The sequence below is a fragment of the Scardinius erythrophthalmus genome (assembly GCF_964197995.2).
Source record: "Scardinius erythrophthalmus genome assembly, chromosome: 15".
NCBI classification, from domain to species: domain Eukaryota; kingdom Metazoa; phylum Chordata; class Actinopteri; order Cypriniformes; family Leuciscidae; genus Scardinius; species Scardinius erythrophthalmus.
Genome location: NC_138235.1, coordinates 15,375,082 through 15,436,029, shown reverse-complemented (window position 1 = coordinate 15,436,029; position 60,948 = coordinate 15,375,082). Strand labels below are relative to the sequence as shown.

The window sequence follows — 60,948 nt, the reverse complement described above, 5'->3', positions numbered from 1 at the left end:
AATATGTTAAAAACCTGTTAAAACATGTACGTATGTACACAATAAGTCCACTGTATCAAGTGATCAATTTAAATGTTAGTACATAGTAGTTAAAGACATTTAATATAAAGTGCATGGATCTAATCATTTTTAATGTACTGTTCGCTCCATTCCATAATTACAATCAGTGAGACTTTTAAAATCTAAAATAAGCCCCATAAATGTGCTTAATCTGCCACATGCACTGTATTTTAAATCTTCTGAAGTTTGTTTCAACAGGTTTTTACTGTAACATTTTTACAATCTTTTTATTTAAATTAGTCAAATATAATAGATATAAACTAAAGCACCTCGTACTGAGCCAGAGTAAGAGGGGAAGGAATATGAGAAAACAACTAAGTGAAAAGACTGCGAGAGAGAGAGAGATTGTGAAGGAGCGACGGAGCTGAGTGGGACCGAGTGAGAGCAGTTTTGTTCTTTTAGAGTTTGTGTGGAGTAATTGTATGTGCAGAACAGAGAGGGAGGGCTTTCAGTCGTCTGTAAAGTTAACAAAGAAAAGTCCTCTCCTTATTTAGCTCTCATTGTGTGTCTGTATGAATGAGTGAGTTGTCAGAGAGAGAACATCAGCCGGAGGAGACCACAACTGTTTTTATGCGTTTGTGAGAGAGGGAGTGGGACGGAAATAGAGAAAGAGGGAGTGGAGATAGCGAAGTGTAGAGGTGCTTCTAATTGTTTTCATTTTTCTCTAATGACCACTGTGCCGTTCGGAGCAACAGAAACACAGATCGCCTGTCAATCTAGGGAAACACACTCCGCGTGATCCTCTGGACGCACAAGTTTGCACCTGTTGAGCGTATCTACTTCACGTCCAGCAGTCATGGCCGTCTCCACAGCTGTGTGAAACTTTGCCTGCGTTTGTCAGGGATCTTCCGTTTTATCCAGGAGAGAGATGTCATCGCTCTATTCGCGCAGCAAGGACCTTTCCTCTCGCTCCAGAAAGTCCCTGTCGGACTCACCACCCTCCTCTCCGTCCCCCAGCACCAAAACCTTCAGAGTAAGAGCCAGCTGTGTTTGCTTAGCGTTTGTCACATTATAACTCAGACATTTCAATAGGCAGTATTGTGTTTAAAAATTTACTGTCATTTTTCACTGGAGGATGTCAAATGTTCATGTTTATTTTAGACTAGATTTTAGTTTTTTTATTTGTCTTCAGCAGTCAAAGCAGGTTTTACGGGTTAAAACATTAAAGCTAGAGCTTACTTTATTATTTTGGTGCTTAAAGTGGAGTCCAAAAGTCCACATTGAAAATCTGGGATTTTGTTTTTCATTTGAACTTGGAAATAGAAAATAAGTCTGTGTATGTGTTTTGTTTTGTATCGTATTTGATATATTAGGCTTTTATGATTCATATAATATGAAATAGTGAAAATATGGAGCTCATACTCGAGGACGAATAAAACACCTCTGACTGAGCAAAAATATCAAATTTGGTGCAGTTTATTTACAGTGTATTGCCAAAATGATCAGTGATACATCAGTGAGATCTTTATAGCAGTATAACAATATGCATACAACTATCAGTTGTCACACTATATACCAATAATATGTCTTAGTAAGGTGATAATTAAATGCTTAGTTTCTTAGTTTTTATTGTGAAAGGCAAAATACATATAATGCAATGCAATATGATGATTGAGAGAATAAACATTCCTCAAAAACCTGATAGATCATATTTAATATATTTGCATGATTAAAATATCAAGTAAACCTAAGCTGTTTCAGTCTAGGAACTGTTCATCTTGAAATATTAATGACAATATGAAATTCATTTTTACATTCACTTTATAAAAAAAAGCCACGATCTGAAGGTGGACATTTTTACAATTATACTAAAAGGCCTTTGACTTGAAGGCTAAAAAAGTTTTGACTGACTCAATCAGACGACAGAAGGCATATAGATTGTGTACAGCAGGTTTTTCAGCAAAGTTTTGATCATGTTGATCATTTAGAGGCCTTAGAAATTCATGTATCAAATATTATACAGTTATAGGCTTTATAGGGTAAAAACAAATCAGTATACAGTATGAACAAAGTTGCATGAATAGTCCTGTGAGCAAGCAAATCTAAAATCATGTTGTAAATTCAACTCCTCTTTTGGTGCTCGTATCACAACAGAGCATGTTTGTGAGCTCATAAGATGGTGTTGTTGTGCTGTGATTGAGGGCAGACATCGGTGAATGAGCAGAGCTGCAGTGTCTGTGATGTAAACACTGATTCAGGATGTAGTGGGAGTAATTCCCAGCGGTCACGGTTCACTCAGTTTTTAAATTACTGGCCACGTCCCACAGTAGTTAACTAATAATTATTGCAGAGCATTAAACGTTTGCAGTGTTGTCAGGAAAGACAAACTTTTTTTTTTTTTTTGATGGTATATACAGTTGATAAATATCAGGGTTGTTATAGTTAAGTAAAACCAGAAAATAAACTATTTTGTTGCTTGAACAACTAAAATAAAAAAAATGTTTAGCTACTGTAGTTGCCAAGGAAACTTTTCTAATGTATTATTTATTCACATTTAACTTGATGTACTAAAATAACTAAAAATAAAACTGAAATAAAAAAACTATATAGGCATAAAAAAAACATAATAATGACAATTAAAAATACAACAAAAAGACTAAAATGAAAACAAAATGAAAAACTAATTTAAACTAGTTAAAAACTATAGTATGTCAGAGATACTTGTCAGGTTTATGTTCTCTTCTATGGACTCTTATGCTGATATTCTGTTTCGTTTCCTTAGTTCCTGTTTTCCTGCTCAGTTTAGTTTCGGTTTTCATGTGTATATATACCCCTGTTTCCGTTCAGTTCTTTTTCGGTTCTCGTTTGTGGATTTTGCTGGTTTGTGATTCTCCTATGTTTCCATATGATCTCCTGTGAGTTACAGATTAATAATAAAGACTGTTTTTGTTGTATACTCATGCATCCAGTTCATTTGTGCTGCAAGCCAACCGTGATAAGAACCGACTAAAAACGTGGAAAGAAACTATTAAAGACGGACGTGGCGGCCGTTCACCTCCTACTCGTCGATGAAGAGGACCATACGAGGGATTTTTTAGACCTGCTGTGCCAAACACACTACCCGCACCGCTCCCTCCGTTTTTTTTTTTAATACCAGCCTCAATGAGCGGTCCAAGGCACACCTGCCCGGAGAAGGTCCTCGAGGGACGTTTGCTGGCTATGTGGAGTGGGTGCTCCTGCATGGTTTTCCCCTCAGCGTCTGCGACCTTATCAACCCCCTCACCCACCAACGATCCAGCGATGAAGCCCGCACCCACCATGGAACAAGAGCCCGAGCCTGTACCTACCACGGACCCTGAGCTAGAGCCCACTCCCGCTACAGAGCCAGAGCCAGCCACCATTTCCGTCCCAGAGCCAGAGAAGGACACCATTTCCATTATGAGTCCGCAGCCTATCGCCAGATCCATCCAGGAGTCAGCGATTGCGAGAAACAGAGCTCTGGCTCATTGATATGTAAAGTAAGTAGCCAGTTCCACCAAAGTCCCCAATCCCAAACACTCTTCTCTTCAACCAGACCTATGGAATTACGTTGATGACCTGATCCCGCTCTGTCATTTGTATCCCGTTATTTACGTCCTCTCTGCTGGCTCAGTTCAGTCCCCTGGATCTGCTTGCTCCGCTGGTGCCGCTCAGCTCCTGGGCTCTACCCTCTCTGGTAGCTCCGTACAGCTCTCTGGCTCCGCCTCGGGCTTCACGATCCCCAACTCTGCATGGTGATGCGAATCCCCTAGCTTCGCATCGGGCCTCCAGTGCCCGGTTGCATAAAGCACCTTAAGTGTAATTTTCCCTTAAGTTCGCCCTTATGTTTCCCTTAAACCTAAGGGTGTTGCAGAAAAAAAACCTTAAGTGTTACTTAAGGGTTTCTTTAAGTGAAACGTCATAAACACTTAGAATTTCCCTTAAATGCTGTTTTTTTCACTTAAATAATCCCTTAAAAAGCGTTAAGTTTTGCATAAAACCCCTTAACGGTCATTTCCCTAAGTATAACTTAAGGTTTGGAAATCGTAACCTTAAGAGTAACGCGGACAAAAATAAGACGACATGCTGAATTTATGGAGCCAGCTGAAGATCATTATGTGCCAAGAAGAATTTTTAGGGATAGGGAGAACCCTTTGGACCATTTTAGCGATGAAAAATTGTTGCAAGAATACCGATTTGATCGACGCGCAATATTTGCGCAATACATTGCTAACTAACTAGAGAGCGACCTTGACCATGTCACACATCGCAACCACTCTTTACCTGCGGTGTTACAACTGCTTATAGCACTGCGTTTTTTTGCAACTGGGAGTTTTCAGTAGTGGGATATGTTTTACACGTGCATAAATCGGCTACCATTCAATAAATGTAGGCTACAATTAGTGTGTATCGGATTTTCAGGTGATATTCTCAATTCATTCAGTTAACGGACGCTCTGAGGTAAAGTGTTCAGACTGCAGACTTATAGCAACGATTATATTTAATTGTACAGTACAGTCATAACATAACGTACAGACATTATCTTAATTCCATAATGTCCTTAAACATAACAATATTGCTGGCCATAAACTGAGAAAGTGCGCCTCTGGTGTGTGATACAGTTGTCCTAGACGCGACGCGGGCGTGTTAGTGTTTTGCGTATCTATGGCAACAACAGACTTTTATAACGTGAATCCAGGATCGCTGTCGTGAAACACTTAAATGTTTCCCTTACCTAAGAGAACTGTTTAAGAGATTATATGCAACACCCTTAAGTTATTCTCTTAGGTAAGGGGAAATCGCCCCTTAAGTATCACACTTAAGGGAAAAACCTAAGGTGCTTTATGCAACTGGGCACAGGCCCATAACTCCACCTCAGTCTGTTGGCTTAGCCCTGGCTCTGTGCTACCTCGGCTCCACCGTGGTACGTCAGCCCCCGAGCTCCACCGAGTTCCCTCGTCACTCCGGCTCCGCCTTTATCAGTCATCTCTCTGCCTATGCCATGGACTTCTGGGCCTTCGGCTGCGCCCAGAGCCATAAAGAGAAAGAGTTGCGACACTCCCATAGACCTCCGTTGTAAATAATGGCGGCGCTTTTAACCGCCCACTTCCGGGATTTGAAGAGCGGAATAGTTCTAAACACTGTCATTTTGGCGTTGGACCCCATTCACTTACATTGCTGCGCGTCGAGTTGTTCCAGAGTTAAGTTGTTGAAATATCGACCTCTTTTGAATTGTCAACTGTCTATTTTGTATCAGAGGCCCTTTGCGATGCTTATACTGGTCTTCATTTGTACATGCACAGCGTAATTATTTATATTTTATGTTAGTTGTTTCAACCAATTTTCAAGCACTGCCTGCTAACTTAGCTACTTAGCTAACGCGACTTCGTCAGTTAAGAGTTCGGTAATGAATCGCTGCCACCTTTATAGCAACTTTTATTTAATTTAATTTTTTTGGATATACTAACTTTTCATTATGTTTTATTGTCTTGAGTGAAGCGGCTTGTGAGAACAATGCTGGACCTCTAGGATTGTTATGGCCATCACCAGTCCTGTCTGTTTTATGGATCACCTGCCCCTGATTTTTGCTTTTCTTTTTCACACAAGCACACATTTTTTGTTGTCTGTCATTGTTTAATAAAAATAGTTTATTTGAAAACCTTCATTTGTATCAGCAATGCTTAAATTCGTTTTTAATCTGTTATAGTTTTGATAATGTGTATGGCTTAATATTAAAATAATATTCTTAGTCTTAACATGATAATGTTTCACGTTGTGGTCCTGGGGTGGCCACTTTCATCAGAAGAAGTGAGCTAGCTTAAGCGAACTCTGAACGGACCGCCACGGCAGACCTCTTTGCGTGATCACGAAGGTAGGCTAATGGCTGAATCAAAATTTATAAGCAAAATCACGGGAATCAATAGCCTAATACAGCCCAGTTGTGCTAAAATAAATATCACGAGACGTCCATCATCAGATGAATGATATGGAAAAGTTAAGTTAGAGCCGCTAAAGCCAGTGCTACTACCATGCGAACATGAACACTAAGCTTTTCCCTCCGAAAATATAGCCTAAAACTTGTCTCCAAATGCAAAACTGACATTAACAAAATGCAATAACAGCTGAAAAAGTACTTGGGGTGTGTTTTATTTTATATTTACCGTTCAATAATGCAATCGCTGCTGTCTGTCCCATAGAAGAACATGACAGCCAGCGTATGTTTTAGAACTATTGGGGCTTACATGAACCACGTGACAGCCATAGCGGCGACATCAAAGAGTGTCGCAACTCTTTCTCTCTATGGCTCTGGCTGCGCCTAGTCCCTCCACCCGCTACATCTGGCTCCTCCCTCCCTCCTGCTCTGCCTTGGTCCTCACTCCCTCCTGCATTGCCCCGGTCTGCCGAGCCCTCCTCTCCACCTTGGTCCTGTAAGCCAACAGCTCCACCTAGAACTTCCAGGCCTGTGGTGTTGCCCTGGAATGTCTCCCTCTCTGCTCCACCCTGGCTCCTCCCTCCATGGGATCTTCCTCTGCCAGCTCCTCCAGGGTCTTGTTCATTGCCAGCTCTACTCCCACCTCCAAAGCCCCCACGGGCCTTCCGGGAGGGGGGGGGTTAATGTCAGGTTTATGTTCCTTTCAATGGACTCTTAAGTTGATATTCTGTTTCATTTCCTTTAGTTCCTGTTTCCGTGCTCTGTTTAGTTTTGGTTACCTTGGTTACAGATTATGTCCTTTGTTTCTATAGTTACGTATGAGTATCACATGTGTATCGTTATGTTTGCCATGTGTTTTATATACCCCTGTTTCAGTTCAGTTCTTTGTGGGTTCTTGATTGTGGATTATGTTGGTTTGTGATTCTCCTATGTTTCCCCTACGGTCTCCTGTGAGTTACGGATTTATAAAGACTGTTTTTGTTGGATACTCCAGCATCCAGTTCTTGTGTGCTGCAAGTCAACCGTGACAATACAAAAATAACTGCTAATAATATGAAAATCTTTTGGAAGATTTTTGGTTAGGTTTAGTTAGGAAATATGAGTGGTGTTTGAGACGTGGGTTGTGGGTGGTGCCAATGTTTCGCTTTGCGGTTGCTAAGGTGTTCTTGGTGGTTAATAGGGTGTTTTGTTTTATCATCCCATAGACAAAATCATAAAACTGGTTGATTGTACAGTAAAAGTAACAGTACACCTCTCCTAAACAAGCCCCATAATTTGAGGAATCATTCAGCGCAGAATGAGCTACATGCTGAAGTGTAATATTAAGGGTTATGAGTCTGGTCAGATCCCCAGCAAATGTACAGTAGTAATAGTGAGGCTTTTTTTGGCACTACTAAATATAGAAAAGTGTATATGTTTGGTACTGCAACTGGTCATTATTGTTTTTATTTTCTTTCTTTTCAAGGTTGTCATCATTTTTAATCACATTTTTTTCAGATTACTTAAATAATCATAAGACAAATATATTTTTAAAAGTACAAATATTCCATGTGGTCTGAAATCCCCCATGTGTAACGGATCCTATAAAGGCAAAACACAGAAACGACACATTTTAGATGAAGCACATATAGTATGTCACACTAATGGATGTTGCTGTCACTGCTTGACATTTCATGTCAACATGCACTGACCATTTCTAAATGTCATTTATATGCATTAGGTTGTGGCAGTACTGAAATGTTTTGAGCCGGTTTGAGTCATTGTGTGTGTTTGTGTGTGTCTGTGTGTGTGTGTTTGTTTGCAAACAGGGTTTGTCTTGTATTATCAGGCGTTAATAGAATTTCCCCAATCCGTCCTGAGCTGATCTCACATATAAGCCAACGCTGCACCCAGATAATCCAATATTCCCCTTATTAGATTTAAACACCTTGCCTGGAAAAAAACACAACCATTTTGGACTAAATCTCTTATCTGAATAAAATCTCTGTAATGAAATTTCAATTTTCCAGCAGGAAAAACCTGTCTATTTCACTCTGTTTTTAAATCTCACCAGATCAACCCAGAATGTACTCTTGCATAATAGATTGATCCTCAGACAGCATTTGTTGAAACACTTGCTGTTTCAGTTTTACTTTTGGCCGCTGCTTTCCACTTCAAAACCCCATAAACAAACTCAAAGTCTGTGAGCGAACAAGACCAATAAAGGCCATGTTGATGTGTGGAGACTGTGTTTACTTCAGCGAAAAGATGCCCATAAAACATGAAGGGGAACCAGACTGCCATTTGTCCTCTGCTTTTGCAAACCTTCAGTTGAGTGCGACAGTTCAGTTTTGACGTAACTGTACATGCTGCTTCATCACTGACCTCACATCTCTGTCTGCAACAGTGTTGTGGAAGAAACTATAGTTTGTCAAGTTAGAAGTTACCCTTAACTTAAAGTAGTTGGGGGCTGTTCACAGCAAACATGTTTTGGCATAGCACTGAGGTGCTTTTCCATAGTTTTTTCTGTGTAAAACATGCTAGATGGACGTCTTTGTCCATTTCGCTCACTTCTCGCCTCTTTTGCAGATCTTGCGAATCACAAGGCATTCTAAAACAGCGCTTTAAGTATACATTTTTTCGTTCCAAAACCTGTTGCGTTGCGTTTTTTTTCCCCATTCCAATGACCTGCATCTGAAAAATGCGGCCTATGTGAACTATGTGAGCTACTTTTTTAAAACAGTAGTTAGCTTCACTATACAAGCTACTATAAACACATTGAAGCTATTTAAAGGGCAAGTATCTTTTTAAATGTACTATCCAATGATGTAATTTAGAATTTAATTGGATAAATTTGCATTAGTGTAAATTTAAATGGATACATTTACATTAAATACAGCTAAACAGCAAATAAGCACAATAAGCCCTAATTCACAATATAGAGTATAGCCAGCTAGATTTATCTAAATATTCCCGTATAAAAAGAACAAAAGGCTTTGCTGGGGCTGTAATTGGTGAACATGTGTTTCAATCAATTAATTTACTTAAACTGAATCAAACAAACCGATTCACTAAAATGAACCAGACTTTCCAATGCTACTGGACAGTTTAGTTCAAAGCAATTAACCAGAATGAATCGAAAAGGGATGGGTAGCACTATTTATTATATTTAATATATTATATATATTACTATATATCAAGTACCAATATCATTGATACCAATATCATTGATACCAATATCAATACAATACAAAATAAAAAAAAAATTAAGAAAAAAAGGTAAGATGGGTTATACTATATACTATGTACCATTTAGGTACCAATGTGTACCATTGAGATACTAATGCACTCTTTAGGTACAAAGGTGGACCTTTTGAAATGGTACTGCCCCAGTGACGGCTTTTGTACCTTTTATTTCTGAGCGTCTAGCACAGTGGATCATATACTTTGAGTTAGTTACTCCCCAGTACTGGTCTGCACACTGTTACAGAGGTTGAATGTGGCTCGCCACATAATAATACAAGATTAGCTAAAGAAAATGGTCATGACGTTTTATGTTTCCTCTAATCATAACATATATTTTTTTTCCCATCAACAAAATTGCACATGTGGGCTTGAAGTTTCCATGACGAGGGGAGGCCTGTGCGCGTGAGGTCTCCTTGGGAGCGAAAGTTAAAGAGAGCAAAAGAATAAACACACATGTTTTGTTTTTAGTGGCCTTCTTATCCATGTTTATGAACAGTAATAAACAGACAAACATATCTGACTATGTGTGTGAGAGATGTTTTTAAAAGGACTGTTCACATTAAAAATGTTATCATTACTCACCCTCATGTCTTCCAATCATGTATTTTTTCTTAAATGCATTTTTTTTTAAAGATTATCCTGGCCACCCTTTTAGTGTAATGGAAGTGAATGAGGACTGGCGCAGCTCCAAAAACTCCAATATGACCAAAAAAACAAAAAGTAAAACTAAACAAAACATAAAAGTAACATGGGCCCTGTTACACCTATTTTTAATATGCATTTTGGTCGATCGGATCACAAGTGGACGGCACTAAATACAGATATAAACAGGTCTAAAACGCTTTGAGCTTGTCTACTTTCGACCACAAAAGACCATCTTCTCTCCACCTACTGACCTAACGAGTGAACATTGTAAGAAGAGCGCTAGCCAGACGGGATTTAAACTTTGTTGGCTGAAGACCCAAGTTTGGTTTGAAGATGAAAAACGTACCAAGCACAATGTTCTCTCACTATTCCTGATTTCTAACACACACACACATCGTTCGGCTGCTCTTGTGGCTCAGAGTAGAAACTAAAGGAAACAGGTTCTGGAAACAGTCCTCCGAAAAATGCGCAGCACACAGTCAAAAAGTTTAGTTGTACTGTACTGGAACAGTGTTGTAAATAAAGCGTAAGCACTGTTTTCTAATTGTGTCCTCTTTTGGAAGGCCAAACAGAGTAGTTTTGCTTTCGCAACGAAAAACACAGCGTCTCCTCAACACGGCGGCAACAATAATACAGCGAGAATAAAAGTTACGTCTTCTTTCTTTGCGTGTACATTTGGGCGGTGTTTTGAAACTCTGCCCCCACACACTGACGTAGAGATGTGGGGGCGTGTTTGAACGAAGCGTTTTAGGAAGGTGTTTATAAAGAATAAACTTTTATAAAGAATATCTCTTTAGGTTTGACACTTTAAGCTTTGTAACTCTGCAGATCTTATACTTGGACTAACAGCTACATAACACACTAAAGAAAAAGGAAAACAAGAAATCGCATCATATGACCCCTTTAAATAATCTTTATGCACTGAGATTATTTTTAGTTTTCAAAGATTTTCTCCAAGCCGAAGTGCGATGGGAATAGGCCGAAGAATGGCATCTAAAAAAGGTGGATTACTCTTCACACCACTGATCCTGTTATTGGACAGGTTACTTTTGTAATTTTGTCTAGTTCAACCAAACAATGGTGGGTGGAGATAGTGTAAACAGCCATTGCCAACAAGACGGGCTATTTGTACTAAGAACAGACTGAGATTGAAGTCATTGTTCAATGAAAATAGAAATCCATCCTTGGTGCATTAATAAAAATTGATAAATTGCTTAAAGAGTTCATGAGATTTGAGTTCATGAGATCACCAAACCATTCTGACTCATGAAACATTTGCATCCTTTTTCGAAGCTTGAAAGTTTCCATTCAACATAATTGCATGGAAAAGGGCAACCAGCACATTTTTCAATGTCCTTTTGTATTCCATAGAAGATTGAAAGTACATGGGTTTGAAACAACATGAGAGGAATTGGAGGAACTGTTGCTCAAACAGAGCAGATCAGAAGAAACCAGCCCTTATAAAGTCATCAAACAATTGAAAACAAATGACTTGATTTCTTTTCTCTTAATATATCTGGCTTATCACACAAAGAGCGGTGGGAGCGGGGAAGAGAAAGAGAGCGAGAAAGAGAAAAAGCCTTTTTTTGGAGTTGTGTGTTGTAATACTTTTTTTGAGTATGGTGATGCTCACATTTTCCATTTTGCAAGCTGGCAGACGGACTAGCTGGCTCTCAAAGAGGGGGATGAAGGGATGAGGGGAAAGAGAGAATTAAAGAGGTTGTGTATAAATACTTCAGCATGCGCCAGATCCTGTAAATGTTACAGTTTGTGGAGTTATGGGATCAGGGTGAAGCCCACAGCTGCATGAAGCAGTCTCAGTCTGTTACTTCATAGTATATGTGAGTTATAGAGCTCATATGTGCTGAATGCATGGAGAATTGAGCAACCCTGCAGCGTGTACACTGTGACCGAGCGCAGTTTCACATGCCTTTGATGTGCAGCGATGGGACAGTTGTCCTGGTGCACTAATCCAGCTAAACCAAGTCCTCATTCAACCATTGTAAGAGAATTGACTTAACTGTTCCCAGATCTTTAATAGTGTAAAGGGTGAGCTCTGCCAGCAATGCCAGTCAGGGTGTGACTTCCAGGGGGGTTTGACCCATCAAATAAGGCTTGAATCCAAAGGAAGCTAATATAAAAGGGCTTTAAAAAGCTAATATGCTGAGAATAAACTGAAGCATGTAAGTGTAGTCGCCCAACCAAAATAGAAAGGTAAATATAGAAAAAGGTTGGCACATTTCGGTGCCTAAATTTATTATAATCTTACCTTAGTGACATTTTGATGCCTACAACTCTTCATCAGACCAAAAAAGACAACTCTTAAATAAACTGGAACGATCCTTAAATTCAACATCACATGACCAAAAATGAAGTGGACTAAACTCATCCAAAGAATATTCCACAGTGAATTCACATAATGTGTAATTAAATTAAACACCAGCTAATAATTTTAATAATACCCACCATAATACACTCTACCAATAATATTAAATTATAATAATAAAAAATAATAGTCATAATAATAAAATAATACAGAAGGTATCATATATATATATATATACAGTATATATACAGTATATATATACGGTATATTTATGTATATATATATATATATATATATATATATACAGTATATTTATGTATATATATATATATATATATATATATATATATATATATATATATATATATATATATATATATATATATATATATATATATATATATATATATATATATATATATATATGCATATAGATATGGTATATAATAATGACATTCACTATGATACCCAATAATATGAAAAATGTTATGATAACAATAGTTATAGTAATAAAATAATACAGAAGATACATGAAAAAGATCATATTAAGATAACAAAAACATGAAAGTAAAAAAGCCTATTGAGGACATCACAGAAAATAATAATAGTGGCAACACATTTGTATGTAAAATGTATATTTATATATATATTTTTTTAATTAAATTAGATGATGAAATTAAATTAAATTAAATAAAACCATTTATAGTGGTAGGGAAACAAATAATACAACGCAAAAATACTAATAAACATGACAAAACAGTGCCTGGTTATATATCACACAAAATGAAGTTTTATGTAACAAAGTTCGGGACGAGCACGTTCAGGTAATCAACCAATCAGCACAAGATGAAGCCGGTATAAATATAGCCTTCCCTCACCTCTGTCCCATGACAGTTTCACAGCATCCCTCCACCACCCCATCACCTCACTCTTGGCTGGTTTCTATCCCAGTCAAAAGGGGGGAGTACTCTGGCTTCGGGCCAAATTCCGGACAGCACGCCAAATATGCATAAATTACTACATCTGATTTCATGTACGTGCGAACTTGTGAAACTAGGACAAAATGCAAAAGATGTGAAAAAATATTGTATATATACAAAGTTAATATACTAAAACATTCATATTATATAGAATTCTCAGTTCAGGGAACATTCCAACAGCATCAGTAACTAAAATTTTATTACAAAATAATCAGCCTTTAACTGAGCAGGTAACTGTAAGTGCAACAGAAAAATCTCAAGTGCTTTCCAATAGACTGAGAGAACATAATAATTGTCACTTTATATTCCTATTCTATATTCGAAAAACAAATGTTTATATAGACTTTAAAATTCATTGTAACAGTTGATTACACTAGATAAACCTCAAAAAAAGCAGTTGTAATTGACTCGTGTGCGTTTGATTGAAACCGTGAGCTAGCGTCTGTTCTCTTTAGCATGCTTGTATTTGTGTTGAAGAGGCCATTCCCATTAATCTGATTGAGTGTTATTTTTACTTGCAGGATGGAATGTGCATCAGCGCTGCCTTACATGGTTTACTGTGGTGAAAGTGTGCACTCTCTTTCTCTCTGTAGACACAGCGAGTGAGCTCAGGGCCAGCAGGTGCCCATGGGTAATGATGCCCCCCGAGGACTTTAAACCTGCAGTTTAACGTGATTTACCCAAGTAGGACATGTTCTTGGAACAACACTCCTATTAACCGATAGGATTTGGAGGATAAGGATAGGGTTATGGGCTTGAACAACACTCTTATTAACCTTTCAATTCTCTCTGATTGTAGGTTGAGACTGAGAGTTGTTTCATAGGAATGTTGTTCTGGACCAACAAAGGATGCCAATCCCAAAAAAACTGTCCTATTTTGTTCTGCATAATGATGACCTCAGATCCCAGAATGACCAGACATGAGAACAAGACCACCAGAACACACATCCACTAAATGCAGATTTCAGGTTCCCCACTTAACGTGACCACACAGAACTAAACAAGACCACCAGCACACATTGTAAATGTTTCAGATAGGTTTTTTTTTTTGTTGTGGCTACATGTAAACACTTGAATAAGACATCTTGCCTCACTTCAAATCATAATGGTTGCCAGTAAAACACTAACCAGCCACGGATATTACAACAGTTATTCTAAGTCAGTGCCGCAGGTCAAGCTCTGTTTGTCCTCCAGTGTTAACCGTGACAGGGTTGGAGAGCAAGTCGATGTGCTATGGCCACATAAGGAGAGATGTCTCTGAAATACTGCCTAAACATTCAGATGGACCCGTCTCTCCAGTGGCTCGGGGCCTTGCTCTCATCCATCTGTTTATTTCCCTGTAAAAAGCACTACAGAATCATGCCAGAAAATAGCATACGCAGTTACGATCAGCGAGATACTCTCACGGTCACATATGCTTGTACATAATTTAAATGCATTTCTTATGGCTCTTTTAGGTTGGTTCCAAAACGTATTTTAAATCGATTTTTTCTCTGTAGGTTTTGCTCATTTTTTTTTAACCATTCCTTTATCATTTATCTACTTTTCATATGTAGTATCTGTTTAGATTTTGTTGTTTTACACTTGTCCCAGAATTTCAGTTTTCAAAAAATATCCATTATTACACTTTATTTCGATGGTCCAATTTAGACATTCTACGAACTATAAGTAACTTGTCAACTACGTCAACTAACTCTCATAAGTAGTTGACTTCGGTTAGGGTTAGGTGTTAAGGTTCGGGTTAGTAGAATAAGTTGACGTAGTTGCAAAGTTACTTATAGAATGTCTGTTGGAGGAGCATCAATATAAAGTGTTTGCAGATATTAAGCAGAACATCTACTAATACTCTAATGAGAGTTAGTTAAAGGTAGGGTAGGTAGGATTTTTGTAAAAAACTTTTTTTCAAATTTGTTTAAACTGTCTTTATATACCAATACATAATTTAAATGTAAGTGCTCTGAAAAAGAGAGTATAAAAATCGAGTGACTGTAGACCTTTTAATCTGCAATAAACACAGCTCATTATTTCCATTCGGGACGAAACAATTGATTGGTTTGGGCGACTGTCACTCACTCTCGCAACCATGGCTACCACCCCCTGTTGCTAGATCTGCCCATATGTGCGCGCACCCGTTTGATTTGAGGAGTGCAAGAGAGGCGCGGAACCTACAAAGAGTAAAATTATGGCAGAGAAAGAGCATTCAAAATTCAAAGCACCTGCATATGCAGTCAGCGAAGGCAAACAAGGCAAAAACTACTTCCTCGGACCCTGGTTGCCCGCACTCTTGAACGACCTCCTCTGCTTCGCCCTCGACCCCGGACCGACGATGCGGTACTTGTCACCGGAGTGTAACGTTAGCCCTCATCAGAGTCAACAATGTTTTCATCATGGAAACTCTTACATGCAAAACACTGTATATGTAATGAATCTTACACGAAATTCACCTTCATCACAGTTTAACTGATGGTAATGGAAAAACGTGTATCAATGCAACCTGTTTTTAGCTTTGCCTTATAAATATAGCTCATTACCTATAGCCTAAAAATAGCTCGTTACCGAATCAAACAAAATATATTTTAAACTTTACCAGTATCGATATGCTAGCTTGATAGTGAGTACTAAAAGCCATCTTATTTGTTTATATTCATAGTGATAAAGTTAGGTATTTTATTACATGTGATTCTGACATGATGTCACTGCATGCACTGCGCTCCGTCCTCTCCACTCGTCTCAGGTAAATAAATGCGTCTTCCAGCTGAGCCTGAGCGTTTGGCGTCGCGCGTTCATGTGTTTTGGGGGCGTGGCTTTGGAAGGAGCTCAGAAGGGAGGGGGTGGAGTGGATGGAAATAATGAGCTGTGTTTACAACAGTCGTGAGAGGTCTACAGTCACTCGATTTTTATACTCTCTTTTTCAGAGTACTTACATTTTAATTATGTATTGATATATAAAGACAGTTTAAACAAAATTGGAATGTTTTTTTTTTTGTCGAAAAATCCTACCTACCCTGCCTTTAACATGTAGTTGCAAAGTTACTTATAGTTAGTAGAATGTCTAAAGTGGACCATCGAAATAAAGTGTAACCTAAAGAATGTATTACAACGTATAAAATGTTCAACTAAAATTTATTTAAAATGATTATAAGCTATTTCAAAATGCATTGTGTGAAAATGGATTTATATAAAATATCATGCCATCATTTCCTGTACGAAATATGAGACATGATGGGAACATTTTTATTGCATCTCTATTTAAATCAAGCCAGTTTTGTGCAAAAAGAGTTAAAATATTATTTAGTTGTGTGTATTTATGATACATAAAAGTGTAGTGAAAGTAGTCTTGGCATTTTATTCCAAAAATGTAATTCATTTTCATCATAGAATGCTGGTAGTACTCATAAAGCGCATTAATATGTGCTTTATAAGTACTAATAAACAGCCAATATATTATGCAAACCCTTGTACACTTTAGCATGCTTTTGAGCAATTATTATGTAAATAATATACTTAAGTGCAAAATGAATATAATGAACTAAATTGCATGTTATCTGCAATTAAATGAAACTTTTTACACTTTAAATTGATATTAAATGCATTTAGCTGAACTTTGGGACCCACTTAAGTAGGGCTTAAGTTTATCTTTATATGTAATTTCATAATTACTTCTATTGTCTTTGAAATATGGTCAAACTAACTGCTGAATGTACTGACAAGCATTTATGGTGTCATGTATTTAAATATATTTGTAATTACACATTTGCAATGCTGAAGCTGCAATTTAGTACATTTAAATTAACTAAATTCACCATTAAAATTATAATCAAGTACTTTACATTTAATTTGGCATTATTACAAAGTGCACTTATTAAAAGTGTATTTAAGTTTATGAAACATAGTCATGAAAGTGCACTCTCTGTAAGTTTATGTGGAGTTTTAATATAATTAATATATTATCTGCAAGTTTAAATATATACTTTTACGATTTGAAGTGCACATTAATACAATTAAACGCACTTCTTTTTCAGGAATGATCATGACTGTCAGAAAAAAAAAAGACAAAAATGACAGAGTTCTCTGGTGATGTACTGTACGCATACACATTGTTGGACGTTGTTAGTGGACACATTAAACTAATGAGAGTGTGAAAAGTGTCTCAAAGTTAGTCATCACCATCCCATTTAACAGATCTCATTTGCTGTAATTAGTTTTGTGAGTGCGTGAAAAGCTCTTCGTTTTCTCTGCCAAACTCTGTCCGGCTGTAGTGACTGATTCTGCATGTCCTTTTTTGGTGTTGTTCAGATGGTCCCCCTCAGACAGTGGAGACAGTGGACTGTTATTCCTCTCTGATGCATAATCAAGTGTCCAAACAGGATGTGCTGTCTTTAGCAGAGGAACAGAGGAGATTCTTTCTCTAGCTTTCTCTCTGGACTCAACAGCCTTAACTCTGAAGCAATGAGAACATATTACCAGACCCGTGTGGAATCTGCACCCGCTGTGTAGTTTGACTGTAGTTTAACTACTTTAAATTATGAGTGGCTTGTAGTTGTAGCCTCCAATCTTTGTTATGGATGTTTCTGCTTGGACTGTCAGACCTTTACACGAGTCATTAGCCATCTATGCACATCCTCAGTTGGGACGAAAGGTCATCCAAGTGGTGATGTTGACAATATGCGGCTATGTACAACATGCACCTAAAATGGAAGCCTATTAAATAGTCTTTCAGAAGATTACAAGATTAGCTCCCATAAACACAAACTGATTTATATGCTTATACAAGGACAATGTAGGAGAGTATTCTTTATTGGATACAAATTTATTACAATAGAACATTTATTAGAGAACAAAACCTCCTTAAATGAACTTTTTGTGCAGTCATTGCTAACTGGAGTTGGTGTGATTTCAACTGAGGAAGTGAGTGTAATAAAAAAACACTCTGCGACATAATGTCATTTTTATGAAGACACACATATGCACAAGTTTGCGACGACATGATATCATACTCTTGCATTGGCAGATTCCCATTGACAGACTAAGAGGTCTAGCAGACTCAGTCTGACCTGCTGTTCCAGCTCAATCATGTTCAGTCACACCTAAAACCTCTTCTGTTTACGTAACACACAATCACTGTGATCTGATCAGGCTGCTCGGATAATCATCCAGTCAGAAAACCGCTTCGATTTGTCCACATCAAATAGCTTTGGTATTCAGATAATTGATTAGATCAATGCAATGTAAAACAAACCTGGCCCTGTGAAACAAGAAGTGCACTTAATTGTATGAAATGTACACTAACTTGTAGTGTACTTCAAATCTTAAAAACATATATTGGTAACACTTTACAATAAGGTTCATTAGTTAACATTAGTTAATGTATTAACTAACATGAACTAACCATGAGCAATCCATTTGTTACTGTATTTGTTAATATTTGTTAATGTTAGTTAATACAAATACAGCTGTTCATTTTTAGTTCACAGTGCATTTACTAATGTTAACAAGATTTTAATAAAGTATTAGTAAATGTTGAAATTAACATGAACAAAGATTAATAAATGCTGTATACATGCAGTTCATTATTAGTTCATGTAAACTAATGTTAACTAATGAATTGTAAAGTGTTACCCATATATTCTTTATTATATTCTTGCAGATAATATATATGGACCATAGTAATAACGTTTAACCAAATTCTGTCATCGTTTACTCCCCCTCATGTCATTCCACACCCAACAGACTTTCTTTCATCTTGGAAACACAAATGACGATATTTTGGTCACACTTTAGTTTAGGGTCCAATTCTCACTATTAACTATGACTTAGTAAACTCCTAATTACTGCTTATTAATAGTTAGTAAGGTAGTTGTTAAGTTTAGGTATTGGTAGGTTTACGGGATGTAGAATATGATCATGCAGAATAAGGCATTAATATGTGCTTTATATAATATCTTAGTAATATGCATGTTAATAAGCAACTAGTTAATTGTGAGAATTGGACCCTAAAGTGTCACCATATGTTCTGGTGCGTTTTTGTTTATGTTAAATGACAACTTTAGCAATAATTAATCAAATTTTTTTTTTTTTCCTTTGCAGCAAGACCGGGTGTCAAGGTAAGATTCTCTGTTCTTTGTCTAAAAACATTATTCTTTAATGTGCTTCTTTTTGCTGATAGACAAATTCATAAAAATTGATAACTAAGTGATTGATGTGAATGAGCAGGTCCGACTCCAGTGGAGTGGAGTCTCCGTCAGACCGGCTGTCAGCTCGGACCGGGACATACACACGCCGAGAGAACAGACTCGCATCTTTGAGCAAAACAGACGACAACTCTGCCAGCAAGGACTACAAGAAGGTCAGTATCCCTTTGATTAATAAAATACTTAATGACGTTCATTATAGATATTTTTCCTCAAATACTATCCCCAAAGTCAACCCAGTTATATGACAAACAACTTTCATCTTACATCCAAATATAGTCAAATCCAAGTAGTACATATGTTTTAATGTGAAGTTCCTTTTTAATAGTTAATAGCATTCTTTGTTTATCCAGTGCAGACCATTAGAAGTCTTCTGTTGACCAGCGCCAGGAAAGCAGCTCCCAGTGGAGATGCTAATTTAGTCTCTTCTTGTTTGTTTCACTTTATCAGCTGTATGAGGACGCACTGGCCGAGAATGAGAAGCTGAAGTCCAGACTGGACGACAGCAAACTGGAGCTCACCAAAATCCGCTCACAGCTTGACAGAGTCGCACAGGTGAGAGAACAGTATGAGAGCCTGTATTAAAAACAAAAGCACACACTGGCCCTCTGAATCCAGTCGGGCTCCAGAGGGTCTGGCTTTGGTAAAACTCACAGCATCTGTAAGGAATCACAAGCTGTGAAAAAAAAGCCAATAATATATCTAGATACTGGTCCAGCAGTAATTGCTTCTTAAATATTTTACTTTGAATATGTATTTAAAGCACCTTCATTTTGTTCCTTTACAGTTTTGTTTCTATTTGCAATTCTCTTTTGCTCATTAATCTTTCGTGAATGTGTTTCAGAAGCAGGACAGACTATCAGAGAGGTCCACTGTATTTGAATCAGAGAAAAGGGTATATATATAATATATATCATCATTATATAATCTTTATTGACACTTTCTGAGGAATGTTCTCTTCAGTGTTGGTTAAGATCATGACCTGATGTTCCTTCATGCTGTTCTTACAGTACCTCAATAAACAATGTTTCCTAACTGTTTAAAATTCTTTATTCTGCTTTAACATCTTGATTTTAATTTAATTTAATTTGGATAAATATGCATATAGAAAATTAATCAATTATTGTTACATCAATTTAAATAAATTATTATTTAAATACATTTTTATTTACTGTACTAACATTTAGATTAATAGTTTGAAACAACACAACTTATTGTGTACATGTTTTTTTTTTTTTTTTTTTTACATTGTACTTATATTTTAAAATGCCTGTATGTAATTAATTTATATAATCACATATATAATGACACACCTTACACCTTATCCCACCCTTAACCCTACCCATACCACCAAACCTGTCCCTAACCATACCTGTATCAGCAAGTGTTTTGTGTAACACTTTGGCATTGTTATATTATTACTTTGTTTTACAGTGTCCTTGTTACACATCACATGCAGTGACTATAGTAATTACTATAAATTGTGCATACTTACATCCCAGACAGCAATATAGTGTCGGGCCAAATCCGAATCTTGTACCAGATGTGGGCCGGATTTGGGCCAACACTATGTTGCTGTCTGGGATGCAACTAACCCTAAACCAAACCCCAATCCTAACCTCAACCCTATAAAAAGTACATGCAGTTAATTCTTATTACTCATTACGTTAATATACAATTACACTGCAATACAGAATGAACACAAGGACATTGTACCTAACAATTAACTTTCTTGATGCAAGTACATAGTAGTTAAAGACCCCTAATATAAAGTCACTTGTTTGATTCTATCTATTATGTTATAGTTTATTTTAAAAATTGTAATATGATTTTTTTGTCTGCTTGTGTAGGAAAAAGAAGCATTGGAAAAAAAGGTTTCAGACATGGAAGAAGAATTAAAGGTAAAAGGAAAATGTCTATTAAATGTGGCTTTGCTGTATTATTCTGAGCCTGAGGTGGGGTGACTTTGAGAGCATGTTAACCTCAAAATTTGCAAGGACAGTTTGTTTGAATTAACTGATGAAAAGGTCAGATCCCTCGTAATTTAAGTTTAACAGCTAATGTATCTACCATGCCTGTTTTAACCCACGTTAGCCGACTCTGCCGCCACCATGCTTGCTACTAGCCATTGCGCTCTGCATCAGTGCTGTCAGCGAAGCTCTGTAGCATCTCACAGCTGCAGTAATACATGGTGACCTAGTTCCAACAACGCCGGGGCCAAACCGAATCCAGCACAGAGACACGGCATGGCTTTTGTTCAGCATTCCAGCAGTAATTGCACATAGCTGGCATTTTGAGGGGCCAAGAAGAACACAGTGCCAAATGTATGAAAGGCTAGATCAGTGTGAGGCAGATGAGATATCTGCGGCTGCTGTAGTCTGCCAGGCTCACTAGGATAAATCATCCATGTTGCAATTGAGGAAACAAGGTTTCTGGGCTGTTTCGACTCAGATTAGTTCAAAGTTGATTAGATTCGGCCAAGATATGCGGATGACAGTGTCATTTATATTGCAAATGTGCAAAGAGCTTTAATCCCAGAACACCATGGAGGGGATAAAATGTATTTGTGCAGCTATTCAAACGCTGATGGGTAGGTCCAACAGACTCTCACTTCAACATTAGAAATGAGAAGCACTTGTGTTTGTTTGATCAGTGATGTCACTGTTGCCCCAGCAGACGCCCTCAGTGAGGTTTCGCTACCAGTCCTGAGTTCATCCTCAGCTGGACTGGGGGAAAGAGGGGCAGATGGTGAGTGGTTTTGCCCCACGCGTGGTTGCCTGCTCACACACACCAACACACACCCATTACTCACGGCAGTACAACATGGTGTGGGTCATTTAGATCACTTTATGTATCTCTTAGTCACACATTTGTATTCATACTCTATTTTTTATCTGTAAAGCTCTCAAAATAACTTGATCTCTCACTGTAATTCCTTGATAGCAGGCTTACTATCCTGTAAAGACAACGAGTCAAGTCACCTTTATAGTACAGATTGTTTCAATGCAACTTCAGAGTAATACACAGGAAAATAACGTAATCAATTATCAAAATTCGTTGAGACATACAAATTCTGCTGTAAAGCAGCTCTAAAAATTAGTGTCAGCTCAATTCAGTTCAATGTTGATTCAGTTCAGTGAAATGGGTTCAATTCAGCTATAAGCAGCTCTACAGAAGACAGTGTCGTTATTCAGCTCAATTCAGTTTAGTGTTGATTCAGTTCATTTCAATAACTGTGTAAAGTTAATCAATTATAAAATGAGTTCACCTCAGCTATAAGCAGCTCTATAGAAGACAGTGTTGTTATTCAGTTTAATTCAGTTCAATGTTGTTTCAGTTCAGTTCAATAACAGTGTAAATGTTGCAAAATTCATCAATTATGAAAAAAACTTATATTCAGCTATAAAGCATAAAGCAATAATGTCATCATGCAGCTCAATTCAGTTAATTTGCTCTAATCCAGAAGTCAGTGCTGTCAAATCAATAATATTGCTGAATATTAACAAAGTCCCTTTAATGCAAGTCATTTCACTAGGCGGCCATCTTTGAAACGCCACTCTGCCGCTATTTCAGTCATGCAAGTACAGCTCCTATCTCTTTAAATTAAATTTCATATTTAATATAGTTTAAATTAATTGAAAGTCTTTGGGATGTGCTGGAGAAGACTTCCCAGAGTCCTGGACTCTTGCATTGTCAATACAAGATATTGACCAAAAATTGATGCACCTCTTGATGGAAATACATCACATTTATTTCTAGGGTTAGAAGAACTGTTGCCAAAAATATAACATGATAGAAACATAATAATGACTACAATAATGATCCAATCATAGACATTTGTATATTTTAATCCAAACAGCAACTTTTTTTTTGGCCGGGCAGTTTATATAGCGTTTTATGCTTATCGTAGTTGTTAGCTTAGCAACATGCTAACGGCAAACTCCATCCTCTTGTTAAACTTATGATGTATTGAATACTTTTTCAGAATCCAAACCTCTACTCCGTTTCAATTGAGAATACTATATCAGCAGCTGTTTATGAGCACTATTTATTCATATCACAGATTTAAGCTAAAATAAAGGCTCTTTATTGGCACAGATGGTTCCATGAAGAACCTAAAAGCATAAAAGGTTCCTTGGGGCAGAAAAGGGTTCTTTAGATTTTTAAAATGTTTTTTGGGGAACCAAAAACGGTTCATGGCATCAGCGCAAAAACAAACACATTTTGCAACCTTTATAAAGGGGGAACCTTTATTGTAACAGAGCTGCTGAGTAAAGGATTTTACTCAATTTGTCACAACATGCTTTCTAGATGTGTTGAGGACAAATGGATGCCTCAGCCATTTGTCCTGAACACATCTAGAAGCCATGTTGTGACAAATTGAGTCATGGCTAACTGAGATGCCTGATATGACATGCCTACCTCTGTTTGTCAAAGCAATACGTCATTTTAGAGAATAAACCTGTTCAAATATCTGTAGAGACAAAACAATGAATCATGAAAGCGCTATGAAGAGATGCTGGATGCCTTGCAGTTCTCTGTTGGTTTTCATGCATTGGAGAAACTCAACGGCCTGGTCCCAGAGCCGTAAGCCGTGAAACCACGTTTGGAAACGGTGTCAAACCTCAGGGTTTCTCCACATGCTGGTTCAGGAAGTTTCTGAGGTTGACCACAAATGCCTCACGTCGATCATTAATCTCCACACTGCGCTGTGTGAGGCTTTTATAGAACAAAATAGTGGTGATTACTGCTGTTTAAAAGCTGATGGCAGAACTTCCCTTAGTAAAAAGCTTGATTTGATTTCATGTAAGTGGTCATGAAGATGTGTGCAGGCCTGTTCTCCTGTCCTTTTTGTGAATGACTACAGTTGCATGTGCTTTGTGTCTATAGTTTATCCAACTCAGATTCATGTTCTCAGCTGATTGTCTTTGCATGCTTATGTTCCCATTCTAAAGTCAACATGAAACGCTCATTTTACTTTCATAATGTGACATAATTATTATGGTTAAATGTGTCTATATGAAGCAGTTTTAACCTAGAACCTGTCTGGACTCCATTGCAGCTTTCATTGGCCTAGGACCGCCCCAAAAGGGCGTCTATCCGACATGTAACGCAACCAATCACAGTTCTTTTTGTTCCGCATCATGTTTAGGCGCGTGAAAATGTAAAGTCGACATCAATACAATAACAGACGGGCGTGCATCTAATAAATTGTTCATTCAAGAACGTTGTACAAGTTTACTGGAACAATGGAGCTGCGAACTTCACATACTTTTAAAATTCAACGTTTAGTTGATCCTGGTAAGCGCTCATTGTCGCAATTGTAAACCCTATGGCTTTCTTCTTTTTGGTGTCACGACATTTGTTTCCAGGCAGACTGATAAAGAACGCGACACACACGTCTCCTGGACATCCTGTAGAGTTCAGCCAATCAGATGAAGACATTGTGCCATTCAGAATTAACCTAATATTTTTTCTAAATTCCAGTTCATCTCCTGAATTTTAATTGAGAAAGCAAACAGGATGCAGAATTTAAATTTAAATTTGATTGTAAGGAAAAATAATTAAATGAACTTGAAAAGTCATATAACAGTAGCTTTTATCAATAAAAGGAAAGCTTGTGAAGACAGACTTATAATTTTGACTTGGAAAAAGTTTTTAAAAAGCCTTTAAGTTTGAAGCATAATAAGACTTACAAACATACATGAAATGCTGTCTACTATATATGAGTGTTTAGTTTAATATATTACATCATATTTAATCATTTCACTTTTCTGGACCAGGGTGAACGATTACTTAATACTTAACACTTTCTGAATGACATAAATATACAGTATAAAGATTAACTGAATATTTAATGTAATATATACTTCATATAAAAATATAATTTAATATTTAATATATATTCATATATTTCACACAATGTTTTAACATTTTATAAATATTTCAGCAAGGCATAGAAAATGTATCATAAAAAAATTATAGATATTTGAATAGAAAACAATTGCATCATTACTATAATCATTGATATTACACAATATTTGGCTACACTTTATTTTAGTGTCCTTATTACAGTGTAATTATACATTTAAGTACTGAGCAATATTAATGATGAACTACATGTACTTACCATAGAGTTAAGTTTAGGTTTAGGGTCAGTTGTATGTAATTATGCATAAATTCCTATTACAAAGTCACTGTAAAATAAAGTGTTACCCACTGGTTTTACCCAGTGTACTTAATTATTTTGAATGATAATGCGTGACATCACTATTTGTGGATGGCAATCAAGATCTGCAGTGTTCCACTGGATTGAAGTCAGCTGAAAAGCCAATTCAAAGGCAGAGCATGTACATTTGGATGAACTATTATAACTAAATATATGTTTTAATTTGCTTGTGTATGATGTGCATTGATGAATAAGAACAAACTGATAGGGTTAAATTGGATTTTATGTTGACTTTGCTTTAACTAACCCAAGCACACTAATGCTGTCCATTTTTGTTCCCAAACCCTCTTTTATGTTCTCTTACACACGCTCTCGCCCTCATTATGTCTGGGTCTCTCTGTATCTCCAGACCCTTCCTGCTCTGGCTCGACTGCAGGTTCTCCGCAGGGGGAACGCGCGCCTCCTAGTGGAAAACAAAGCCATGCTGCGCACCCTCGCCCGCCTCTCTCAGACGGCCTCTCTCCCCGAGTCGGAGGATCTCTAGTCCTCTGCTCGCTTCTCTGTCCCTTCCTCCCTCCTGTTCTCCGCTGCACCCTGTAGTCCTCTTCCTCTGCCCCTCTGCTACACACCTCTCAGGCAGGTCTCGCTCTTTCATTTGTTTCTTTTGCATTGGTAAAGCTTTTTCGTCCGTTCTTTCTTTCTCGCTCTTTCTCTCTTGGGTCTGGGGAAGGGCAGCCCCTCACATTCCTCCTGCAGGCGATGGCTTTGAAGATATTTATAGATCTTCTAAACCCATGACCAAACGCCTCTACACTCCAGCAATGTCCAAATCAATTCACAGCCGCTGTAGCTTCACATTCACAGTGTCTGTGAACACATAAACTCACTGGTTACAGAATATTGGATACCAATATTACACACAGTTGGTAAAAAAGTAAATCAAATCATTTTAAATATTACACAAAATTACTTTGTACTCATGAGTAAAAAAAAAAAATCTTTCTAAAAAACAAGGGATTTGTTCCTTTATTGCTTAAAGCCAGCATGAACAAGAAAAAATGTAGGGTGGGGCTTGATTTTGTACATGGGTATTTGATTGGATGGTTGGATGGTTGTGGTTTGCTATTGGTGGATCTCCTGTGAGTGACAGGTTGCCCCGCCCTCACGCCAGTAAACACATCATCAGAGAAGAGATGCTGCTGCAAGAGGGATGGGAAGTTACTTTGATTAAAGATTACAAGGAGACATGAATATTAAAAAAATAAAATAATGATGTGCACAGCTAAATAATTTATAAAAAACACTGCAAGATCTCTTTTTTTCTTTTTTCTTTTTTTGTCAATTTTGATTTCATGGTGACTTTAAAAACCTAGCAGGATATTAAATTGTATCCTATTCATGCTGAATGCCAGTACTGTCCAGTGCTATGTGCCTCTATTTGTGTGCTGGCTATTTCTAAAATTGAGTTAGCACAATTTTTATTTTTCAAAGTTGAAATGTTTTTTGTTTCGAAAAATGTGATATGAAGGCATGAGTGGCTGGGTTTGCTCACCCATTAAAGTGTTTGTAGTTCTGGCACTATTTTACTCACTGCAGTAGGAGAAGGGGTCTCCCTTCTTCATGCATGAGCACACATTCACATGGCCGTGCTAAGTGCCATTCCTTTATAAAGGCCAATTTGAATCTATGATCTAGCATCCGTTGCATGCTTGATTATTGAATCATGTTTGAGTAATGAATCATGCTTTTTACAAATAAAACGAAATTCAGTCACATGAGATTATGAGATGTGAGTAGTCTGCAATAACTATTTTATTCATAATAAATTGTATCCCTATCTCATGGGCATCGCAATTTTGATTTCACATGAACACTAAATAGTTCTGAAGTTAATAATCAAAAGCGTTCATCTCTCTCAATCTCGTCTCTCATCAATCTCAGGTTTTGACAGAACTCAAGTCTGATAACCAGCGGCTGAAAGATGAGAATGGAGCCTTAATCAGAGTCATCAGTAAACTTTCTAAGTGAGGACGTCCGGTTGAAGAGGGAGGAGAAACGCTGGACAGAGAGAGACCAAATCTGAGAACTTCACATTGACTTCAACCTGACCATTGTCTGGGAATGGTTTGTCATCTCTTACTCTTGGTGCAGCAGCTCCAAGGTTAAAGGGATAGTTCACCCAACAATGAAAATTCTGTCATCATTTACTCACCCTCATGTTGTTCCCAACCTGTGTGACTTCCTATCTTCTGTGGAACATAAAAGTAAACGTTTTGAGGAATGTCTCAAGTGTTGCTTTTGTTAATACAAATGAAATTCAGTGGTCACCAAAACTCTTTATTTTTCAAAATTTCTTCTTTTGTATTCCGGAGAAGAAAGAAAGTAACCACCTGCTTACAAAATACAGCTAAAACTTGCTTAAGATGGTAGCTGGATTTACATGTATTCTAGCTTAAACTGGTTGAGGTGGTTGACCAGCTAGCTTGCTAGTGGAGCTGAGGTCAACCATCTTAAAGGCCTCATACTCACAGCAAAGCTATTTTTCGTTCTTCGCTTAGGGGTAAATACAAGTTTTAAATACCTTTCCTGATGTCAAACTACCAGTGGTAGTTCAAAGTTATTTACCACCCAAAGCAAACTTTTCTGGAAAGTTCACTTTGGCAAGCTCTTTCAAACTCCCAAAATGAACTCCAAACAAACTTTGCTTTGGCCTGGTTTTGTTCGCAATTACGTCACACCAGTTGAAGTATATCAAGGCCTTAATTGACCTGGTCAGAGCTAATAATCCATTTTTGCTGGTGAGGACCTGGTTGGTTAACAATGTTCCAAAACACAACTTAAACTAGTTAACTGGTTTCACCACCTAAAGCTGGGTTGACCTGGTGTTTGCAGTAGGATTCTCAAATAACACTGTAGCCACAGCATTGGTTCCTAAAAACTCCCTCAAAAACATCCAATGAATTGTTTTCACAATGCCCTTTCTAAACTCTAAGGGCCCTATTTTAACGATCTGAAACGCAAGTGTCAAAGCGCAAAGCGCAAGTAACTTTGTGGGCGGGTCTTGGCGCTGTTGCTATTTTCCCGGCGGGATAAATGACTCTTGCGCCAGGCGCAAATCTAAAATGGGTTGGTCTGAAGTAGCTTCATTATTCATAGGTGTGGTTTGGGCGTAACGTGAAATAAACCAATCAGAGCGTCATCTCACATTCCCTTTAAGAGCAGACGCGTTTATTCTAAAGCGGATTCCTATTGTAACGGCGGATTTGCCAGGCGCGCACCAGGAGCGGTTCACAGCCAAGGAGACCGACGTTCTCGTCAGGGACGTTGGGGATGGAGAAACACACCCAAATTAACTTCGGTTAAAAAGGCGTATGATAATTTGGGTAAATGTGTAAGCTAGATGAATGCTTTTATAATAAATTGTCTATCTATCTATCTATCTATCTATCTATCTATCTATCTATCTATCTATCTATCTATCTATCTATCTATCTATCTATCTATCTATCTATCTATCTATCTATCTATCTATCTATCTATCTATCTATCGTAATAATGTATGATTTGCCAAAATGAAAACTGCTGCTTCTGTGTAGATGAGAGAATCAAAGTGCATTCACGTTGTGCACACGCTACATTGATTATGGCCAAGCATGCGCCCTAAAATAGCTTATGAATAACATGCGCAACGCGCCACTGACTTTAAACTATTTTTTCCTGGTTAGTGGCGCAATGGTTTTCTAAACCTGCAAAATAGCATGAAGGAACGTTTGCGCTGGAACACGCCTCCTCTTTGCGCTGAACCGCCCCGGGGAGCGCAAGTGTATTTCTTAATTAACCGACGTGCTTCTGTGGAGGGAAAAGCGCGCTTTGTGCGGGTGCAAAATAGGAATGATACATGCGTCGGTGTACAAAGTCAATTGCGCTGGGTGCAAGATAGGGCCCTAAATGTTTTAAGATCATGTACAAAGTGCTAAAATCCATCCTGAAAATACAGAATGAATATCCACACTGGTCCAGGCTGGTTTAAAGGTCTTAAAAATAAAGGTTCTTTATTGGCATCTATGGCTCCATGAAGAACCTTTTACAGCCATGGAACCCTTTCCATGGCACTAAAGTTCTTGATAGTGGAAAAAGTTTCTTTAGATTATTGAAGTCATGCTGAAACGGAAGTAGCAGCAGATCTTCTTCAGCAGATTCAGTTAACACAGTTAGTTTTGGAACGTAAATAGTTGAGAAAGAAAACGTCATGTTGCGTAACAGTATATTGGATCCGTGCATGAGCTCTTAAAGTGACAGCAGCCTGATATTCCTGCTGCTGTCTGTCATATTAAAGGGGTGGTTGATTGCTATTTCACTTTTTTCATTTTAAATACTGTGTAATGTTGCTGTTGGTGCATGAACAGTATCTGCAAAGTTGCTGCGCTTAAAGTTCAACGTAAGCGGAGATATTGTCTTTTAAAAATCAGGAAGTTTAATGCCTACAAAAACGTCTCGAATGGGACTACAACGAGATACTTCCCGGGTTTTATACGTAACTAACCCATACATTTACATCCACCCTCCCTCCGGAACATGTTCTGCTGTCGAAGAGGAGGAGTTATAGTGGAGAGCTGTAGCTGTCAGGTCTTCTGTGTTCAGGCTTCCTACAGACGCTGTAGTTCGTCAACAATGGTTAAAATTTAAGTTTGATTATGTTCCTGACAATTACAATCGTAGTTTAGCTCTCTGTGCTGCACATTTTACGGAAGACAGCTTCCAGAATCTACACGAGTTCAATGTCGGATTCAACAAGAAACTATTACTCCAACATGAAGCAGTTACAGCTTTAAAACCAGAGGCCACAACCTGCAAGTAAGGTTTAATCATTTTAAATGTATTTGCCTGTATAATTTAAGACGTAATGTTTTAGTTTTATCAAGGATGTAAAAAAATGCCAGCGCTGGCTTTAGTATATGACAAACGCGTACAAACATTTTGGACCCGAATTTGTAATGTACAAATTTTGTAAACGTATTTTCCATGTATACTTTATGACGTAATTTTTTGATTTGATCAAGAACGCAAACCAATGCCAAAGCTGTTTATAGTAGCTAGTTAGTTCGATGCTATTTTGTGTGTATAAGACAAACGTGTACAAACTTCAAAAAATTATCGCAACAGCAAACTTCAGCTGCTGTTATCACATGTACACCTAAAGAAAACGACAAACTGAGTAAACTAAGCTTTGTGAATAGTTAAACGGTTGTTCATTCTATCAATAAAACAATATCTTTAAAAAACGGTATTACTTAGTCATGTATTCAGTTATATTAAATGTTTAATCAGGGGGAAAGCGTATCTCAAAAGCTAACAAACAGCAGTAGCATTTTCAAGTAACAGCGTATGGAAATTCTTTGAGAGAATAATAATAAAATAAAATAAATTACCATTCAGAAACGTTTAGTAAGAGCCGTGTTTGCGGAGGTTCTGCTTGACTCTCTTCATCACCGCTCTCTGGGTGTGATTCTGGCTCAAACTGATGAGGCAATATTGACACCATTACATTTGACCGGAGCACATGCAACTGTCGCCCGTAAAGGTAATGGGCGTGAAGATTCCGGACGCAGTTTAGCCAATTACAACACACCGGCCGAACTAACCAATCTGAGCTCATTGCCTCTTTCTGAGGGAGTGGTTTCATAGAATCAGGAAGTCAACCGGTCGTTCAAATGACAGAGGAGGAAGCGGCTTACAATAAAGGTGAAATTTATGAAAAATAAGGCGTTTTTTAACAAACGAAACACGAAGACATGTTATATTGCAGCCCATAAACACAATCAAGCAAAGAAAAAAGGCAGTAAACCACCCCTTTAATCAAAGAACAAAATACAAAGAGAAACTCACTTGACTGAATAACCTTCCTAACTTTAAATGTAAGAATTGATCTGTATGTAATTTTTAGAATGAAGAGTATCCAGTGTTATTTTTTACATTTGTTTACTTTATTTAATTTCTGTAGTAATTCTTACCTGAATTCTATAATGTAATTCTATACTGTTAGACCAGCCCGTTCTCATCCTAGGGCGTCATATATTGACGCTTTTGACATTTCGTCGACATCGAACGCACAACGCACCCTTTAGCGTCAATATGAGACGCAGATAGATATGGGCCAGAAGGCGCCTCCTAGTGGTCTAACCCTAACCCTACCCCAGACCTAAACCTACCCATAACCGAACAAAGCTCTGTGCGTCTCATATTGACGCTAAAGGGTGCCATGTGTGTTGGATGTAGACGAAATGTCAAAAGCGTCAGTATATGACGCCCAAGGATGAGAATGCATTGGTTAGACCCACCTGAAAAAAACATACAGCTGTTTATTTCATTTGACTCTATATTTTAATTTATTTATTTGTGCTATCGTTTGCCATTTGTTTACTTATTACTTTATTTCTGACTGTTTACTTTTTTTTTGTGGTAAATTTAGTTCAGTATCAATAAAGCCTCCCTGCGCTGTGTGCAAGCTATTGCAACAAATTTACTCAAATTATCAAAAAGTATGTGATAATAATAAAAAAATATATAAATGTAATATTTAAATATAAATAAATATCGATATTTTCCAAGGTATCGTATCAAAATTCCAGTATTGTGACAACGATGCTCATAAGTAGAAGCCGGAAAGACCAGTTATGACATTTTCATTAACTATTAATAAATAAAAATGAAGTGATTTCCTGCTGATAAAAAAAAAGGGTTCTTTCTAGAATTGTTCATTGAAAGGTTCTTTGGGGAGCCGGAAATGGTTCTTCTGTGGCATTACTAAAAAGTAAAAATAAATAAAAGAAAAACAACTTTGGAACCTTAGATGGTAACCCAGCATAAACATACTTTTCACCAGCAAAATTTACTTTATAAGGCTGGTCAACTAGGTTTTTGGTGAAACTGGTTGACTAGAAAACGCTTGCTGTTAAGAAGCTTTGTGGGAACGCCAGCACACCAGTATCACACAACAAGCATCCAAACCACAGCATTGTTCATCAACTTTTCTGGCCTTTTCAGAGCTGTACAAACTGCCATTCCTTTAAAGAGTATTTGATCATCTATCAAATCTAATTGTCCTGAAGCAGGCGGTCTAATATAGTCCAGTATGATCTTCAGAAGCTCTGCCAGAACATTCTAAAAGGAATGTTCCCACTGAGGAATGATGTCCCTCCTTTAACTCGATTCCTGTTTACTTTTACAATTGTAGTGTTTATATATGAACTGACGGGCTGAAGAATGGATACATGATGGCACCATTATTGAATGTGTTTTATATTTATTTATGCCTTTTTTGTTTGTAATTAAGAGTATCTATATGGATAAAACAGAAAACACATCACACATATAATATGCCATTTCAAATGCTTTGTGTTTATTTTCACTGTCCACTGTTTTTAACCTGTAACCTTGAACCAAATCTCACAGCACTTTGTTTATGATTGTGTTTGTTGTTTGCCTGTTACGATTATTAATAACACTGTAAAATGCAGAAAATGTAGTCAAGTGCCTTTTTTAGGTGCAGTGCTGCCCTCTGCCTGCCAGGATGATCACACAGCCATTTTAGGTTCCACCACTTCACTGTAATGTTGTTGGTGTCCTTAAGCGCCTCTGAAGAAATTACACTTCATTTATGTGTAACGCCAGGTGTGCATTTAGATTTAAACTCCATCAGCCATTTCTTATCAGACCATCTATTCCTTTTCCCTAACAAAAATAAACTTAAAGGTCATTTTATTAAGTAAACAAGTAAAATTAAGTATAATTTTCAAGTATACTATATGTACACTGCAAAAAGTGATCAGATGTATAACTTAAAAAAGTGGCAAGTAAATAAACTTCATGTAATTAAAAAAATGGTCAAGTTCACATAACTTACTTTTTTTAAGTTAAGTCAACTGATCACTTTTCACAGTGTTGTAAGTATACAAATATCTATTTGTATTGTATTTAAACACTTCTTGGAAGTAAATTGGTGTGCTTTTAAGTGTTACTAGCTGTGAGTACACAAGTTTTCATCTAACTTTTCTACATTTTCTTTACTATGGCGCTTATACTACATTAAGTATACTTGGAAAATATATGTGAATTTTACCTAATAAAATAAACTTAAAGTTTACTTCTTTTTTGAAAGGGTTTTTGAAGTCAGTACCACCTTTTATTAAATTTCTGCTTCCTTACACATTGTCAGAGCTGTAATAGATAAAAAATAAAGCAAACAGGGAAGAAAATCAGTGTTAAATAACGTACAACAACATTATAATCAGAATGAAGTGTAATTAAAAGGCCTTTATTTTCTCATTTGTTTCAGTACAGAGCTGGTAACACACATGATAAATCTGTAGAGCTATTTGGTTCCCTTGACGTCTTTACAAGGATTGCTGATGCTCATGTACTGTCCACTAGGGGGTTGTGGGAAGAGTCTGTGAGCAATGTTTTCTCAAAGTGTCCCATCAAGGGCTAAAGCATGCGATTGATCCACACTAGGCACGACAATACGGACATGAACACACGCACACATACGAGAACACCGAAACAGGTACAAACATAGCCTGAGGGCTAAACCCTCGCAGTCTCCCACCGACAAAAAAAAAAAAAAAAAAAAGACCACCACAGATTGAAAAAAAGAGCATTTTACAACTCCAGATAAGCAGAATGAAAAGTGCAAGAGAAGAATCAAATAAAATAAACACGATGGCAGGCTTTTAAATCTTTTCCCCCAGAATGTTTGCTATGTGATTAACCAAAGCAGACATGATAGCATCGGCTAGCATTCAAAAACAAAGGTGATAACGTCTCTGTTATGGGCGTTAGAGCAGACTCTCATTGATTTTGTATGACATAAAACAGTCACAGAGCATTAACAAAGACAACTGAGCTGGTTTTGTAAGCCGATTTATACATGGAGAGCAAGATAAAGATGGAATCCATCAGCAGTTTTTTTAAACTGCTCCCACATTTCTTTGCTTGCAAGTGACAACTCAATGGTTGGCGATCAGGAATGTTTCAAACAAATGTTCATTGTGCATGCTGCCATATAGGAAGAATGGCAGTGCTCGAGTAATTCACAAAAAAAAAAAAAAAGATTAATTATTAAAGGGCCTATGCATTATTTTTTAAAGTCACACACAATCACACTCAAACCTCAAGAAATGCTGATTGAAATGACTTGGACAAGCTGAATTTCTGCATCATTCTTGTCCAAATGGCATGATACACGTTTCAGTTTTCCCATAGCGAATTTGGGATTGTGAATTATTATTAAAATGGTAAAAACAAGATCTTTTACATCCTGTGTTTTCATGGCTAGACAGCCATTCTAAACCTCCTTTTTAATTGCCCTTTTAATAATGCATGTGTATACATACATAGTGGAATGGCAACGAACACATGCATGTGTTCAAACAGACGTCCCTAGCACACTTTGTGTTAAATCAAGGCGTTTACAAAACTCAATATAGACTGAAATCAACCTAATAAACATCAAGACACATTGTTAACAGAAAAACTGACTATTGCAAGTTAAACTGCCAATAATTCTTATAACGTAGCACATTTTAGGAAACAGTGTGGCCCCGTAGCTTCACAGACTACATGGAATGTCGAGGAGGAACTTCGGCCTATGAAAGGAGGACACGTTTTAGGATCATCTATATAGCTGAGCTCCAAAGATTTAGCTCAAGTCTTATGGCTTTATCTTAGTCACACTCGCACACACAAACTTACTGTTTATTGGCTAGTTAAACGCTGTTATTATGTAAAAGACTCATAAAGAAAAGCTTTTTTTTTTTTTAGAAAACAATGGGGACTCCAAGTTTTCTGTAACACGATTGATACTATTGTGCTCTGGCGACTTTGTCGCCAAGGTAGACAGTTGGTCCGAAAAAAATCACGTAAAAATGACGTAAAGTCAGATAAAATGGCAGTAAACGTGACTTCTCTAATTGGCACTGACAGTGAATAAGAAGGGAAACATAATAAAAAGTGTTAGTTTTCATGAATCTGTATGATCCAAAACTCTCAGACAGAGATACTGATTACAGGATCCTACAGGATGGAGGAAAATATTCACTTGGAGCCCCCGGTGGAATTTTTTTACTTCCCAACAAACCTATTAGGACAAAGAAACATAGAAATATTACTCTGAAAAATAAATATAAATGAATTAATCAATACATAAACATTTTCTTCCTTAACAATATTAGTAGACGGCAAGCATGCGGCTACGTTTTCATTCTATATTATTTCACACAAAGCACTTAACATACAGTATTTGCTCATGATGTCCAGGCATGGATTGAATCTGAAAATGAAGATTAGTCTAGTTTACTTCATATTCTCTCCAGTACCCACTCACAGAAAATAAATACATATTTGATTTGATTAGAAAATATACACAGTATCTTATCCTCCTCCGGTTTGTTATTAAAATGACAAAGAACACCTACTTAGGTACACAATATATTTTTTGCTTCATCTCTGAAACATGCGCATCTTTTTTGTATTGTAACATGCAGTATCATAAAGTAGGAACTATGCATATATAGGTTAAACTACACGCCTATGGGTTTGGGGAGGGGGTGTTAGTTGCAAGTTACGACTTTTTTTTTTGTGAACGTTCTTTGAAATAAGGGACATATTTGTGTTAGAGATTAAACCTGAAAAAAATGACATTGACAGAGTAAACAAAGACAGTAATCCCTAAATGATGTTTCGATACTAGCGGAAAAACGAAAGCATGATAAACAAATAATCACACATTCATTAGACCTGCAAAATTTTTAAACGGCACTGTGAATGTGGACGGAAATACCTGCTATTGCAACTGAACACAGCCTGTCAGAAAAGCTGCTTCTGTTTTATCAAGGGAAACGTCATTGAAGCGACTTTTAAACAAAGATTCTTTCAAGGTCTTCAGATATTTCAATGACACAAAATGGCTTCATCTGCGATTTGACTCAACATTGACTATGTTTACGAAATAAACTAGGATAAAATAATTAGCCCCGCCCCTAACCACAGCGGTGTGGGAAAAATTTCAAATTTTAAGACTTATAGGTAATGCTCATCCAAAATGGAAAATTCTGTAATCATTTACTGGTATGACTTTTAGTTTTTAGTTTTTTTGTCCATACAATGAAAGTCAATGGGGTCCAATCTTGTTTTGGACCCCACTGACTTTCATTAATTGGACAAAAACTGTCCTTAAAATATCTTCTTTTATGTTCCACAGAAGAAAGCATGTCATACCGGTTTGAAAAGACATGAGGGTGAGCAAATCATGACAGAATTTAAAATTTTGGGTTAACTGTGTAAATTTCTTTTCCTCACACAAAGCTATTATGGGATTTCTGAAGACTTGGAATATAAAGCATGAGCAGATTTAAGTTCTTTTATTGTGCAAATCTGTCCTCTTTCATTATTTATTGTTTTAAAAAAGATCTCTATCATTCTGCAATAAAAACCTTTGTGTGTTCGCAGAAAGACAAAATCATAGGGCTTCGAATTTCACGATTTCAGACTTAACCATAAAATTGGATGAACTGCTGCAATCATCCAATCTGATTGTGGCAGTAGAGTGACGTTTGCATGTTTTTTGGTTGAGGATAAATGCCGCTAAAGTGACGTTTCCTTGCGAGAGTGGGTTTTTAATGGGTTACAGCATGTACACAACAAAGTCTCCCTCAAATCCACTCGTGGGTCTTTACATGTAGTTTTTGGCCTGGTTTAAAAGTCTATAGCCTACTCAATAATTATGCTCCACAAAAAGGTCTTGATCCAAATCAGGTTTGCGAATTTGCTTAATTTCCCAACTACTTAATAATTGAACCGATATCACAAGGTATCATCATTGCCAAAAGAGTTTCTCCAGGCAATATGAGGATAAAACGCACACAGATTTACTTCTCCGTCGGTCTTAAGCAAATCATATTCTGAGATTCACATCCTCACACAATGACTCATCATACTATAAGCCCTAAAGCAGCTTTCAGTTGACACAATTTCCCTTTTTAAACAAATGCAAACTCTGACAGCTCATATTGAGATTGATAGAGCAACATGTACAGAATGCAGTTCCATTAGTGCAAATAAGTTCAGTGGTTTGGTAAGATGTGCAGTAAATACACACGTAACAGTACCCTCCATCAACTCTTCTCATAAATCCATAAGAACGTCTGGTTTAAACATTGAGTATAAAATGAAAACAAAAAGTGATGGAAGTTCTCAAAAGGAATAGTTCACTCCATGTTTTTCGAAACCTGTATTTTCTTTCGTACTTCGTATTTCGTACTTTCTTCCGTCGAAGACAAAGGGAGACATTTTGAAGAATGTTCAAGCTGCTCTTTTCCACACAATGAAAGTGAATGGCGACCAAGCAAGAATTTTGTGAAAAACGACTTGAACATCACTCTGTCAGGCATGTTGGGTTCACTGGCGTTCTATATAGAACCCTAGGGTTCTTGACTCAGTTTTAAAGAATCCTATATGCTAAAAAGGTTCTATATAATGAGAAATGTCTTAAATAATTGAATAATCCTTTCATGCTTAATGAGTTATTTAGTTTTTTTTCTATTGATAAAGTATGTTTACGAGCTGTTTAATTCAAACAATTTAATTAGCATTAAAAATTGTTGAATTAATTAAGCTAAATCCTTAAAATGATCACATGGAGGGAACCCCTAAAAGATTCTATATATGAAGCGCATGACCTTTGAGGTTCTAAAAGTGTATGACTTCAGAAGACTTGGGATGTAAATGGATAATTCATATTTTTTTAAGCTTGATGGTCCCGATTGACTTTCATTGAATGGAAGAGAGCAGCATGCACATGCTTTGAAACGTCTCCTTTAGTGTTCCACTGCCGTAAGAAAGGCAAGTGAGTAAATGATGACTTAATTAGCTTTTTTTTTTTTGGGTGAACTATTCCTTTAATGAGTGGGTTCAGAACATCAAAAAACACACAAAATCTCCCGAATGCAGGTACAAATAAAAGCAGGTTAAAGCCTAGGCATTGACCAGAACAAAAACACACCTTCGTTTAAAGTGCTCAGGCAGAAGACATCTACAAGAAATCAACACAAAGAAACAAATATACCGATGCTAACAGGAAGACGTCCCTGGAAGCTAAGAATTGCTTATTTCGTGATGTTTCAAGGCTTGTCTCCTTTTTGTCAGGGTTTGTTAGGATGTTGGGGCAGTGGAAGAAGCCAGCTGACAGCTGGAACCGAAAAATGGAAGAAGAGGTTGTTTTGCAGGCAGTGTAATCGACACCTGAAAGATACCTTCTGGCTGGGTCAGGAGCATCAAGTCCAACTATCTCTCCAGTCCCCATTTCCTCTAGTTTTTTTTTTTTTTTTACTTATTCATAATGATAAACAATTCTTCAACTGTCCTTTCAGACACAACGAACATAACAACTGATTTCATCTAGATGACCAGCGAATCTAGAAAGGAATGTGTTAAATTAGGCAGTGGAAGAGGCAGTGTTTTCTATCCCTGGTCCCCGATGGAAAACTTTGGAATGCTGTTGATCTGTTGGATATATGGGTGTGAATGTGAGCTTACATCTCTTCTGTGAATAAACCTCAAGGATATACAGGCCAAGCTCGGCCTGTCTTCAAAAACATCTGTGGAAACAGTCTCGCTCATTACACCCTGATCCACTATCTCATTTTAGCAGTTGATGAGGCCGAATCGTCTTCTTTAATACCTTTAGGCTGGTGGCCCATGGCTGTAATTCGGAGCTGACTTGGTAAGATGACATGTAGTGCATGTTGAAAAGTGGAAGAAAGGAAAGGAGGAGGTAAAGGAGAGAGGGAAGGAGGGAAGGAAGATGTACAGGATTACTTCTTGGCAGTGAGGGCTGCTAACGTGGCATCCACCTCCTCCTCAGGTTTGAGTGGATGCCACTGAGCGATGGGCCTGCGTGGGTTTGCCAGCATGTCGGACCAGTGCCGAAGCTCAGTTCCCTGCGCTTTGCTTCCCACCCAGATCTTCCCGATGGCGTCGTTCTTGCCGATCTTATCGTAGTCGAGCACCGTGACCACAGCTTGTATTTTCTAAGAAAGAAACAGATATTGTGCTCAAAGTTTGAAGGAGCACAAAAAGGGAAACTCTTGTGTTGAGCCGTGTAAAGCGTACCTGCATCTGGTCCTGTGGGATCTCAAAGCTGAAGGACTCGTTGTAGTACGGGTTCAGCGTGTTCTTCTTCACAGTCGTCTTCTTCTTCTTCAGTCGCTTCCCATTTTGCAGAAGATGAATCTTCACATAGGGATCTGTAAAGATTTACCAGTGTCAGTCATTATGCAATTATATATGTATCTATATGCAATTATATATGTCATCTATATATGCAGATTCACCAATCGGAATTAATTCAGTCCTATTGAATCAAAAGGTGTGCATGTAAAAAAAATGAATGGCGACGATAGAAGGCAAAAGCCGAATCCCGGATATTCTGGGGGATCTCGAAATCCCGGCCGGACATGTCCTGGAAAAAGAGGACGTATGGTCACCCTAACAAAAATACCATTAGTTGACAAACATGCGCAGATGAACCCTTTCTAAAGCGCGCTATTTGTAGTTCGATTGGAAGGCTGAAAAATACGTTGGAGAAATGTTTAAATGTCAAAAGACAAAAAGTTTGCGGGTTGGTTGAAGTCTGTACCAGGGAATGTTTATCGAGCTTATTGTTCAACATGTCGAAAGAATTTAAGAATTCCAGTTGAGTACGATGGGGATCAAAGCAGTCGAATCACACTTGGCCAGCACCAAACACAAACAGCAAGAAGGTGTTGCGCAGACTTCAAATATATTACAATACTGTTCTCAAGACACAACCGCAACAAATACAAAGAGTGTGTCAGCTTAGTGTACGCACGAATCTCCTGCTGCGACGGTTTCTTCCACATATGAATTTCCCGCTGCAAAAACACCCGACCGAAATGACTTAAGGGCTGCACATCAACATTGAAGTCGTTATGGGCAATGCATACAGTAAGCTGCCACGACTCCTACAAATCAAACAACGATATCAAAAAGATCTTTCGTGTTATGTTTCCTGATTCAGAATCATTAAAACGGGTTACTTGCTGAAATTTGGAATAGCACCATTTATTAAACAGTAGTTGATTTCAGAGGTGAGTAAAGACTCTTTTGTGGTTATGTTTGACGAGAGCCTTAACAGAAGCAACAACAAACAAACGATCTGCATATTCGCCACTGGACTGGTGACTGCGTTCAGTCTCAATATTTTGGTTCCCAGGTCCTTGGACATGCCACAGCTCAGGATTTAGGTCATAATTTTATGGCGAGTTTTATGCATGTGTAATCTCTTATCCTGTCAGCTTTTATGATTTGATTATGTAACTATCTGAAATCATATTAACAATAATTGTAACTAGGAAAGGTATTTTTGCCAAAAAGCAGTGTTTTACAAAGCATGGTCTAGAGGTGCACGTTAAAAGATCGCAATCTCTATTCAAACGTACATTCAGATCCAGAGAGAGCAGTTGACATGTATGCACTAAGGATTGATGAGCATGGCGTCTGTAGAACAGAAACATTTATGACACATCCTATATTAAATTGCCATTCTGATTTTTTACTTCCATGAGTGTGTGGAGAAACAAAATTTACGAAACATGGTGTCGATATCAATGGACGGGGCCAAACATAAATTGGAAGTTTTTCTAACTCAATTTGGATCACAGCTTGCCGTTGTTGGAAGTTGTGGACTCCACATTCTGCACAATGATCAACAAGTGGCTTTGCAAAATGGCAGATAGACAAACTGTTGAAGGCTTTACATTCACTGTTTAATTGTGCTCCAGCAAGAAGAGAAGATTTTTGTTGTCTGTGACCAAGTCTTCTATATTCCCTTTACACTTCTGTGGTCACCGTTGGCTGGAGAACTTACCAGTGGCTGAGAGAGATTTGGCCATCCATGGAGACATATGTTGATGCAGTCATATCTAGGAAAATTCACTGGTTCGTCGTCCTTTGACACCATTGCCGATTCATGAGAGGACCCCTTGATACTTCCAAAGCTTAATTTCTTCATTGCTGTGCCAAGGACCTTTCAACCGTTCTTTAAGAAGTATCAAACTGATCAGCCGGTCATGCCTTTCTTACACAAAGACTTAACTGAAGGTAATTTGTACTGGCCTTTGCTTTACAAATCTATTAAAACATTATGTAGTTATTGCATTAGCATTGTTTAAACTCAAGGTGGAAATTTGGTAGAAATGTATACAGATCATATCTGTGCAATATTCAGTTATGCAATGTTTAGACATTGTGGGCCCTATCTTGCACCCAGCGCAATTGACTTTGTACACCGACGCACGTATCATTCCTATTTTGCACCCGCGCAAAGCGCGCTTTTCCCTCCACAGAAGCACGTCGTTAAACTAGGGAATGAATTTGCGCTTCCTGGGCGGTTCAGCGCAAAAAAGGAGGCGTGTCCCGGCGCAAACGTTCCTTCATGCTATTTTGCAGGTTTAGAAAACAATTGCGCCACAAACCAGGAAAAAATAGTTTAAAGTCAGTGGCGCGTTGCGCATGTTATTCATATGCTATTTTAAGGGCGCATGCTTGGCCATAATCAATGTAGCGTGTGCACAACGCGCACTTTGATTCTCTCATCTACACAGAGGCAGCAGTTTTCATTTTTGCAAATCATACATTATTACGATAGATAGATAGATAGATAGATAGATAGATAGATAGATAGATAGATAGATAGATAGATAGATAGATAGATAGATAGATAGATAGATAGATAGATAGATAGATAGATAGATAGATAGATAGATAGATAGATAGATAGATAGACAGATAGATAATTTATTATAAAAACATACATCTAGCTTACACATTTACCCAAATTATCATACGCCTTTTTAACCGAAGTTAATTTGGGTGGGTTTCTCCATCCCCAACGTCCCTGACGAGTCCGTTGCTCTCCTTGGCTGTGAACCGCTCCTGGCGCGCGCCTGGCAAATCCGCCGTTAGAATACGAATACGCTTTAGAACAATCCGCCTGCTCTTAAAGGGAATGTGAGATGACGCTCTGATTGGTTTATTTCACGTTACGCCCAAACCACACCTATGAATAATGAAGCTACTTCAGACCAACCCATTTTAGACTTGCGCCTGGCGCAAATGTCATTTATCCCGCCGGGAAAATAGCAACAGCGCCAAGACCCGCCCACAAAGTTACTTGCGCTTTGCGCTTTGACACTTGCGTTTCAGATCGTTAAAATAGGGCCCTGTGTCTTTTCACAGAGTCTTCTAAGACAGTTAATGCTGCAAGATCAAGATACAGACTCCACGTGGATGAGGAGACAAAGAGAAAAGCCAATGAACTGCAATGTCAAACGAGGAAGGCAGCAGAGGAAGACATTGAGCAACTGAAGAAAGAAAAGAAAACATTGGTTGATGTTTGTTCATCTCTGGAAAAGGATGCTGACCTCAGTGCTGAAGAGGCAGAAAGGAAGCCCGGAAGTCAGATGTTACAGCTCATTAGCAAATCAAATGCACCGCGGAGACGGTTGAAAGATAAGCAGAAGGACAAGGAGGATTTGGAAGAAGAAATTGCAAAGAAAGTTGTTCAACTTGGCCACATTAATTAATGTTTTGGTCCAAAATATTCTAATGCAATGCTGATGAATTTGGGCATTCTTTTGTCTTCAAAAAATAAATAAAAGTAACCTTTGTTCATAGTTTGTGGTCATTTCAAGGACAAGAGATTTGAATTGAAGAATCAGAGGGAGGTTCTTAAGAAAAGAGAATCATATGCTCCTATTGTTGAGCATGAACTGTTGTATGTTGTACTGTTTTTACAACAAGATTGTATTTCAATAAATTCTTCTCCATGTTTGATGGCGTCACGGTGTGGCGTAGGCAGAAGACGACGAGGGAGAATAAGTTCTAATGCAAACTTTTACTAATAATATAATCCAAACAGGTACAGACAGGCAGAAGGTACACACACACTTAATACAACGGAGGTCAGACAATGACTGACTGAACAGAAGGGAACTAAATACAAACACAGATGAACACTTATTAACAGAACACAGGTGATACAGATGAACTGATAAAGGTTGTCATGGAAACAAATGAGACTAATACAAACAAACAATGGCACAAACAGATTGCTTGTTTTTTATTTCAGGACTTTGACATACATTTTAGAGTGTTTAAGCTCCATTTAGGAGAAACAGCAGTGTCATAGAGCTATATAGATATACAATGAGTCTGATCACATTCAAGTGGTTGAAGCAGAGGTATTCAAGCCTCAACATACTTTATGTGAAGTTAATTAAAAAGTAAGTTAGTAAGAAAGTAAGAAATGTTGCTACTAATACAACTCTTCATGTGCTCCCTAGAGACTATCCTTAGAGAACATATTGCCGTATTCATGAGTTCACACTTACAAATAATCAGAAAATAGTATGCGTGCTATCCGGGGAGAGGGCTCCGAGCTCGGTATTTTGGCCCGAACCCAGAGTATTCCCCCTGTATTTCTGGTTAGGAAAGTAACCACGCGAGTGTGAGGAGATGGGGCGGTGGAGGGATGCTGAAAACTGCCTAGGAACATAAGTGAGTCGACTGTGTGTGTGTGTGTGATATATATATATAAGCCTCCACTCATGCTGATTGGGTAGACATGTTGATTGCTGATTGTTGACTGCTGGTTGGAATAACCTGATGATTGGAATGATGTGATGATTGGATAGATAATTTGAACGTGTTCCTCCCAAACTTTGTCAATAAAGCATAATTTGTTGTCCCTTCGGTTTTTTTCCCCTTAATTTGTTTTTTAGTTGGTCTTAAAAAGTTCTTTAATGTACCCTATAAAACCTGCAGAAACCCTGCCATCAGTGTCCCAATGTGTAGTGAGCCAGGCTCTTTACTGTCCTTACCAGTGCCCAAATTTATGTACACAATAGGGAGCTAGGGAGCTGATTGAGACGCATCCTAGGTCTTTTCTGTAAATCACTTCTGATTTCACTCAAGATTCGATGGTTAAGAAAGGCCTTTAATCCTGGCCCTTGCAATGTTTTGAGCCGTGCAGTTCTCATAGCCGCCAGCAGATGGCAGCAGTGAGAACTGACTGGAGGGGAAGCGTGGCGCAGGACTGCAGAGTCAGCACGTGAGCGCTATCTTTTCTGCATGGCTACCGCTGACACTAAAGCACAGGCGTGACACGAGTGCACTGCTGCAGCACTGAAGCGTGCTGTGCATGTCTGACAGAAACATGACCAAATAATTCATTCATTAAAGCGTAGACAAAGACTGAATAAAATATGCACATATATGGGCTAAGCGTAAACTGAAAAGAGAAAACATTATTTTATTGTTATGGCATATGCAGGAACATCCAGTCTTCTGCGTGCGTTTATCTCCACCCACTCTCTGGAGGAGAGAGAAAAGAGAAAAGCGGTGCATTATGTGTGTGTGTGTACCTGAGAGTCCTCCAACATCCATCTTTTTCAGGTTCTTCGCCTCTAGGATACAGATGGTGAGTTTTCCAGCTGTAGGTACATAGCGCAGAGAGATGCAGATATCTCCAAGCTTTTCAGGCTGTGTTGGGGAAAAGTAGAAATAGTTGGTCTTAAAGGGACAGTTTGAAAATCAGTCTGATCTGAATGATGCCAAATGTTGGGTGTCCGATCATGACATGACCAATTAAAATATATTAATTCTGTAAGATTTAAATATGCAAATTATATAGGCCTATATAATTTAAATATAAATATAGCTGATCATCTCCTAACAAGGCCACATATTAAGGTCTGGGTAGATTAGATGGTAAGCAAACAATCAGTTCTCGTAATCAATATGTTGAATGCAGGAGAAATGGGCAGGAATAAAGATCTGAGCGACTTTGACAAGGGCCGAATTGTTATGGCAAGGCGACTGGGTCAGTGTGTCTCTGAAACGGCAAGACTTGTGTGTTTCTCCAGGCCAGCAGTGGTGAGAATTTACCAACAGTGATCCTGAGGAGAGACAAACTACAAACCGCCGACCGGGTGTTGGGAACCCAAGGCTCATCGATGCACGAGGGCAACGAAGGCTATCCCGTCTGGTCCGAGCCAACAGGAGCTCTACTGTGGCACAAGTCAAACAATATTTTAATGATGGTTATGGAAGGAATGTGTCACAACCAACCTAATCTCACGGCGATTCGTACGTATTTTATGAGGTGGCTAATTCGTACAAATTCATACGTTTTTTGCTAAATCGTACATATTTTATGAGTTGCCCAATTCGTATGAATTCATAGGAATGACCTACCCATTACCCCACCCCTAAACCTACCCATCATTAGACAAATCGTAGGAATCCGTACAAATGAGTCAATACGAATTCATACAAATTAGCCACATCATAAAATACGTACGAATTGGTCATGAGACAGCGTTGGTCACAACACAGAGTGAATTACACTCTGCTGCGTATGACGCTGCTTAACCGCAGACCAATCAGAGTGCCTATGATGACCCCTGTCCACTGCCGAAAAGCCTACAATGGGCACGCGAGCATCTGAACTGGACCTCAGAGCAGTGGAAGAAGGTCGCCTGGTCCGTCGAGTCCCGTTTTCTTTTACATCACGTGGACGGCCGTGTACGTGTGCACCGTTTACTGTGGAAGTGATGGCACCAGGATGGGAGAGACTGTGATGCTCTGGCCAACTCTCTGCTGGGAAACCCTGAGTCCGGCCATTCATGTAGACGTCAATTTCATGACACTGGTGTTCCCTGGTGAAAGTGGCCTCTTTCAGCGGGATAATGCACCCTGACACACTGCACACATTTTTCAGGAATGGCTTGAGGAACATGATGAAGAGTTCAAGCTGTTGCTCTGGCCTCCAAATTCTCCAGTTCTCAATCCAGTTGAGTTTGTGTGGGATGTGCTGGATCAACAAACTCAATCCACAGCGGCTCCACCTCGCAACCTACAGGACTTAAAGGATCTGCTGTTAATGTCTTGGTGCCAGAGACCACAGCACACCTTCAGGGGTCTCGTAGAGTCCATGTCTCGGCAGGTTGGCAGCACGCGGAGGACCAACAGCAGATTAGGCAGGTGGTTATAATGTTTTGGCTCATCGGTTTGTATATTTTTATTTGCATATTTAAATCTTACAAACTAGATTTGATTAGGAACATTTTCTGTGAATAACAACATCATTTCTGTCTCATCCTCACAGAAAGCTATGGACTATGCACTTCTATGGTATTTTTCTTCACTGTTAACTTTAAAATGTTTTAAAAAGAGCAGCATGAACATTTGATCTCCATCTATGGTCTACAAAAGGAAGAAACCGGTTTGGAACAACATGGGGGTGTGTAAATGAAGACACAATGATCATTTTTAAAAAACAAATTTCATTTTCAGTGAATAATACATCAGTAGTGTCTCTTCAGTTATTAAATAGTCCTTCAATTATTTGCTAAAGGGAACATCACATTTGTAACGTGTTATAAAGCATTATGAAACATTATGGGTGTCTATTATTAGATGGCTGCTCGTTAACAATGCGAATGACAGATGAAGGACAGTTTACCTCTTCTTTCTCTGCGCTGTCCAGGTCTCTCCATTGCTCGATGGGTTGTGCCAGGTCCAGGGTGTTCATGGGAATCTTCACCTCACCGATCACATCGTGCTTCGAGAAGCGGTCAAAGTCGTACACAGACATGACCAGAGTCTTTCCTCCCATTTCATTGAACGCAATCTAGAAATCAACATCAGCTCATGAGTGCCGGGACAGAGTAGTGATCGGGGTGTCTAAACCCTGCTCTGCACACATTTGATGATGATGTTAACTGGAACTGTACTGAAATAGATACTCTACCTTAAAGTTGAAAGTCTCGTTGAAGACAGGGTTAAGGGTTTTCTTGTGGACCTTGGTGTCATACTTCTTCTTCTTGTCTGGGAGAATGAAAACTCTGACGTACGGGTCGGAGGTGCCGCCACTGTCCATGGAGAGAAGATCTGCAGCTTGCAGGATGCCCACTGTCAGCTACATGTTAAAAGAGTGTTGATCTTTAAGATACACACGTATTCAAGGTGTAAGGAAAATATGCTATTACATTGTATTTGACTTCAGAGAGTCCTGAAGATGAAACTTTTTCAAAATGAAATCAAAAGGATTTTTCCCCTTTCCTTATCTTAGGTGTGGTCCCAATAGCAGTGAAATTTTGCAGGCAAAAGAGGTCCATTGTCTGTTTTCACTCTCAAACCAAGCAGATTTCTCTTGGACAACATGGCGAATCAGTGTGACCAACTTTAACATGCTGCTCAATCTGCAAAATTCTAGATTGAGTTTATTCCTATTCGAAATAACTGGATTTCGCCCATTGAAATTCACCAAACAAAGGTAAATGTGACTGCAAAGCTAAGTAACACCAGAAAGCATATATTTTTTCCTGAAATAAAAGTAACTGAAATAAAATAAAATACAAAAAATAAATAAAAATGAAGTAATAGTATTTTATTTCCACTAGCTGCCAAAGCAAAATTTCTCATTTTCATTTGTAACATCCATCCATCCATCCATCCATCCATCCATCCATCCATCCATCCATCCATCCATCCATCCATCCATCCATCCATCAAACCGCTTTTCCTCTGTAGGATTTAGTTTAGTTTATATTGATGTACTAAACTAAAACTAAAATAAAAATTATTTCATGTACATATTTTAAAAAAATACACACAAAATCACAAACTTCACCTAAATTTAAAATAAAAATGGAAAACATAAAAATAAAAAACAATTAAAAATATTAATAAAAAATTGGTGTATTCATAGACATCCTAGTCATTTGGAACTTTATTCATCTGCCTTTGTCTGACTTCCTACAAACGCTTGCGATGCTAAGTTAATACTTGTTCAAAACAATCACTTTAGAAAAGTTTGTACTATTTTCTGTTTATTTTGAAAAATAACATAATTAATTTTTCATTATCGTTAGTCATTAAAGTGTTTATTTTTAAAAATATAGAAACAAAATATTTTAAAAAAGTAAAGATTTTGAAAGCATTGAAGGAGATCCCATAATAATTAAATAAAGCTTTACAGTAGTAACACATAAATATGATACTTTATCATATGATATGATTCATACAAAATATATATATATTATGGTTTCATTAGAAATATGGTGATTATCTCTAAGATGGACACCCAATTTGATATATGATATTTGCCATCTGAATCTAACTGTCATGTCAACAAATGGAAAATTCAGCCAGCTGTTTATCATGTTAATTATTACCTTCCTTTTACCCCAAATAACATACTTTTATAAATTCTTCCATTATTGAAAAACCGTTGCTTTAATTACCTTGAACAAAACTGAAAATGAGACCTTTGTCTCAAAATATAGTCAATAATTTTATCGATTCTCATTTGCTACATAAATCTACACCATATTAAAAAACATTAAATATTAGATCAAATTAGTGCAGAATTAACTTTGCGTTGCTGTCCACGATTGCGTCAAGGATCAGCCAGATTTCCATGTGCATCATCAAAAGCGGTTGTTAGAGTCCCTCAGTAATCAATAATTGTATCCCTTAAAACCCATCTTTCACAAAAATGACATATTTAAATGGTTTTCCTTGAAAACACTTCTTCATGCCTTAAAATAGCTTGAATGTAACTCTACACCCTTGCCTCATTTAGTATACGCGGTTCGATGAATATGCAAATTATCCCTGCCTCCACTCACTCACACCAGCTCAGAGATCCACTCGTTGACAATCACACGTTGCCATGATTGGTTACAAGGCAGTTTTACACAAGCTGATTTGTTTTAAACACTGTAAAAAGTAAAGTGACCAAGTTACCTTGTTGTCTGAGAAGTCATAGTCTAGGGAGAACTGTAGTTTTCCAAGCTTCTCCTTCTCTTTAGGTTCCTCCTCTTTCTCTTCAGTTAATCCCATGTCTATATCTTCTTCATCATCATCCTCTTCCTGTTTCTGGAGAGACAGAAGCACAGATGGCCGTTACAGGAGAAACTAGAACAAAGGTGATGGAAGGTAAATGAAGTTCCCCGAACATGGTTCGTTGGGCCAATACTCAGCTTACCTGAAGTTTGCCGGGTGTCAAACCACCCGGGTGTTACTGTATGTAACTGTGTCAGCGATGACCTTCATAGCAACATGACTTGATTTCACTTTTCCTTTCATGACACCATTTGCAACAATCTACATTACTTTTGTGGAGGGAATGCCAGACAGAAGGATTCGAGTCCTAAAGCAGCCTGTCCGTAAATTGATTCTCAGTCTGCAGGGTATAATAAAACCCCGAGTCTCGCTTTTTACACAGGAAGAAAAGATTCAGATGATACAGAAGGGAAGTGTTGGCTCTTTAAAGCCGATACTCATATCAGCACACATATACAATGTAAAATGATGGACAATTTGGAAGAAACGTTGTGGCAGACAGATACTAAAGATCACAGTACAAGAGCAGAATTAGTGTTATTTTACACATCATTATTTCTCACGGTTCAAAGCTGAAGTGAATCTTAGTGAACTTATATCATCATTTAATCTGTTGGTGATTTAATTTCATATAATGGTTCTGTTGTAATTAATACTTTTGTGCCCTGTGCTGTAATTGAATATTACAGAAACATTTCTTTACAAGGCTGTCTATTGTGAGCCATCTATACAATAATAGAATATACTCTAACACAATTTTGATTGGATTTAATTGAACATAACTTCGTAGTGTATTCATAAAAGAAGAAAAATCAAATGAATTGCAGGAAGGAGAAATAATGACATGTTTTCTGGTGAAAATATGTTCATATTTTTTTTTTTCAGATAAGTCAAGGCCAGTGTCTTTGAGAGTCTATGAAACATTCTTTGCTACTAAAATTCTTCCAATAATTTGGAATGTGGGCGCTGTTATTTGTCGCTGGATTTGCCAAAGTATGTGAGGTTTGTGGCATCCAATCTTATTAAAAGTTTAGTTTGAGGCACTGAGTAGAGAATAAATTACTTTGTGCATAAATATATAATTTACTTTGTAGGAAACAGTCTTACCACGTTTGAGTAGACAGAAATGGTGTTGAAGGTCTACACACATTTACTTTCGCGTCTCCTGTGTTTTCTTTATAATCGCTTGTGAACGTGCTAATATTTGAATGAGGTTTTTACATCTTGGTCTATCACCAATTTAAAAGGATCACCCAAAAATATGAAAATTCTGTCATCATTTACTTACCCTCATGTTGTTCCAAACCCGTAAAATGTTCGATAATCTTCAAAACACAAATCTAAGAGATTTCTGTCTCTCCATTGAAGGTTCATTCCACTGATTCTTTCTCCTGCTGGACACAAAAGAAGATATTCTGAAGAATATGGGTAACCAAAAAGTTGATGGTCCCCATTGGCTTCCATAATATGGAGAGGGAAAAAATAATATGGAAGTCAATGGGGACCATTAACATTGATTGATTAACAATCTTCAAACTATCTTCTTTTGGTTTTAAGGTGTATTTGTTACTGTAATTATACATTTAAGTACTGATTAATATTATGTAACTACATGTACTTACTAGAGGGTTAGGATTAAGGTTTGGTTTAGGGTTAGTTGCATGTAATTATGCATAATATATAGTTATTACTTTAGTAACTACATGTAACCTATGTAACAATGACACTGTATAATAAAGTGTTACCATAAATTCATACAGATTTGTAAATGATGACAGAATTAAAAATTTTGTATGAACTATCCCTTTATGGGAACATTCCATTTTATAATATTGCAAACATTGCAGAATTTTGCAACAGTCTTTTGACATTTTGAAACAAGAAGCAACATGTTAGACAAACGTCCAACTAAATCGTGCTATGAATAATGTTTTTGTGTGTGTGTGTGTGTGTGTGTGTGTGTGTGTGTGTGTGTGTGTGTGTGTGTGTGTGTGTGTTAACGTTTTAAGAACAATATAAAAGACCTGGGGTCTCATTTATAAAACTGTGCGTAGGAACCTTACTAAAAGTGTACGTGCGCCCGAAAGCCAAAAATGGCGTAAGCAAAAAAATATTCGGATTTATAAAACCGTTCGTACACCAGAACCTGCGCAGAATTCACTTTATAAATCCCAGTCAGCGGAAGATTGTGCACACATGCGTCTCCTTCCCGAAATAACCATATATGGAGCTTACAACGCCTAGTTTTACTATGCATATCCTCATCTGCATATCATTTGCATATGATAATTCATCCACGTGATAACGTTTAACGGTACAAGACACATTACATTAATAAAAATCAAGTAGTTGCCTATCCTTGCCTTGGTTTTGAATACATAAATCAAATAGTGTAAAATACATTTCAGAGAAAGTTTTTCTCAATCTTTTCCACTGGCCGAATTGTATTTTTAATTGATATTTTTAATGGAAACAGATAGGCCTTGGGCATTATTTGCACGAAACTATTTTCTCAGACAATCTGGTATTATCATGATAAGCAGTTATCTCTGTGGTTAAAACGTTAAAACACAGCATGCCAGAGGAAAAGTGTTCAAAAACATCGCATCCACAACAAATATTTCTATTGACTGAATTTGAATATAAAAATGTTGTAACTTCTCAGTAATGATTTCGTGTTTAAGTGCTTAACTCCATTAATTTGAATGGCATATTTAATCTAAATGTATATATCAGAAGTAAAACATAGTTTAAATCATTATTTTATTTATTTGCTGTTATTTGCATCAGTTTCACTAAACGGCCCAACGCGCTCGCTGGCGCGGACATTTAAGAAGGGATGTATATTTGCTTCAAGTGACAGGCTTGGTGAGTGAAATTATATTTGTATTATCTTTCTGTATATGTTAAATTTTCTCTAGATTTTCTGTCTAAAAGTGACCAAAAAGACACTTAACTCCAGCTCACCATCGGTGTCGCCAATTCCCTTTGTCTCCAGAATGTGCGTACGCACGGCTCAAAGTTTGCTTAAAGGTGCGCACATTCTCCCGTCAAGTTTGTTTTTTATAGATCACAACCTTTGCGTGGGAACTGGCGTACGTACGTTTCCAGCCCCGTTTTGTGCGTACGCACGCTTTATAAATGAGACCCCAGGTAACTTTGAAAGCATGTTCTATAAATGTTACTTGAAGAACGTTTGTTCATAACCTGTAAGCAGTAAAGTATGTTTATGCTGATAACCAAAAGTCTCAGTCTGCTAGTCTAGCATTTGTGTCCTCTGAAAGAGATAGAGTTAATGTGCTACATAACCGTATTACATGACTAACACTGCATTTGGGGTTAGCAGTGTCCCCCAGCGAGTTTATACCAGGTCCCCACTGTGACTGTTCATGAGATCAAGCATGTGTTATGCACGGTGAAGAATTTATGAAGCCTCAAACGCAATGCTAATGAAACAGCAAATATTAGCTTACATAGATGGAGATGTCTGGTTCAGCTTTGGGAAAAACAAGAAAATAAAATAAATACAAGAATACAAGACAAACGAAAAGAGTTGAATCAGAATGTCTCTAAATAGAACAAAATATGCTTGGGGTGAGGATTTGTCCTTCCTGACCTCTCACCCCAAATACATACACACACAAATTCAAAAACACACACAGAGACACTGTGTGTCCCACAGTGACACACACACACACACACACACACACACACACACACACACACACACACACACACATAAAAAAGCACCATTTCTTAAATTCTAACTGACATGGTAGAATGCATTCATGCATGCCAAGACACAAAATGCACAGTCTGAAAATGTTCCGTATTGATTGCATAATTGTTCAAGCCATAGTGAATAAAATCATTGCGATGCTGGCATTAAATCTGGAGGATGATTAATGATGTAACAGACTAATGCAGTATTCTTAATATGAAGTGTGCGGTGGTTCTCTTACATAACTTGCATTGAGCATTCAGAAGCAGTCATGCTAAGTTACGGCACATTCATCTTAGTAAAGGTGGCAGATGGAATAAGAAACGGTGAAGGAGAAATCAATCACACACAATAAACGATTATTTGCACCAACAGCCCTGTGATCAAATCAGCATGTAATGATTAACCATATTGCATTATGATTTAAGTTCATAATTTCAGCTTATTCCCTACCCCAAGAATAAATACTGGCCTGTTATGTGCCCAAAATGTATGATGTGCTTTATTTGTGAACAACCAAGAAACTGAATGCGCGTTAGGTGAAATTATTAATCATGAAGACCTTTTAAAAAGGTTTTTACATGATAAATTAAAGTTATTGGGGCAGTGAGATATCAAAGGTGAAGTGTGTAATTTCGGCGCCACTACCTTAATGGAACTGCAAAGATAATGATTGTTTTCAAACAGGTTTTCCAGGTCATTAGTTGGATAAACTGACAGTCCCGGCTCAAACCCACACCATTGGTTGAACCCAAGAGGCCAGTGTTTGGATAGTTAGCATTGCCCTTTTAGCCTACATCATCTGTAAGCCTACATCATCATGGGGACAAATACTGCGTTCACACCATGTTGTAATAACTGTAATTATGGGATGACAACACGTGACATTCTACTCTGAGCTGAACGTTTACTTTGAACGTCCTCAGACTCGGAATTATACGTTTCTATGGCAACATTATTATCAATGCCAAAATTAATCTGCAGCAGTCAGGTGGAACAAGTAGGAGCTCTCCAAGAATTCCGAGTTTACAAGTTGTAATTATGAGTTCTATGAGGTCATGAATGCTTTTTACGAATTAAAATCTTGTAATTACAGGAATTCTGACATGGTGTGCAAGCACCTAAAAACATCTTCATTGGTGACTATTTAAAAGTAGCTGTGCATTCTTACAATTTTGTTTTTGAAGCAATACATAAATTGCACATATGAATTTATAGATGTTTGACCAGTGCCTGATTTTTTTTTCGGAATAAGGAAACATTAAATTGATCAAAAGTGACAGTAATACTTTGTAAACACTTACATTAAAGATACAGTTAGCGATATCTGAGAAACGCTGTTGAAAGTGGATCGGAACAAGCTGCACAACACACTTCATGATGGGGGAGGAGAGTGTGAGTAAATCAGCAGTGGTGGGCGTGTCCACTCATGATGGGGGAGGAGAGAGAGTAAGCCAATCAGCAGTAGGGGCATGCCACTCATAAAGGGGGAGGAAAGTGTGAGCAAATCAACAGTAGGGGGCGTGTCCACTAATGATGGGGGAGGAGAGAGAGTAAGCCAATCAGCAGTAGGGGCATGCCACTCATAAAGGGGGAGGAAAGTGTGAGCCAATCAGCAGTGGTGGGCGTGCCCACTCATGATGGGGGAGGAGAGAGAGTGAGCCAATCAGCAGTAGGGGGCATGTCACTCATGATGGGGGAGGAGAGAGTGTGAGCCAATCAACAGTAGGTGGCGTGTTCACTCATGATGAGGGGAAGAGAGAGAGTGAGCCAATCAGCAGTAGGGGCATGCCACTCATGAAGGGGGAGGAGAGTGTGAGCCAATCAGCAGTGGTGGGCGTGTCCACTCATGATGGGGGAGGAGAGAAAGTGAGCCAATCAGCAGTAGGGGGAGTGTTCACTCATGATGGGGGAGGAGAGAGGGTGAGCCAATCAGCAGTAGGGGGAGTGTTCACTCATGATGGGGAGGAGAGAGGGTGAGCCAATCAGCAGTAGTTGACTCATGATGGGGGAGGAGAGAGTGTGAGCAAGAGGGAGATTTGAAGAAACACTGTAGAAAAAGAGATGGCTGAGAAACATTGCAAAAGAGAAAAGGTCAGAGGAATATCACTGGTTATGATCAGGCAAGAGTGTTAGGATACAAGTTAATATAATAAAGACAGAAGGCCTGAAAACAGATGCAGAGGTTGTGTTGTTTCTGCATTTTGTGGGTGGAGCAATGAAGGGAGGGCTGTGATTGTTTGGGTTGATTTAAAATATCAATAGTGATTCTCAGAAATCACTTACTGTACCTTTAAGTGCCGGGATAGGAGAAAGTTTAACGATGTTTAACACACACACACACACACACACACACACATACACACACACACATAAAAAAATAAAAATAAAACAAACGAAACCATTGCAATAGGTCTCCTGGTGAAAGGCCGTTTCCCACGCCACCTACTTCATCCCACGGCTCATCTCTACATTTCAGGAAGAAAGTAACAGATTCTTTGATTGTTTCCACACAATGGGTCATCCAGGAAAGTTACTCTCAAGTCAAGTCATGGTCATTCACTGGTGCCTGTATGAAGGGCATGCATTGGGCTTTGTCTCAAATGCTGCTTCACCTCATCTGGACATTTCTCCTGCTTTCTTTTACAGGCTAACTGCTTTAAGAAAAGTTTAAACTATGCAGATATGCATGTTTGTTAAATAACAACTTATTTTAGGGATAATTTAAGGGACCAAATCGTGACGTTAAATAGGTGGAGCAGCTTTTAGAGAACAAACCACCAACCGTACCCTTTCAACATGCATGTTAGTGAGGATTGGTGTGTTGGTGTCTCTTAATAAGCTAGGATGAAGTTTAAGTTCATAACCAAATGCACATACAATTCTAAAGGGCCATTCCTTCTACCCGTTTGGCTTTAACCCCCCCAAATCACCAGTGTTCATGTGGCATGTCAAACTGGTGGAATGCGAGCCCTCCCCAAACCAACCCCAAACTAGTCCTCAAGCAACCTCAGCACCCCTGCAGCTTGCAAGACTCAAGAAGAAGCCAAAGATTTCATTCCCAGCCATATTTCATAGCCCATTTCCCCAGCCCTGGTTTGAGCTTTCACCAGGCGGTCAGAGAGGGGCGCTGCAAGCCATGTCACACCTACCGTAAGATGACAGGTCCACGACAGTCAAGATACACGGAGCACATATCAGACACAAAGCGGGGAGGATAGAGAGAGATGAAGAAATGGAGAGAGAGGAAGAGATTGAACTCACAGAAGACAGAATCAAGTAGAGGAAATCAAGTAACACTTAATGGACATGTATCAAAAATGACACATTTTACTTTAAATAGACATATTATGTTATTGGATAATACATTAATAATACATTGCATACAACAAATTCAACCAATGAAATTTGAGAAGCACATCACATAGAGGCATTTTATTGTACAGTAAGGGAGACTGAGGGCAACTATAATACAGTAAATGTCCTAAATAATGCATAAATAAGCTAGATTGGTGACACATTATAAACTGATATTCAGTTTATCTTTAGGTTGTTGCTGAATGTTTGCTGGTAGCTACCATATAGGATTTTGTAGGATTTTATCATGACTTTTTTGTAACACAGTCAATAATAATAATAATAATAAAATATTAAGTATAAAAGTATGATTAAACTGAAAATTAAATATTTAAAATGCATATTTTTTGTAATCAAAGTGAAGACTGTTTTGATTATTTCAGATAATTATTAAAACTAAGATTTCTTAAAATGATTTTTTTTTACAGACAGTTAAACAAATTAACAATATATATAGGTGAAAAATATTAAATAATATTAATAGGTATTAAAGCAATCAAAGGTACTATATGGTTATCCGGACCACACGTGACCACACGTAAATGTACTATACGGTTAACCTAACCCTAACCCTACCCACCCTACCCAAATAGGTGTGGTCCAGATAACCGTATAGTTCCCAATCAAATTATTTTGAAGTGTGGTCTTATTTGAGACAGTGTATCATTTGAGATACTTTTTATTTGATTGAACGTCATAATTTTGTCAATCTCATTATATATCTATTTAAGAGTTACTTTTGCGACATATGAAATACTTAAAAAGCTAGCGGATAGATGTGCATTAAGTTATGAAAAAAGAAAAAGAAATTACAATAGCCCCTGGTCTCCCATAAATAATAAGCCTGTCTTGATGGTGTTTTAGCACAACAACTTTTTTCTTTTTCAAGATTAGTTATAAAAATATATATATATTAGGATATGACAGGCAGAACTTTAATGATTCCCAAAGGAAAATTAGCTTGTCACAATAGCAAACATACAGCACACAGCGGGATCTGACACAACACAGCAAATATAGCAAAACGCTTTAGCTTCAGCTATTTTATTTCCAAAACAGAGATTAAAAAAAGATTTAGTGCTGCTGTGTATTTGCTGGAAAATGTGTCATTTTTAACACAAAAGCACAAGAGATTAACAGCACATACATTCTTCTGGAAACCAAATTATACGAACACGGCAAATGAATTGATGTGGCGGGAAATCTTTCATGTAGCTTTCCTGCTTTACAGGCAGCAAATGACGTACAACACTGAATATTTTATATTCCATGAATATTAAATGGCTAAAAAATCTTTCCAGAATACCAACCATCCATTTGCTTGACCTAGAAGCTATATTAAGGATATGTGAGGTAGTTACACTGACGTTTTTAAATCAAGCTTTGGTGTTTTGAGATGGTTGAGTCTTTCAAATATATTGCATGAGCAAAAGCTTTAAAAGCCATAAACAAGGGAAAGATTCAGATTAGATATGTCTCGAACCCTATTAAACTCATTAGCGACAGTCGGAAATTAGGCAGTGGAAAAACGTTAATCTTTCTGTCTCTTTCAACACAGCCGTGACTGGAGTTTTAAAGGAATAATTCACCCAAAATTGTAATTTTAGTTATCATTTACTCACTGTTACATCTGTCATGTCACTCTCACATTTTCTTTTCCTTTTTGAAACATAAAAGGAGATGTTTAGCAGAATGTGCAAGCAGCTGCTTTACCATTCAATGAATGTGAATGGTGATTTTTCAACGCTATCTCACGAATAATTCGTACGTATTTTACGAGGTGGCTAATTTGTTTAAACCCCAGTGACGGGTAGGTTTAGGGGCGGGGTCAGGGCTAGGTCATTCATATGAATTCATACGAATTGGGCAACTCGTAAGACATGTACGATTTAGCAAAAATTTTAAGAATTCGTACAAATTAGCCACCTCGTAAAATACGAACGAATTGCCGTGCGATCGGGTTGGATTTTTACTGCCTAGCTCCGAAAGGACAAAAAAATCAGCAGGTTGGTGTGATTAACAGTGTAAGCTGCTTTCATCTAAATGTATGATACTTTATGTTGTTTTCTTTAAAGGTTATTTTAGTTAACTAAATGTAAAAACCACACACACACACACACACAAAAACCCACTTTCGTTCATTAACACATAAAACTTTAAACACTTAAACTAATTGCCAAGTTGATAAATAACTAAATCTAAAAGATGAAAATAAACATTTAAAAAACTATATAGACATATTAAAAAATTCTAAATTTTAATAAAATAATAATAGTATCTCAGCGATCTCAAAATAACACTGTTTTCTATATAATTTTGGTGCTTGGCATTATGAATGACTACTCTAATTTTATAGTCTCTTAAATAACTAAAGTATTTGGAAATTTTGTGTGGCATCTCATTTTATGTCATGAGAAAGAAATACAGGGCTTAATCAGAATAAGTGAGTTCTGTTTGATGATAGAGTTTATCATTTTGGGGTGAACTATCCCTTTAAGGCTGAAGAGCTTTGGTGTCGGGTGGTCGTACCTCTCCTCCCTTCATGTTCTTCATTCCCATCTCTCCCTTCCCTTTCTTTCCCTTCTTGTTTTTTTTCTTTTTAAGGCAGGTCTTTTTAACGATGCAGAAACAGCAGGTGAGAATGAGGACCACAGCTACGATCGCGATGGCGATGATGGCCCAGGGAGGCACTAAAAGTGAGAGAAAGACAGAGAAAAAGGGGCTGTAAATACAAATCTAGATTTATCAGGGCCATAAAAGAGCCAATATTGTCTTCACCATTACCCATTGATCAATACAGAACAGGACCATAACTTAACTTGCCAGCAGCAATCACCCTGTAGCCCGAGACTGGTTGCCCACTGAAGCTAAGCAGTTGCTACTACTTATGTTTACTCTTGGAGTTTTCTACAGGATTGCTAGGCGATCACTAGGGCATTGTTAGGTGGTTGATATGATGTTCTAGATGGTTGCTAGGGCATTGCTAGGGTATTATGAGTAGTTGATCTGGTGTTGCTACAGTGTTCTGAGTGGTTGCTACACAGTTGCCAGATTGCTCTGGATCTGGGTTTCTAGTAGGGCTGCCCCCTAATAGTCGACTAAACATTAGTCGACGAGAAGAGGCTTAATCAAGCAAAATTGTATTAGTCGGTTAGTCGCAGAACAACAACAACAACAACAACAAAAACTCCACAGAAAGTGAGGAAGTGGCGAAGTCATGCAGGCCGTGACGGACAGATCGTTAATGGCGGGTCCTTGAGGTAATTACAATATGCCGGGCAGGAAATCCAAACGTTCGCCTATAATTCACCGACCTCAAATATGGCTTATTATTGAAACATGCAAGTAGTTGCAACTTTACTTGGTCACTTGCTCTAACGTTAACCTAGATAAATGTGCGCTATTATTAGGCGCATATCCAAGTGTTTGTTCAGAGTGTGGAAGCTAAAGTATTAGTGCGATTACAGCATGACATGTTTACTTCATTCCGGCGCCTCCATTTATTCCTGACAACAGCGGAAACAACTTAATATACTCCGACATTTTTGGTAGTACAGATAAGAGTAATTCGTTATTCTAATTAAAAAATATATATACTTTTATTCGTGTAAACTCACAATAACAACAAAACGTTGTGCTTTTGTAAAATATGGAAAACAAACAGGATGCCTTTTCTGCAGTCTCAGTCTCCTTGGATGTCTCAAAAATGAACCAGAAACTCAGAGTATAGGCTACTTGCTTCACAGACATGAGGAAATATATCTATTGAAAGCTTGAAATGTCTAATTTTAAACAAACCACAATTAAAAACACTCTCTGATTATGTAATTTGTATGAAAGGTGCATTTTTCTCTAAAGGCACAACTGATGAAATGGCGAGTTCCTTGCGTAAATTAAAGTCTCGGTTACGTATGTAACCCTCGTTCCCTGAAGGAGGGAACGGAAACGTTACGTCAGTGACTGACGAAATGGGGGTTTCGCTAGAGAGCCCTATCACCTTCGAGTTTGAGAAAACGTGCCAATGGTATGAAAATACCATGGGTCTGCGGAATTTGCATCTCAAACTCCACCCCACTGCGTGGGTATAAAAGGAGCCGCAAATGCAATCTCGCATTATGTTACCTGCTGAGGTGCCAAGACTGTGCGCCCCAGCCGTTTCAGCGGCAGTGGCATGCGGACGTAACGTCTCCGTTCCCTCCTTACAGGGAACGAGAGTTAAATACGTAACCGAGACGTTCCCTTTCAGTCAGTCACTACGAGTTACGTCAGTGACTGACAAAATGGGAGTCAATGCGGCTGTCTTCCAGTGTTCTGTGAAAGCCCCAACTCCTTGTTGTGAGGTTAGGATGAGTGAAGGGCCAGGCTAACGCAAGAATACCAAGGTACACTGGGTAGC

General features: G+C 37.9%; 2 protein-coding genes across 10 annotated transcripts in view; one reads left to right on the top strand and one right to left on the bottom strand.

Moving 5' to 3' along the window:
* Positions 1–342: 342 nt before the first annotated feature.
* On the top strand, positions 343–27,815 carry ppp1r12b (protein phosphatase 1, regulatory subunit 12B). 8 transcript variants are annotated; one of them, XM_081387160.1, is made up of 9 exons: positions 343–1,033; positions 19,214–19,230; positions 19,340–19,472; positions 19,768–19,872; positions 20,162–20,212; positions 21,168–21,218; positions 21,994–22,065; positions 25,896–26,122; positions 27,428–27,812. In XM_081387160.1, exons 1-7 carry the CDS (start codon positions 929–931, stop codon positions 22,024–22,026), a joined length of 495 nt encoding a protein of 164 aa, XP_081243286.1. In that variant the 5' UTR covers positions 343–928; the 3' UTR covers positions 22,027–22,065; positions 25,896–26,122; positions 27,428–27,812. The 8 variants fall into 8 exon arrangements, with proteins under 8 accessions (XP_081243286.1, XP_081243282.1, XP_081243279.1 ...); XM_081387156.1 differs by having other exon boundaries at positions 21,991–22,065; positions 27,428–27,771; XM_081387153.1 differs by lacking the exon at positions 21,994–22,065 and having other exon boundaries at positions 27,428–27,771.
* An 11,053-nt stretch (positions 27,816–38,868) lies between these two features.
* syt2a (synaptotagmin IIa) overlaps positions 38,869–60,948 on the bottom strand; it is a gene marked incomplete at its 5' end in the record, with an annotated part of 28,427 nt that continues 6,347 nt past the window's right edge. The window contains 7 exons of one of the 2 annotated variants that reach the window (XM_081386379.1): positions 38,869–39,570; positions 39,653–39,786; positions 44,986–45,103; positions 47,088–47,255; positions 47,376–47,543; positions 49,376–49,507; positions 59,082–59,242. In XM_081386379.1, the coding sequence (XP_081242505.1) occupies positions 39,355–39,570; positions 39,653–39,786; positions 44,986–45,103; positions 47,088–47,255; positions 47,376–47,543; positions 49,376–49,507; positions 59,082–59,242 (1,097 nt within the window). In that variant the 3' untranslated portion in view covers positions 38,869–39,354. The remainder of the gene's footprint in view (positions 39,571–39,652; positions 39,787–44,985; positions 45,104–47,087; positions 47,256–47,375; positions 47,544–49,375; positions 49,508–59,081; positions 59,243–60,948) is intronic. The other variant, XM_081386380.1, reaches the window with a different exon arrangement.

Excerpts from the sequence above, each read along its gene's own strand:
- ppp1r12b (XM_081387153.1), top strand. The coding sequence starts at position 929 with ATGTCATCGCTCTATTCGCGCAGCAAGGACCTTTCCTCTCGCTCCAGA. Across the intron at positions 19,873-20,161 it reads AGCTTGACAGAGTCGCACAG|AAGCAGGACAGACTATCAGA; the intron begins GTGAGAGAACAG and ends AATGTGTTTCAG. Across the intron at positions 21,219-25,895 it reads ACATGGAAGAAGAATTAAAG|ACCCTTCCTGCTCTGGCTCG; the intron begins GTAAAAGGAAAA and ends CTGTATCTCCAG.